The sequence below is a fragment of the Cenococcum geophilum genome (genome assembly GCF_001692895.1).
Source record: "Cenococcum geophilum 1.58 unplaced genomic scaffold K441scaffold_1, whole genome shotgun sequence".
In the NCBI taxonomy this organism is placed as follows: domain Eukaryota; kingdom Fungi; phylum Ascomycota; class Dothideomycetes; order Gloniales; family Gloniaceae; genus Cenococcum; species Cenococcum geophilum.
Genome location: NW_027137559.1, coordinates 2,553,386 through 2,620,443, shown reverse-complemented (window position 1 = coordinate 2,620,443; position 67,058 = coordinate 2,553,386). Strand labels below are relative to the sequence as shown.

The 67,058-nt window shown below is 43.7% G+C and overlaps 11 protein-coding genes across 11 annotated transcripts in view; 4 read left to right on the top strand and 7 right to left on the bottom strand.

The window, feature by feature from the left end:
- Window positions 1–333: 333 nt before the first annotated feature.
- On the top strand, window positions 334–1,542 carry K441DRAFT_650289 (N-terminal nucleophile aminohydrolase). The gene is made up of 4 exons (XM_067647013.1): window positions 334–573; window positions 626–988; window positions 1,046–1,243; window positions 1,304–1,542. Exons 1-4 carry the CDS (start codon window positions 445–447, stop codon window positions 1,460–1,462), a joined length of 849 nt encoding a protein of 282 aa, XP_067510304.1. The 5' UTR covers window positions 334–444; the 3' UTR covers window positions 1,463–1,542.
- Window positions 1,543–7,799: 6,257 nt separating this feature from the next.
- On the bottom strand, window positions 7,800–9,030 carry K441DRAFT_650281 (uncharacterized protein). The gene is given in 5 exon segments (XM_067647012.1): window positions 7,800–7,890; window positions 7,974–8,011; window positions 8,289–8,500; window positions 8,719–8,771; window positions 8,787–9,030. The coding sequence occupies 3 exon segments, from the start codon at window positions 8,769–8,771 to the stop codon at window positions 7,974–7,976; spliced, it is 303 nt and encodes a 100-aa protein (XP_067510303.1). The 5' UTR covers window positions 8,787–9,030; the 3' UTR covers window positions 7,800–7,890.
- A 28,463-nt stretch (window positions 9,031–37,493) lies between these two features.
- Window positions 37,494–38,990, top strand: K441DRAFT_624791 (glycoside hydrolase family 45 protein). Its single transcript, XM_067646084.1, has 5 exons — window positions 37,494–37,928; window positions 37,978–38,070; window positions 38,120–38,233; window positions 38,281–38,496; window positions 38,549–38,990. The coding sequence occupies exons 1-5, from the start codon at window positions 37,853–37,855 to the stop codon at window positions 38,752–38,754; spliced, it is 705 nt and encodes a 234-aa protein (XP_067510302.1). The 5' UTR covers window positions 37,494–37,852; the 3' UTR covers window positions 38,755–38,990.
- A 2,116-nt stretch (window positions 38,991–41,106) lies between these two features.
- K441DRAFT_599742 (uncharacterized protein) lies at window positions 41,107–43,225 on the bottom strand. Its single transcript, XM_067645159.1, has 10 exons — window positions 43,059–43,225; window positions 42,912–42,941; window positions 42,633–42,855; window positions 42,547–42,581; window positions 42,323–42,428; window positions 42,225–42,268; window positions 42,162–42,175; window positions 42,029–42,091; window positions 41,870–41,968; window positions 41,107–41,814 (listed from the first exon to the last, which is right to left on the bottom strand). The coding sequence occupies exons 1-10, from the start codon at window positions 43,206–43,208 to the stop codon at window positions 41,379–41,381; spliced, it is 1,200 nt and encodes a 399-aa protein (XP_067510301.1). The 5' UTR covers window positions 43,209–43,225; the 3' UTR covers window positions 41,107–41,378.
- A 2,138-nt stretch (window positions 43,226–45,363) lies between these two features.
- On the top strand, window positions 45,364–47,323 carry K441DRAFT_624786 (Di-copper centre-containing protein). The gene is made up of 4 exons (XM_067646083.1): window positions 45,364–45,825; window positions 45,985–46,147; window positions 46,224–46,749; window positions 46,818–47,323. The coding sequence occupies exons 1-4, from the start codon at window positions 45,542–45,544 to the stop codon at window positions 47,108–47,110; spliced, it is 1,266 nt and encodes a 421-aa protein (XP_067510300.1). The 5' UTR covers window positions 45,364–45,541; the 3' UTR covers window positions 47,111–47,323.
- Window positions 47,324–48,863: 1,540 nt separating this feature from the next.
- K441DRAFT_691744 (uncharacterized protein) lies at window positions 48,864–49,688 on the bottom strand (the record flags this gene model as incomplete). The annotated part of the gene is made up of 1 exon (XM_067652502.1): window positions 48,864–49,688. One exon carries the CDS (start codon window positions 49,686–49,688, stop codon window positions 49,143–49,145), a length of 546 nt encoding a protein of 181 aa, XP_067510299.1. The 3' UTR covers window positions 48,864–49,142.
- Window positions 49,689–50,661: 973 nt separating this feature from the next.
- K441DRAFT_691743 (ankyrin) lies at window positions 50,662–54,578 on the bottom strand (the record flags this gene model as incomplete). Its single annotated transcript, XM_067652501.1, has 2 exons — window positions 50,662–52,706; window positions 53,015–54,578. 2 exons carry the CDS (start codon window positions 54,576–54,578, stop codon window positions 50,662–50,664), a joined length of 3,609 nt encoding a protein of 1,202 aa, XP_067510298.1.
- A 3,131-nt stretch (window positions 54,579–57,709) lies between these two features.
- On the top strand, window positions 57,710–58,752 carry K441DRAFT_650273 (mannose-P-dolichol utilization defect 1 protein). The gene is made up of 2 exons (XM_067647011.1): window positions 57,710–58,356; window positions 58,450–58,752. The coding sequence occupies exons 1-2, from the start codon at window positions 57,757–57,759 to the stop codon at window positions 58,726–58,728; spliced, it is 879 nt and encodes a 292-aa protein (XP_067510297.1). The 5' UTR covers window positions 57,710–57,756; the 3' UTR covers window positions 58,729–58,752.
- A 190-nt stretch (window positions 58,753–58,942) lies between these two features.
- On the bottom strand, window positions 58,943–62,598 carry K441DRAFT_650272 (DUF55-domain-containing protein). The gene is made up of 4 exons (XM_067647010.1): window positions 60,884–62,598; window positions 60,691–60,841; window positions 60,494–60,628; window positions 58,943–60,389 (listed from the first exon to the last, which is right to left on the bottom strand). Exons 1-4 carry the CDS (start codon window positions 62,180–62,182, stop codon window positions 59,434–59,436), a joined length of 2,541 nt encoding a protein of 846 aa, XP_067510296.1. The 5' UTR covers window positions 62,183–62,598; the 3' UTR covers window positions 58,943–59,433.
- Window positions 62,599–62,798: 200 nt separating this feature from the next.
- Window positions 62,799–64,269, bottom strand: K441DRAFT_650271 (40S ribosomal protein uS5). Its single transcript, XM_067647009.1, has 4 exons — window positions 64,229–64,269; window positions 63,833–64,162; window positions 63,427–63,684; window positions 62,799–63,356 (listed from the first exon to the last, which is right to left on the bottom strand). The coding sequence occupies exons 2-4, from the start codon at window positions 64,106–64,108 to the stop codon at window positions 63,099–63,101; spliced, it is 792 nt and encodes a 263-aa protein (XP_067510295.1). The 5' UTR covers window positions 64,109–64,162; window positions 64,229–64,269; the 3' UTR covers window positions 62,799–63,098.
- Window positions 64,270–65,080: 811 nt separating this feature from the next.
- K441DRAFT_3672 (serine/threonine-protein phosphatase PP-Z) overlaps window positions 65,081–67,058 on the bottom strand; it is a 2,110-nt gene continuing 132 nt past the window's right edge. The window contains exons 1-2 of the mRNA XM_067641426.1: window positions 65,559–67,058; window positions 65,081–65,511 (exon numbers count right to left, since the gene is read on the bottom strand). The exon at window positions 65,559–67,058 is cut by the window's right edge and continues 132 nt beyond it. Of these exons, the coding sequence (XP_067510294.1) occupies window positions 65,329–65,511; window positions 65,559–66,992 (1,617 nt within the window). The 5' untranslated portion in view covers window positions 66,993–67,058 and the 3' untranslated portion in view covers window positions 65,081–65,328. The remainder of the gene's footprint in view (window positions 65,512–65,558) is intronic.

Sequence of the window (67,058 nt, the reverse complement as noted above, 5' to 3'; positions counted from 1 at the left end):
AGTTAATCGATTGTAGAGCTGGTTCTTACGACTTTTTTAAGCCAATATGCGGCCCTAGACCTTACTTGGGTGGCTTTAACAATTTCGTTGAAAAAGGTGACTGCTCTGCATACAAAATAAGTCGCGTCGCTTAATAAAATCTATAAAAGTCAGACCATAGAATCAACTTTTTAACAAAAAAGGTTAGCGATATCCGCTTGCGGATATACGTATGTCCGCTAATTGATTCTACGGTCTGAGCTTGCTGAGGTAAGCTGAGGTAAGGCGCAAAGGGCGACGTCGGTGCCACGGTTTTTCCATTCCGCTTCGTGCCCTGACGCGACGACGCAGCTTGCCTAGAGCTCCAACACCTCCAGACTGACAACATTGGATTCTCGACTCCATCTCAACAACTCCCGTTATCACAACTGTCTTACTACCCAAATTTTGAATTGTTGAGTTGCAATGGACGCTCTCGTAGCTCAGTACAGCCGACCGATCTTCCAGCCTGAAGCCCCGGAGGACCTGGCCGAGCTGCTACAAGATGAGGCAACGGCCTTAAACTTGAAGTTTGCCATTCCTCCAATAGCACAGGTATCTGCGATACTTCCTAAAACTTAAAGAAGCTCTAGCTAACGTTCTGTAGCCCGCATCTTGGCTTCGCGCGATGACAGATGACCATTCCAATCCAAATGTCCCCATCAAGTTGGCTCATGGGACAACCACTCTTGCCTTCCGATTCCAGGGCGGCATCATCGTCTGTACGGATTCTAGAGCGACGGCTGGAAACTGGATTGCAAGTCAGACGGTTAAGAAGGTCATTGAAATAAACAGCTGCTTACTGGGAACAATGGCTGGCGGAGCTGCCGATTGCCAATACTGGCTTGGGTATCTCGGTATGCAATGTCGGCTTCACGAGCTCCGACATAAGCGTCGCATTACTGTCGCCGCAGCATCAAAGATCCTTGCAAATCTCACTTACTCTTACAAGGGCATGGGACTCAGCATGGTACGAGTGCCATTCCATTCGATCTGTGAAGCTTCTTCTAATTTCTGTTTTCTCCAGGGTACAATGTGCGCAGGAGTAACTCCAAGTGAAGGCCCTGCCTTGTACTACGTCGATAGCGATGGTACAAGGATGAGTGGGAACCTATTCTGCGTTGGTAGTGGTCAAACATTCGCCTATGGTGTTCTTGATGCGGAATACCACTACGATCTTACTACAGAAGAAGCCCTTGAGTTAGGCCGCCGTGCAATTATTGCTGCGAGTAACCCCAGAAGCAAAATCATCGTGAGCGTTGACTAATCTGACCTCTCTGTTTAGGCGATGCACCGGGATGCCTACTCTGGCGGCTTTGTCAATCTATACCATGTCAAGGAAGATGGATGGGTCAAGCACGGTTTCAGCGACATGAACCCTATCTTTTGGGACATCAAGCTGAACAAAGGCGAATTTTCAAATGTGACAGCGGAGATGGAGTAGGCAGTCAGTCTTGGGAGTAAGGAGTTCAGCTCTGGGGGGGGTTTACGCCGAGAGCTACTGTAATTTCCCTGCATCGGCTGTCGAAATTTCGAATAAAAAGCTGTTCATCAAATTCCCAGCTCATCATAAGAAAAAAGAAGCTGGAAGATTTCAAGAACCTAATATTGTGATTCGCCTTGACACGGTTTACTATTCTCAGATGTGTCCTAGAAGGACACCCTCGCAAAATAAAGGTCACAAACTTAACTTTTCGCGGCAACCGATCTAAGATCGATTGAATTAGGTGCAAAGTTTATCGACCACGGAGCACCTGGGTTGGGCCAATGGGGAAAGGCTCGCTCTAGGACAAAGCTAATCTCTGCTTATAGTACCTAGACCATTCAGTAGCCTAAGGTAATTCGGCGCGAGGAATATGCTATTAAGGCGTATAATACATTAGTAGCCTAGACGTCAGAATAATTATATTGAGGGTCTACTTGGTTTCTATAAGCCAGATATGGTAATCTCTTTGAGGCTAGACGAAGGTCTAGGCTATATAAAAGGTTAGGCTAGACGAAGGGTTAGGCTAGCCGAAGAGTAGAGCTGGCTGTAAGGCATATTGCCCAGGTGTACGGTAGGGAGCAAGCAAGCCGAGCATGAGTCACAGGAGAGTCGATGGAAGAGGACGATATGGTAAAGAGCATATCAATAGCCACGTACAGAGACGAAACGATGAGGAGAGCAGGAGGGCTGCAAACCCGAGGTGCTTATACCTAAGCAGCCCTCGGGCGATGCACCCGAATAAGGAATAAAATACCTCTTCCACTGGCCGAGTAGACGAACAGAAAAGGCTGTCCATATAAAGCGGCTGGCCGAAGACTGAGGTCAGCCAAACAAAAGAGGGGCTAAAAGAGGGATCAGAAGGATGGCCCGGAATTAGGTCATATACTTGTGGCTAAGGCTCCCGAAACTGGGCCCCACTAAGGAGCTCCGGCCCAAACTCAGGGGTGCTCAGGATGCTTCGGACATAACTCAGGATGCACCGCCGCAGCTCAGGATTTCTTACTAATAGCTTCCGTTTAAAACGGCCTTGCTCAGATCTGAATGCGGAAATGGGAATTAGTGTAGTCGATTAGGACGTATATATTATGTGGGATACGTATAGGGATACGAAATTCAAAGATACTAGATACAATAACGTGTAAAACTATGTTTGATATTTAGTAATTTTAGCTTTATATGGGGTTACCTAATAAATTTAAAGTGTATACATATTACTAAAAGGCTTAAGAGTTATTTATCGAGCCTCTAGGCCGTATTTCTACTACCTTATCTCTAAAAATATTTAATAACTTTCAGTATCGAATATATCGTATTAAATTTTAATATTTATGTCAGGTGACGAAGTCACCTCACCTATATATGTTGTTCAGCACAGCCGTGGCTGGCATCTTGCCAGTCACTCGCTTACCTTTTGCTGAGGTTTGTGCCGTGGCTGGGTGGTGCGGAGCCTGTCACCTCACAATTTAATATTTTAACAAGTATAATCAGTACTGAATACTAATAAAAACACTATAACTACTTTTTAACGGTAGTTAACAAGCCTGTCTTAATATTATAAACAAAAACCAATAGATCGCTCGCCCAGCTCTTTACTAATAAAAGGGGTTTTCTTGAGGACTATAAGGTTGTCTTTATACTTTACTTAAGGCTAAACCATTATTCCTAGGTGGTCCGTGCGAGAGAACACCAAAATCAAAATGTATAAGGGGGTGTTCGGTTACAAAACTTTGGATTAGATCTGAACTTCTAATATACTAGGGAGTGGATTATATGTTTTATAGAAATATAAAGCCTATATAGGATAGTAGGGTATAGGGATCTAATAATCTAGCGGGAGATTAGTTTATTTAGCCTAAGGTCTTATAAAAAGCGGTTAGCGTCTTAGCAAGCCAGCCTTAGTTAGAAGGTCTAGGACTAAGATAACCCTAGACGGCCGAGATAATGGCTATTCTACAATCTGATAGGTAGATGGAATAAGCGCCTTGTTTTAGCCTCACTGTATTACCCCCTTGCAGCACTATATTACCCCCATTTCCTTACCATTTCACCATCTTGCGACGCGTAAGCCTTCCGGCCATACGCTTGTATATTTAAGTCTGCTTCGATAGCTTGAATTCGAACTTTAGTTGTCGCCTTGAATCCTACTGTCACGGATTCCGACCGTAGCACCGCCAAGGGCTCGCCTAGCGAGCCTTGGCACCCACAGTATATAGAGCCACGGTGCCTTCGCACCTCTTTGCACCTTCGTGCAATATCCTGTCGTGTACATAGCCAATGCTACGACGTTCCCAGAGCCTCCTGACCGCGCTCCGTGACATTATATTGCACCCAACGACTCGCATAGGCCTGCCTACCGCCTATGGAGCCGGTACGACGACTTTGACCCGTGCCGACCGTTGGACGACGATTCGATACCCTTAATTCTACCTCTCAATTTCTACCGCATCAACGTCTCTGCCTACTACTGCCTCTACGATTCTACCTGCCTGCGTACACAACTTCGACAATGCCTATCCAATAGCAGCATCTCCGCTTTCCCGCTGTGCGCTCACGACCGAGCAAGACCAGCACCTCTGCTGTCCCGCTGTGAGGATACTACTTCGACCTAGGACTGCAAACAGTCATCTACGACTCAACGAGCTTGGAAGAACAGTCATAAGATACCTCAGACATCGAGTCATCAATCTACCTATCGAATCGTCATCACCCTCGTTAACCGTTCGAGCTACGTTCTGCCAGCGAACGCCTCTGATAAGCTCTGCCAGTCACTAGCGAGCACCACAGCACCGTACGGAGGGAGGATCTGCCTCAAGGGACTTCGGCTTTGTATGAGGGGGGGGTAGTGTCACGGATTCCGACCGTAGCACCGCCAAGGGCTCGCCTAGCGAGCCTTGGCACCCACAGTATATAGAGCCACGGTGCCTTCGCACCTCTTTGCACCTTCGTGCAATATCCTGTCGTGTACATAGCCAATGCTACGACGTTCCCAGAGCCTACTGACCGCGCTCCGTGACACCTACATATCCTCATCAAGCGGCCCAGTGAGTCCAACAGCCAGCTAGCTGCGAGCTTCAGCCTTTATAGCTGACTGACTGCGTCAATTGGATCGCTGGCTGTCCACTGACTGTCACGCTGTTAGCTAGCTGTCCCAATTAGGCAAGTGGTATAGCTGGCAGAGCCTTTGGTAGAGCCTCTGACTCGGTTTTGGCGTGTGCTGTATTTAACCAAGAATTTACTAATCTATAATAATTCTAGCTTAAAGCTAGACTTTATAATCAATTTCCTTAGCTACTAAAGCTTTACTAGAGGCTCTGCACGGAGCTCTACTAAAGGTTCTGCCAGGAGCTCTGCTAGAGAGGCTCTATGAGGCTCCCTTAAAGCTCTGTACGGAGCTCTGCTAAGACTCCACATAGAGCTCTACCGAAACCCTACATAGAGCTCTACCGAAACCCTACATAGAGCTCTACCGAAGCTCTGGGCGGAGCTCTACTAAAGCTCTGGACGGAGTTCTACCAAAAGCTTCAACTCACTACCAAATATTATTACTAAGGCAGCGAGCTGCTAGCTAGCTGTAGTTTACCTCAGCGAGCTCAGACGCGATTTTTTAGCTAGCATTAGAATAACCTACGCCGTCTTCCGAATTGCAAAATCACGTCTGAGAGGCTTTGGCGAGTTTTGTTAAAAGTATAAGCAAAATCCGCAAAACGGATATTGCGGATATCTAATTCATTTATTTATATAACGCGTTATTATTACCAAAAGTTAATACAATATTTTTAAGAACTAGGGCTTTTAAATGGTACGAATTTTATAATACGGCTATCGCTCGGTCCTAATATTAATTTCGTTAAAGTTAAAAAACGCGTTATTAAAAGTATAAGCACATATTATATCTTATTGAATAGTCTGCTAATATAGATAAAACTATACAGATATATAGATATCTACTACTTAAAGCCATTGCAACACTTAGTAGGTGCTATAGTTAGGTCCTTTCTTAAAAATATCCTCCCTTAGCCTAAAGTGCCTCCACTACTGCTAGGCGTTATATCCGCATAGAAAACCCACTATGGCTCAGAAGAAAAGCACTAGCTGCTGGGGTCGGAAGACCGCAGTTAAACGGGAATGCTAGGAGGTCTCGCGGAGCTTGTGGGAGCTAGATAATCGTTTATGGGAGGATCTTATGTCCCTAGTAGAGAGGCAGTTATAGGACGTGTAAGATAAGCTTCTGGCCTTACGGGAGGTAAGTAAAGATGAATAGTTAAGCTTAATAGATAGAGCTATTAAGCTTTTATATCCGTACAGCGGACGACCTAGTTAAATTAAGGTATTAAGACGGGTAATATATAGGTAAAGGAACTTGTTCCTAGCGGTAAAGATATTATAGGGTAAGAGCATAATAATGTAGGCGATTCTATTACTAATTTAAGCTTCCGTTGCTATTATTATGTTGCCTTTAAACGCAATTAGAGAGGAGTAGCTATTAAAAATACGGGCCATTCTAGGAGCAAATCCCGTATTTATATATGCGGAGGTAATAAAAGCGTATACGGATATCCTAAAACATATTAAGGCGGGTTGGTTTACGCATATTCTAGTATTGCTAGAGTTGCTATTAAGTAAACGGTTTTACTATATCCTTACTTAGCCTGCTTTTCGCTCGTATATTTCCTTAGTTATAATTAATAAGTATTATCTAGTTGCTAACTAGGGTAAGAGCTTCTAGCCCTATTATATATAGCTCTTTAAGATCTAATTACTGCTTAGTTTAATAGTGCCGTGGTTTATATATACTGTAATACTTAATAAGGAGATATATACGAAGGTAATAAAGCTAGCGGGGTTTTATTAGAGTATAACGGATCTTAAATAAATGAATATTAATCGGCCTGACCTATCTATTATTAGGGGCTATATTAAGAGGAGGGATAAGAATAATTATAAGGCACTATTCTTTATTATTAAAGAGGCATTTAAGGAGGCGGTAGTAGAGGAGGATTATATATCCGTAACCCTTAGCTAGATATCCGCAAGGTCTAGTGAAATATCTATATTATCTAGTTAAACGCCTATAGCGCCTAGTAGGATATTTGTATCTTCCAGTTAAATACCCGCTACCTCTATTTATTAACTAGTTGGGCAGATCTAAAATCTGGTAGAAGGCACTATATAGCTAAAGGGACGAAAGGTTCTAAGCCCCAAATTAATTCCTAAGATAATTATCTTTCTTTATATTAAAAATTATATCCATAGGTGTCTGAATATAATCCGTTTATAGCTTATAACTAAGGGCTATACTATAAAGTAGGCTAAAATAGTAGTGCGGAGTTATTATATAATATTATTTAAATATAATAAGAGTAGGGAGTATCGAAATTTCTATATAGAAGACTTACCTACCCGCATTCTTATTACGTCGGACGCCCTAGCCCATAGTGCGAATATTCTAGATATTGTCCGTTCTATTATATACGGTTATTATCCTAATAAAAGCCTAAATATAATACTGCAGTAATTCAGACGGGCTGCCTGACGCGACGGTGTTGTCACGGAAGTGGGCACGAGCTAGAATACAATGTACTAAACAGGGTAGTAATTGAAGAAGGCTACGTACGCGTAACTATGCGTGGTTAATACAAAGACATTTGGATAAAGAAGAAGATCTTTGTGTGCCAGGTTGGGTAAAATAGGGGTTTGTAGGGGAACGTGCGTAGGTGTCTCGGGACGAACGTGAGCACGGGTTAAGAAACGTCAAAACGCGCAGGGACGTGAGAGCGTGTGAGTCCCGTAACAGTACCCCCCCCTTACTTCCGAGCTCCTGCGAGGCATATCGTGTTATATATACTAAAAAAAAACCCAATACGGAAAAAAAATTATTAGCTTCTCCGCCCTTCTACGTCCTCCGTTGCCACAGGCTCCTCCAGTTCGGTCCTTCTATATTTAATTGTTGGGCTACTAACTTGTTAGGCCTAAAGTATAGCCTAGCTTCCGTCGCCAGCTACACTCCTGTCCTCGCCGCTTGGAGACGCATTGCTGAAGCTTGTATAGTCCCTTTCTCGCTTCTAGCAGCTCACGCGCCTCCCTTCCTATACTCCAGGTCCCCTAAAAAATTACCCCAATTTTTGGTCCAAAATGGGCCGTTTTAGGCAGTATTTATCGGCCTAAACGGCAGTATAGTATGGGTTAGTACGGTGTTCGTGGTCGTAGTAAGGCATATTCTTAGTAGGTCTTATTAGTGCGGTGCAGTATTCGTATCGTAGGTAGTTCTTGTCGGTGGCAGTACGGTGCCAGCGTAGGTTCCGTAGGTATATCGGCACGGGATCTTATTAGATTCGGGTAGCAGTACGGTGCTAGCAACGTGTTTGGGTTCCATAGGCGAATCGGCACGGAGCTTATCAGTTCATGTGGTAGCAGTACAGTGCTAGCGACGGGGCATCTTGTAGGCGTATCGGCACAAGGCTTGTCCGGTTCAGGCAGCAGTACAATGCAAGCGACGGGTTTGGGGGTCTAGGGAGCGAGGCTCTACCTAGTTGTGTTCGGCTTGTAGGCGTATCGGCACGAGCTTGTCCGGTTCAGGTAGCAGTACATGCAAGCGAGCGACGGGCGGCTTAAGACAGTCTGGGTATCGGATGCGAATAGCTTCGGCGGCGGCAGTACAATGCTAGCGACAGGTTCGGGCGGCTTAGGATAATTCGGGTAATCAGATGCAGAGAGCTTCGGCAGCAAGTTCGGACGGTAGCAGGTACGGTGCCAGCGACGGGTTATCTTGTAGGCGTATCGGCACGAGGCTTATCGGTTCGGGTAGGTAGCAGTACAATGCCAGCGACAGATTCGGCTTCGTAGGCGTATCGCAACAAGGCTTGTCGGTACGTAGGGCAGTGCGTGCAGGTCGGTAGGACAGTAGTAAGATACCAGCTTCCGTGTTCGTGTTCGTGTTCGTGTTCGTGTAGCAGTAGGATGCGAGCCATCAGGTCAAACCGAGGGGCAGTAACGTGCCTGTTCGTAATAGCAGTAGGATGCAAGCCATCGAGTCCGCAGGCGTATCGGCGCGATGTCTTGTCGGCAGGTCGTGATTCCACAGGCGTATCGGCGCGGAACTTGTCAGATTCGTACGGCAGTAACGGGGCCAGGTTGGTAGGACAGCAGTACGATGCTAGCGCAGGGTTCGGGTTCGGGTCGTCGTGCAGTAGGATGCGAGCCATCTGAGGTCAAACCGGAGGGCAGTAACGTGCTCGTTCAAAATCGGTAGCAGTAGGGTGCAAGCCATCGAGGTCGCAGGCGTATCGGCGCGATGTCTTGTCGTACCAGTTCAGAACCCCAGCGTCCCAGTCTACCCGCAGCCAGCAGCTCCTGTATCTACCCTCGTATTAGGCGTAGAAAGGCATGCTCCGCGACCAGTAGCCCACAGGCCCCGCAGGTATAGAAAAGGGATCCAAATGTAGTGTCACGGAAGTGGGCACGAGCTGGAATACAATGTACTAAACAGGGTAGTAATTGGAAGAAGGCTACGTACGCGTAACTATGCGTGGTTGATACAAAGACATTTAGATGAAGAAAGAAGATTCTTTGTGTGCCAGGTCGGGTATAAATAGGGGTTGTAGGGGAACGTGCGTAGGTGTCTCGGGACGAACGTGAGCACGGGTCAAGAACGTCAAAACGCGCAGGGACGTGAGAGCGTGTGAGTCCCGTGACAGGTGTTACCGGATATACAATTATTCTTATTAAAGACTAGTATAAGGGCGCTCTTATAGATATTGCACTGCTAAAGCGAAAGTCTTAAAAACCTATAGCCCCTCTGTCTACCCGACTCGGCCGTAACTTTATTACTGCTAGGATGGCGATATAGGAGGATAGGGCAGCGGATTTCGCCAGCAATCTGGCTTTATTTGTTATAATTAACAGTAATATTATCTCGCAGGTATCTACTTAGGAGGAGGAGGATTAAATACTTAATAAGAATATAATATTATTAGCCCTGCCGATTAAGTATATAGAAAAATAAAAGAGGGCGAAGACTAATACAGAGAAACGGGCGGTACTTCTAGATATATTGTACGAGCTTGCGAATAAAGCTACTAGATGTCTACGCAATATTCTACTTAAGCTATATAAGGAGACGAGTCCGTTATCTAGAGGTCTACGCTGTTACTCTAATTATAATAATTTGTTATAGGCTTATAAGGAGTATAATATTATTGCATTATATACTAGGAATATTATAAAGAGTAAGTACTTAAAGGATCTATTTATAAGTATTAAGAAGTAGATTAAAGGATGGCTTAATATAATATACTAGGATGCAGTTTAGAGTCTAATTTCTAGTTATATTATATCCGACAATTAAATCCATATACTCTATATTTAACCTCCGCTAACTTATAAGGGCCTTAAGCAGATATTACCCGAATAGGATTATAGCTTTCTAGGAGATAAAGTAGACGCGCTTATTCGCTTTATTTATAAGGAAGAAACGCGATACTTTAGTACTAGCGTCTTATAGGCTGCGTGTTACAAACGCTTTAAGTACGATGTTACGACTACTTAGAGAGGAGTTGGAAGAAGCTAGTTGGTTAATACAGGCACGGACTAGGATAGAACCCGTAGAACCATATAACGAGGAATAGTAAGCGAGTCACATAATAGTTAAATGTATTGGCTGCGTTAAATGTAAGGGACGTCACGTTTAATATAGATAAGACGTACATTACGTATAAGAAGGATTTTATAGGAGTACGGTTATGTATTTAAGGACCCTTAGTCCCTACCTAGATAGTTTCTTCCTTATAGTAATTCTTAGAATATAATTAGAGTTAATCTGTTAGGCAACTACTCCACCAATTATTATTACGTTGTTAACTTTTATACTTACATTTCCTACACACCTAGCCCAATAACGAGCCTATCGTAGTTCTTGCTACAAGGTTCCGTTACACAATTACTACCTAGTTATAATATTAATATAAAAAGTTAAACAACATGCCACTAAAAGCAGCCACCATAACGCCATTAACGGTAGCAACTACTTTAAGGACAGGAGGTAATACCAGTATAGTAGATACTAACTCACAGCAACCTGTAACGGTTGGATAGCTATAGGAAATAGTTAACTAGCTAATAGCTAATAATATAGTATTAGAAGAAAGACTTAACGGGATAGAAGCAGTAAAGATTAAGCTACTATTAATTAAGAGATTTATAGGAGAGAGGTTAAAGCTTAAAGGATTCCTTACGTAAATACACTTTAAGGTCTTATAGAAGGGAGTAAAGTTACCTATACTTGTGGATCGGATAGCCTATATAAGACTATTCTTATTAGGAAAAGCACTTAAGTGGTTTAAACCTTACCTTACGGAGATATAGGCAAATAGAATAACGACCATTAACTAAAACGTGTAATTTATATTCTTAAGTTAGGAAGGATTTGCGGAATAACTTACGCAGATATTTAGAGACCTAGAAGGAACAACTATAGCGGAAAGAAAACTCCAGAACCTCGTATAACAAACTTTAGTAATTAAGTATATAATACAGTTCCAGACACTAGTAATATAAGTAGAGTAAAATAATAGGGCGCTTATAGCATAGTATAAACAGGGACTTAAGGCTAAAGTCTAGGACGTAATTATTCTAATAGAAGATGTGGATACCCTAAGGGAATTAATAGATTAAGCGATTAAGATTAATAATAGGATCTTCTAAAGGGAACAGGCTAAGAAGGGCTAGGATAGAGTTCTATAGTTATATAAGGCGCAGAGTACGCAACAACAAAAGCTAAGTTAGAAACTATAGTATGGCGCAGAGCTAATAGACCTAAGTAGTACTAAAGAAGCCTATAAGAGATAGAGTAAACTATAGAAACCTAGAGGATAAGGATTAAGTAATTAAAGGTCTAAGGAGCAAAGGCCGAATTAGGGATCTTAATAGTAGAAGACATTTAGGCGGACTCTATAGCAAGAGAAATGGTTTAAAAAAGGAGCTTATATAAATTGCGGAAAATAGGGTTATTATATTAGAGACTATAGAAGTGAGCAGAGTTACTACGTAGTAAAAGGCATAAGACTAGTAGACGATATATATGTATAGAGGGATTATAATATACTACAAGGAACAAAAGAATATTTAATTAAAAGTTTTACGTTTTATTATAATAACGTATACCAAATTTATAAGGACGCTAAGTACGGCGCAAGCTATTAGCTATAAGAGCTAGCACCTATAGAATACAGAGGAACCAACGAACTAGTTCGCAGATTGGATATTAAGGACAATAAATTTAATATAGGTAAAACATTTTATAACAATAAGGTAATAAGGGCCGCTTACTAGGAGCAAGCAAACCTTGGAGATGTTATACTAGAGGTAAAGAATAATTCTACTATAGAATAGGGAATATTAGTAGGGATTGAGACCCCACTAAATATAATATCTATCGCTTCGCGAAATATAAGAGAAGTAGGATAGCAAACTACTTCGGCACTTAATAAAGGCAAAAGGTTAAAGACTTAAGATTCTTAAGACAAGATAAGAGACAACTAAGATTCTTAAGACGAGATAAGGTATACCTAAGGACCTATAATAGACGAAAACCGATAGAGCAGGGTAGTAGCTTAGTTTAAAAATATATAAATAAGCTCGGGATAAGAGTTTCCCACGGCACAAGATTCTTAAAACGAGATAAGTGAGATTTAAGACTCTTAAGATAAGATAAGAACACTATGGACGCCTAGTTAGACTAAGGCGGGAGCTAAGCTTAAGTTAAAAGCAAGCTCAGGATTAAAGAATCTAAGGGACTAAGATTTTAGAGTATAAATAAGGACACCTATAGGTAAGAGGCAAGGAGCTTCTTTATAGATTAGAGAATCTATAATATAAATAGCAGTTAGACTAGGAGACAGATATATAGACCTAGAAGACTTATTAGGGGAACGTAGTATTCAGCCTAAAGATTAAAAGTTTAATACTAGGATTAAAAAGCAAGACGACTTTAAGAATTAGAGCGTAAGGCATAAACAAAAAAAAACCATAGAAGAGTTTAGGCAAAGAATTATCGCATAGTAAGAATAGAAACTAGATAAGAGATCTAACACATTAGGACGTATAAAGGACAGAGCACTAGTATAAAGAATTACTAATAGGCCGAGAGCAGGCATACTAAGAGCTAAGTAGCTTATTAAACTAAAAAGTAAAGAGGATCTAGGGATTTTAACTAGGTTTAAAGAACGACATATAAAGGGCTGTTATAATATAGTAATAAGAAGATACTTCCTTACGGACAGACTGTATACACTTTAGCAGCTGTACTAAAAGTGGTATAGGCAAAGGCATAATAATAAGTGGGAAGATTTCTATATGTGGTTAGATGAAAAAGTTATCCAAGACCACCCAATTATAGAAAAGGCTATAATGCATATTAAAGGAGCCTTAATTATAACATTAAAGGATCTAAAGGAACGTTTAGAGGACTAAAGAAGCAAAAGACGCATCTTAGTACCTACGAATAAAGTCGTAACGTTTAGATCAGCACAACAAAGGTTTAAACTTAGGGACAAAGACGAGCTAAAAGTTAACCTAAAGCACCTAGTATACTATACATTATTATAGATTGCGTATATAGACAATATATGCGAAATATACAAGAATCCAAAGGAAAAGAATTGGAAATACCCTATAAGAATATACTAGATAACGGACGAGCAACAGTATAGAAATGCTAAATATATATATAGATGGCATCTAGCAGAGGTCTAAGAGGAAGGAAGCGTAGTACTTTAACCAGGAAGATTCCTTATAAAAGAATGCTTAGATAGATAACAGTGGTGGAAATACCCAGAAAATATATATCTATAGTATATTAAAGATAAAAAGCAAACTAGGCATTAGCTAAAGAGTAAGCTAAGTATACCAGGATTAAGCAGCTAATAGTTAGGAAAAGTAGAGGCCTATAGGACTAGAGGGAGCTAGTAGTAGAGCCTTAAACCCTTAAAGGAATTTAAGGACAATACCTAAATTTATAAATTAATTGGCAAGATTAGCAGTTTAAAGCGCTAATAGATAGTAGAGTAACGTAAAACCACATCTTACTAATAGTAGTTAAGAGAATAGGACTACCTTATAGACAAAAGGAGTAACCTTACCTATTAGTTACGATTTTAGGGGATTTAATAACCTATAGAGGAGGGATCATTAATCTTAAAATAGGACCTATTTAAATAACTATTAAAGGAAGACAAATTAAGATATCTTTCGATATCCTACCATTAGGACAGGACGAGGTAGTATTAAATATGCCTTAGTTACAGAAATATAATCTAAGGATTAATTAGATTACAGGTTAGGTCAATATTAAAGATACTTAACGCCGCAAAATGTGACAATAAGCTAAGTTAGTATAGTACTAAGTAGAAGCAACCTATAAAGAAATAGAAAAAGGACTAAGTTATATACCAAAGAGATACTATAAGTATAGTAAAAAACTATAGTCACTAAAAAGTAAAAAGCTGTTAGAATATGCAGCATGGGACTATAAGATAGAGTTGGAACTAATAATAAGTTTAAAGTTCTTTCCAATCTACAAGCTTACCAAAGAAGAAGGTAGAGCGTTAAAAGAGTTTATCCAGAAAAATCTATAAAAGGGATATATTAGACCATCACAGTTATCAGTAGGTTATCCAGTACTATTTATACTAAAGAAGAATAGTAAACTAAGGCTATATATTAACTATAGATAGTTAAACAGCATTACCAGGAAGGATAGGTATCCTTTACCCTTAATTAGCGAAATCTAAGACAGAATAGGTAATGCGCAAATCTTTACGAAAATAGATCTAAGATGGGCGTACCATTAGATTAGGATTAAGAAAGGCGACAAATAGAAGGTAGCCTTTAGGTTAAAGGAAGGACTATATAAACTATTAGTTATACAATTTAGGCTTATAAACGCACTAGTAACGTTCTAGAAACGTATTAACAATATATTAGGAGAATACTTAGATGAATTTATTATAGTATATCTTAATAATATTATTATCTACTTAATAACTAAGGAAGAATACGGGGAATACATTAAATAGGTCTTAAAGAGACTATAGGAAGAACAGATGCTAGTAGCAATTAAGAAATACGAGTTCTTTACCAGAAAGACCGATTTTGTTAGATTTATTATTAAACTAGGCCAACTTAGCATAGATCTAAAAAAGATTAAGGCTATAGTAAATTGGTAGGAACTAGAGAACGTTATATAGTTAAGATTATTCCTAGGGTTTTACAATTACTGTAGAAGGTTTATAGCGCAGTAGTTAAAGGACATTAAGCCATTTACGCGGTTAATAAAGAAAGAAGAACTATAGGCATAGGGAAAGGAGCAAAGAGAACTCTTTAAGAAAGTTAAAGAGTTGTTTACCTAGGAGCCAGTTCTTAAAATCTATTAACTAGGACTAGAGACGGTTGTAAAGATAGATATATTAGACTATATACTAGGGGCGTACTTTATATAAAGATATTAAGATAGATAGCACCCAGTGGCATACTATAGTCGGAAGATAACACCACTAGAGTTAAACTATAACATCTATAACAAGGAGTTATTAGGTATAGTTACAGCATTAAAGGAATAAAGGGCATTCTTATAAGGTATAGAGAAACCATTTATAGTTAAGACGGATTATAAGAACCTAACAGGATTCCTAATAATAAAGGAACTTAACTAAAGATAGGTTAGATGGGCAGAGATGCTTACAGAATACTATTTTAAGATTTAGCATACCAAAGGTATAGACAATATGCGGGCAGATGCTCTAAGCCGTAAAGCTAAACTATAAAATAAGGAAAAGCCATTGGGGGCTTTATTGCGAAAAGATATAGATAGATTAATTAGGTATAATTATCCGAAAATTATAGCAACTTAAGAAAATAAGGAACTAGAGAAAGTCTACGAGATACTAGAAAGCTTTTAGGTATAAAGAATTCTAAAAGCATAGCTAAAAGATCTATAGACGGATATGTATAAAAATCAAAAAGTAAAGTACATCCTAAGAAGTATAGCAGAGTAGTTTATGGAAGACTTCTATAAGGGACTAACTTAAGGACATAATGGGGCTACGGGCTTAGTGTTAAGACTTTAAAAGGAATACATTATTAACGGAATCTAGAGGATAGCCAGAAAAATTATAAAGGAATGTCTAAATTACTAAAGGAATAAATTAACGAGGCATAAGCTATATAGAGGGCTATAACCTATTAAAATACTAGAGAGACTATAGGAGGTCATATTATAGGACTTTATTATTAAGTTGCCAAAATTAAAAGATCCTATCACCGGATAAGATTATGACGTAATTTTAGTAATAGTAAATAAGCTTATAAAGTGGGGATACTTTATAGTATATACAGAAGAAATCTTAGCGGAAGATGTCGCTAGAATCTACGTTAAAGAAGTATTTATAAGATATAGAGTACTAAGCAAAATCATATTAGATAGAGATCTAAGATTTATAGCAGCATTCTGGGAAGTGTTCTTAGCAGAGTAAGGAGTTTAAGCAGCAACTTCCACCGCATATTATTTATAGACAGACGGTTAAATAGAAAGATTAAATTAAACGCTAGAGCAGTATCTAAGGCATTATGTTAATCATACACAGAACAATTAGGTATCGCTATTACTAGTTATATAGTTTGCGTATAATGTAACACCTTAAGAAGGAATAGGCATATTACTATTTAAGGCAAATTATGGATATAAGCTAAGAATATCATTGTTACTATAGTAAGTAAAGAAAACGAGTAGTATAGCCAAAGAAAGAATAAAGGATTTAATAAATCTTTATGCAGACCTTATAGAGACAGCTAAGGTAGTATAGCAGAGAATAAAAAGGTACTATAATGCTAAGAGATCTAAGGGACCAGATCTTAAGGAGGGAGATAAAGTATGGCTACTACACAAAAATTTTAAGAGTTGACGACTAAGCAAGAAATTAGATTACGTTAGACTAGGACCTTTCGAAATTATATAAAGGATTTCACCGGTCATGTTTAAGTTAAACCTACCAGCCAAAATAAAGATCTACCCTATATAGCACATTGCAATACTAGAGCCAGCATATAAGAATATTAAGCCACTAGTTTATAAAGCAGACACGTATAGAGGACAAGAAGAAGACAAATAGTAAGTTTTGAAGATTATTAATTATAAGGATATTAACGATAAAATATGGTACGAGGTTAAGTAAATAGGCTATACTAAGACTACCTAGGAGCCACTAGAGAATTTAAAGAACGCTATAGGAAAGGTATAGGAGTATCGGAAAAGATTAGGTTAGGCAGCATTAATAAAAAAGGATCGCTAAAAAATAAGTTACCTAAGGGGGACCTAAGAAGAGCAGTTGCCGAACTACTTAGATCTATTTCCTTCTCTATTAAAAGAGAATCCGTTCTTTCATTACCTAGTTCCTATAAACCTTATTAAATAAGCTTCTACTCCTTTAAACGAACTTTCTTACGGACATGTTCCAAACGCTAAAGATAAGCATAAGCTAGACGCTAAGCTTTAAGGACACGTACGAACTCTTCTAAGGCACGCTAAACCTTAAGCAGTGCAGAGGCTAGCTCACTATTAAGCTTCGTAGCGGTAGATTAAACACAAAACCCTATAATAAATTACTTAAGGAACTTAAAGACTACTAAAAGTAATAGAATATACACACTTAGCATCAAACGTAGAATAAACGTTATACAATAAACATATATTGGCGCAAGTGTATTTAGAATAAGAGGAGGGTTAGCGACTAAAAGGACTTATAATTATAACGTAACTTAACCCCTCTTTCGCATAACAAGAGTAAGGGACCGCTATTACTTTACCTAGTAATAGTATTAAGGAGACAGTACGAAGGCGACGCTTAACCCAAGAGAGAGAAGAAATTACTTTAGGTATAATAAGCAATAATATTAACCAAATTAATTAGACGGATATTATACCTCTAGTAAATAACCTAGAGATACTAGGTATCTTTAAGGACAAAGATAAAAAGGAGGGAGATAGTATTATAAACGCTTTAAGTACAATATTATAACTACTTAGAGAGGAGTTAGAAGAAGCTAGTTAGTTAATATAGGCATAGACCAGGATGGAACCCGTAAAACTATATAACGAGGCATAGTAAGCGAGTCATATAATGGTTAAACGTATTAACTGCGTTAAATGTAAGGGATGTCACGTTTAATATAGATAAGACGTATATTATATACAAGAAGGATTTTATAGGAGTACGGTTATATATTTAAGGACCCTTAGTCCCTACCTAGATAGTTCCTTCCTTATAGTAATTCTTAGAATATAATTAGAGTTAATCTGTTAGGCAACCACTCCACCAGTTATTATTACGTTATTGACTTTTATACTTGCATTTCCTACACACCTAGCCTAATAACGAGCCCATTGTAGTTCTTGCTACAAGGTTCTATTACACTGCGTCGCAATCTAGTAGACGTATTGCTATATCTAGAAGCTCGTTATAGACGCCTTTATTATTAGTAGGTTAATAGGGACCTATTAGTGTATTAACTATAAAGAGTGCTAGCCTTAATTAACCGTTGTAAACCGAAGTATTACCGCCCTTATAGCTATTATTAGCATTTAGCTCGCAAACGGATATAACTAAGTCTTAAAGAACTTAGCTTGTATTAACCTAAGACTTATAGGCGAACTGGTCCCAAACTATATATGCCACTCTATCGTAGTTATCTTAACAGCTAGATATTTAATATCCGTATACTTTAAATACACGGCTACCCGCTTAAAAATCGTCTAGTGCATATTCGCAGAACCCTTAACTTAACCTTTAGCATCCTAATAACTCCCTATAGCGCCTTTATTGTTCCTAATAGCTTCTTAATATAGCTCCGTATAATCCTTACGATTCTTTACTACCTTAGTTTATATCTTAGAACAACCTAGGTATTAGTCCGCGGTATAGCCCTTAAGCTCCGCAGTAGAGGTCTAATAGTATTATTAGCTCAAATATAGGTGGCGCTAGTTCATAGCGTGGTATTTAATCTCCGCAGTAATTTCCGCGTGCGGTTATTGCGAATTAACGTGGCCTTATTAATAATCCTACTGGCAATAATCCGTTATTAGTAGCAATCTATAGTAATCTAGTATTAACGGCGACAGCAAACTGCCGCATTACGGCACCCTCTATAGTAACTTAGTAGCAGGATACTAGAAGGGAATTAGCTTATATAGTAGGTGTGGACGGATATCTATAGGGTTAGTGTAGTAGTTTAGCAGCTTATCTATTAACCTAGGCTTATCGCTTATAGCGGCTTTTAAATAGTTTGTCTAACTAACCGTATACTAGTGCTTAATAACCGCATACTTTACCTAGTGGCTTACCAGTGCGGTTAAAAAGCTTATTCTAACGCGCAGACTTATAGGCCAATATATTAACAACTATAGAGTTAGCTCCCTTTTAGCGGGCAGAATTAACTAGAGGTAAATCTAGCACTTACCGCCGCTCTGCTTAAGTAAAAAGTACTACCTCTACTTATATAGCTAGTGCTAATACAACTCTAAGCTAGTCTTTTTAGCTAATCCTCCCCTCTAGTACTGTACTAGCTAGTAGTATAACCTTAAAAAAGACGCAGAGACGTTTATTTGCTAATATTAGTGGTAATGCAAGTATAAATAGGCTGTGGCTAAAACGCCAGATATTAGAGCTTATAGCGTAGCATTAGGTCTTAGCCTGTTACGGGACGGGGCAGTGGCTACAAGACGTATGTATTCGAGGAGTCTACAAGATGTTACGCGATCGATCATAAGGGTCGAGGGCGTAAGGAGGTGATATACCTACGCGTAGCTAATATAAGCTATATATAAGGTATACGCGAGAGCACGGGGCTCTCCTATAGAGGCCCTTACGGTGGGGTTCCGTAATACTACCCCCCCTCCTATAGAGGCGGAGCTCCGGCGACGCTGTGGTTACTATATATATATAGAAGGGACACTTAGGGTATAGAAAAGAAGAAAAGGGGGTATCACTAAAGGCTTAAAACAACGTTATATAATAAGGCTTAGCATTTAAGAATCCAACTAATTAGATAACTTTAACCGCTGGTTAAAGTTCCTAGACATCTTAATAATATTCCGGTTACGTAATTACACTTTACCGCAATCTAACGGCAATCTAATAGTAATTTGCCCCTACGTGGTAATGTATAACGGTTTAACTCTATAAGGGCTCCTATAGAGGATTAGGTATAAAATCTCTGCTTAGGCCCGGTTTCTATAGGTTCGCGTAGTAAAAGTCGCTAATTAGATCCTTTGCATTTTTAAAGTCTTCCTATAGTTGCTATTCTGGCTAATCTATGTTAAATCCTGTATATATAGCTCTGTAGTAGAGCCGTCGTCCTCTACCTTTACTAAAGTATTTAAAGTTAATAATTTGTTTAACAGTCCACTCCTTATAGTTCTCGTCTTCGTTCTCGTCTCGGATTAGTACTAGTGGGGGTTTAGGCTATATCTGCCCTAGTAAGGGGTTAGGCTAGTAAAGGTGTAGTAGCTATAGGTAAAATACAGGCTATATCCCGCGGGTGGCTAGGGTAGGTAGAAGCTCTAGCTCGTATACGGCTCCCCTATTAATAACTCGTTTAATTAGGTAGGGGCCGAGGTTCTTATAATTAAGTAACTTTATAGGCCTCTGCGTAGAGATATTACGTGTATCTAGCCATACCTAGTCGCCAACACGTATCTCTAGTGGTGGCGTTCTATAATAATTGGCGAAGTAGGCCTACTTTGCTTAAGCCCAGGCCATTTCTCCCTTGCAGTAGTTAAGTAGATTTTTTATACGGTCTATATACTGGTTAGCAAGTAGTATCTTAAGGCGTTTTCTATATAGCAGTTTCTTATTAATAGGTTCTAGTGGTTCTATGCCGGATTAGGGGTAATATTTCTTGTTCGCGAAGAACGGGGTAAGTCCTATAGTAGTTAAGATGTAATTATTTACTACGAATTTACCTAGTAGGAGGTAATCTACCTAGTTATCTTAACTATAGGCAACTACCTATTATAGGTACGCTTTTATACTAGTATTAGCGTTTTCCAGTTACCTAGTAGTTTTATGGTGAAAGGATATAGATATCTTAATAGAGATGCTAAGGCGTTGGCAGATTCGTCTCTATATATTAGAGCCGAACTATATACCTTAGTCGGACGTAATTAAGTTAGGTAACCCATGTAATCGGTAAATTTCGCGAAGAAAGGCGTTAGTGACGTCGCTAACGGCTACGCCTTTAGTTGGGACGTAGTGGCGCTCTTTTATAAGTCGGCATATTATCATAAGGATGTTCTTATAGGTACGGCCATATTGCTTATAGGGTGGTAGGTTAATAATAAAATCTATAGTAATATCTGCCTATTGTTATATAGATACTAGTAGAGGGTATAGTAGTCCTTAGTACTTTGTATTAAAGGCCTTAGCGCGCTTATAACTATAGTAGGCGCCTATAAAGCGTTTAACTAAGTCTATTATTTTAGGCTAGAAGTAGTATCGGCTAAGAAGCTTATAGGTTCCTCCTTTGCCTAAGTAGCCACTTAATCGGAGGTCGTAGGCTATTTAGATTAGTTGCCGTTATAGATTTTCTAAGTTAGGGATAAATAGACGGCCTCTATAATAGAGCCTATTTTCTTTTACTTTTAAGGCTGCTATATTAATCTAGCCTAAGCTTTAGAGTTTAGTCGGCAGCGTACGGGCGCCGGCGGTCTTTGTGGCAATAAGTTAATATAGTAATAGGTTAATAGAGGTGTTATATACCGTAGTAATAAGCTTATTAATTTTAGGAGGTAATTTTAGTTCTATAGTGTGGAGCTAAGGTATAGTTAGCTCTATTATAGGTAGCATACCTAGGGCTAAATTCCGTGCTTTTAGGATTGTTTATTGTTGGAACTAGTTATAGGGGTTATCTTTAGACTAAGAAAGGTCTTATAAGCGGCGTATTAGGCTATTAGGCTTAGTACCTTGTACTCCTAGCCTATATACAATTTTAAAGTTAAAACTAGAGAGGAACTTGTTCTAGCGTACTTAGCGTTAGTTTAGCTGTTTTATAGTTATAAAGTACTTAAGATTACAATAATCTGTAAGGACTTTAGTTGGCTAGTTAGGTTCTACTAAGGAGAGTTCTAATTAGAATTCCTTAAACGCTTATATAATTACGAGAAGTTCCTTATTATAGATCTTGTAGTTACATTCTTATAGTATAAGCTTAGATAAATAGAATGTGACTAGGTAGAGGAGACTGTTATTACCTATCTAGAAGAGGACGCCTGCGTTAGCGTGGTTTAAGGAGTTAGTCTTAAGATAGAGTTATCGTTCTAGTATAAAGTGAGCTAGAATAGGTGCTTTAGTAAAAGCATCTTTAAGGTCTTAGAACGCCTTCTTGTATTTAGGCGTCTAGATAAAACGTAAATATGTTTTTCTTTCTTTTACGGAAAGGCCCTTTGTTTATATTATTGCTATAAGTAGTGCTATAATACCTAAGAAGTTGTATATAAATTTTTAATAGAAGTTAGCGAAACCGAGGAAAGCTTATACGTCTTTAATGCAGTTAAGGGTTTACTATTTAGTAATTATGTGTACCTTCTTAGGGTTTATACGGACACCCTTAGTAGTAACAATTAGTCTAAGGTATTTTACTTCTATAACTGAGAATTCGCACTTCTTTAAATTAATATAAAGTCCTACGTCCCTAAGGCGTTGTAGGACCTTTTAAACGTGCTCGGTATACTTAGAAGGGTTATTATTATAAATAAGTATATCGTCTAGGTACGCAGAGCAGAAGTCGTTAAGGTAGTCCCGTAAGGCGTTATTAATATAGCTTTAAAAGCTGTTTGGGCCGTTATATACGCTAAAGGGTATAATAGTATATTTAAATTGGCCAAAGCGCGATGCGAATACGGTTTTCTATTTATTACCTTTTTATATTTAGAGGCGGTTAAAGGCGGCGATAATATTAAGCTTAGTATAGATTTTGGCTTAGCTAAGCCGCTTAAGAGTCTTATATATAAGCGGTATGGGGTATTAGTTCTTAATCGTAATAGCGTTAAGTCCTCTATAGTTAATATAGAATTAAATACCTCCTCCTAGCTTCTTAGTAAGGAGGATAGGGGTAGCTGCTAGGGATATACTAGGGCGAATAAACCCTTTATTAAGGTGTTTGTTGATATACTTTTTAACAACTAAAAGTTTATCTTTTAATATTAGGTAGGGTCTCTTATAGGGTAGCGTTTTTCCTTATTTAATATTAATGGTATAGTTATTAGGTCAATATAGGGGGAGTATATTTACGCTCTTTTATAAGTATATGTTAATAAAGTCATAGTACCTCTTAGGGAGGAGCTTGCGGAGTTCCTTATTAGTAAGTCCTTTTTTAAGCTTTATAAACTTCTTAAAGTCTAAAGGTAAAAGTCCATAGAGTTCTACGGGGGCATCGTTTTTTAGGAGGTTAACTATATCTATCCTATTACTATAGAGGACGTAGTCCTGTTCTTTATTAAGCTTATATAGTTATAATTAGGAGGCTGCGGTAATGGTCTAGCCTTTCCTACGTACTATGCGGTAGAAGGCCGCGGTACTTATATAGTGGTAGTTAGTTATAGGTAGGGTAATAAGGGGTTCCTTAGGTTGGTATCCTGGGGAGTAAATAGAGGCGGCTAGGCTATGTTTTAGGCAGGTCTCTTTACAGTATTTAGAGTTAAAGGTTACTTCTCTCTTTTTCCAGTTAATGGTGGGGTTGTATTATTTAAGCTAGTTTATTCTAAGGATAATAGGGTAGTTAGTAAGTGGTATAATATAGGCCTAGAGTTCTTCCTGGTGCCTATTTATATCTAGGTGGAGTTGTGCTATATAGGTAATCTTCTATATAGTATAACTACTGTTGGCGAGTTATAGGGCGCGGGCTTTGGTAAGGGGTAAGGTAGGTAAGTTATAAGTACGCACGAATTGGGTATCTATAAATTTATTAATAGCTCCATAATTAATTATAGAACAGCTTTTATATTATTTTTTGGCAGTAGTTTCTATTATGGGTAAAACTATCTATTTCTGTCTATTTATCTTTACTAAGTTATCTATTAAGTAGGCCGATATATAGATTCCCTTATTATTAGGGCGTCCTAACCTACGACTTAGGGCTAGGACTTGGCGTTTTCCGTTTCCGTATCCGACTTTACCACTATTACTACGTCTTTGTCTTATACGGTAATGGCATATAGTAACGTATTTGGTATTTAAGGTACTAGGTTAGGTGTTAGGCGGCAGCTGCTAAACCTAGCTATTAGGCAGTTTAGGCTATAGCTATAATAGCCTTTTTAATAATATCTATAGTAACGCTTTAGCTTTTAGAGTAGCTTACGTTCTCCATCTAGTAGCTTTTATAGGAAGGTTAGTATAAAAAGGTCGATATTAGGACCAGTAGTATTACTTAGGGTAATAGGCGTTGGTAGTTTAGTAGGTCCGGAGGGCTTCTATAGGGAGGTCTTTAGGTAAGGGTTTGCAGTAGTAATCTAATTTAGTTATTATTTAATCTTCTATATAGCTGCTACCATATTATAAACATTATTATAGTTATAGCTGGCGGCTGCGTAACTAAGGCGATAAGTGACTTTTTTAAGGAGATTTTCTTAGTCTTTAGTATCGTCTTAGGCGAGGGCTTTAGTATATTTCTGGAATTTAATATAGAACTCGTTAAATAATTTAATAGGGCTTATCTTTAGGGCACGTAGTTTAGCTTAGTTAGTGGCTAGTAGGTTGTAGTTGCGGTATATTAGGTTAAGATTATTAAGGACTTTTTAGTAGGACTACCACTTCTAGGGGCTATTGGTTTCCTATTAGGCGAAGAGTCTATTAAATGGTGTACCCTTTATTTACCCAATAATATAGCTAATCTTAGTATCTTCTGTAGGAAAAAGGCAGGCGCTCTAAGTTAGTTTCTTACGGATTTACATCTTTTAGTAGCTATATTCTTTGCGGTCTCTTTAGAAAACTAGGGGATTAGGGTAATATATATTAGACCCTATAGTAGCAGCTTAGGTTTGGTTATTATAGCTTTTATTATTACTTTAGTAGGGGTTCCTATTAGGTAAGGCTGTTTAGCGCTAACCCTTTATTAAGCGTTAAGTAGGTAAAGTTGCTAGGGGCGTAGAGACTTAAGTGGCGTTATATATAGTAGAGAGGTGTCTAGCGTTATTATAAATGTGCTTATTAAGCTAAGATTATAGGTATTTAATTATGCCTTCTTTTTTAGTGACCGTAGCAATAAGTACAATTTTAGCCTTTTTTAACTATTAGACGTTGCGTTTAGACACGCAGAGGTTGTCTTCGGTTTCTTAACACGTGTTATTGGCGAGCGCCTCGCAAGCTTATAGGTCTTAGATAATATCACGATCTTAGGTAGTACGCATCTTAGCTTATATAAGCTTTAGGTGGTAGTTCTATAGAAGGCGGTAGTATTTATTAGGTTCTTATGCTACCATTTTTATAAATATCTCGGCGTCTCGTATTTTAATTTTAATAGGTAGTAGCCCTTTTACTTACTTATCCGTAGTTATATAGTTAATAAAAGATAAGATATTATTAGTGTCTATCTCCTTAGGGGTTAAGGCTAGGGCTAATAAATTAAATTTTCCTGGGATTAATTGGCGTTGTAGGTTAAGTATAGGTATTGGATTGTTCTTTGGGTTTAATATAGTGGCTAGTAAGGAATATCGTCTTACTATTATGGGTTCCTTGGAAGTATAAAGTGAGGTAACTTGTAGGCACGCTGCTTTTGGCAGCGCCTGTAGTATTATAGAGATGTAGAATTGGTTGTAGGCTGGGTGTTGGTAGTAAAAAGGCGCAACGTAATGTCATGGGACGGGGCAGTGGCTATAAGACGTATGTATTCGAGGAGTCTATAAGACGTTGCGCGATCGATCGTAAGGGTCGAGGGCGTAAGGAGGTGATATACCTACGCGTAGCTGATATAAGCTGTACGCGAGGTATACGCGAGAGCACGGGGCTCTCCTATGGAGGCCCCTGCGGTGGGGTTCCGTGACATAGCCCTTAAAGCAATCCGGATATTAAAGCTTATAGCGCAGCATTAAATTTAAATCCTTAGGGTAGCCTAAGTGTTAGAGCTTATAGTATATTACTAAGTCTTAACTTTTGGACAAGCCTAAGGTTTAATATTTGTAATATAGCATTGGACCTCTAATTACGAAAAATTCTAAAGTTTAATATCTGCGGCGTAGTACTAGTTCCTAGGTAGTAGGAAATCTGGAAATTTAAAATTCGTAACGTAGTATTAGACCTCCGCTCCTAGAAAATCCTAAGGCTTAGAATTTAAGTTGCGATACTAAATCTCCGCTCCTAGGAAACTTTAAGGCTTAGGGTTTGTAGGCTAATGCTTAATCTCCGCCCTCTAAACTGGGCGTAGTTTAGAATTCGCGTGCTAATACTTAATCCCCGCCTTCTAAATTGGGTGTAGCTTAGAATTTATAGTCTAATATTTGATCTCCGCTCTCTAAACTAAGCGCAGCTTAGAACCTGCAGCCTAGTGCTTAATCTCCGCCCTCAGTTTTAGATATAACGCAGCTTTAGTAGGTTAGTATTTAATATTCCTTAGCATTTTACTCGTTTGTTAACTTAACTAAGACTTAAGTAGAGCTCTAATTAATATCTAGGTGTTAAGTATTAATCTCTATATACGCATTTAAATAGTCTATTAGATTTTTATTTAAAGAGATACTAAGGTTTATACCTAAAGCTCCCAAAACCTATAGAACCTATATTATATTAGCTATTTAGTTTAAGTATTATATAAGAGGTAGTTGATATTTACTAAGGTAAGTCACTATAATAGTGATTATTTGTTAGTAAGCTAATTCAATAAAATCTGTAGCGCGGATATTTACCTTTAATTAACCTCCACACCTTTTACCTTATAGCATCGCACCGTAAACTTTATTATTGTTGTTTTATCTACTGTTTATTAGCATACTACTATCTATAATACCTTCCTTTATACCTCTAAATACGTCTAATAGCTATTTAGTTAAGGAATTTAATACGCGCGATATTAATGATAAAATAATTAAGGACGCTTTTAAGGACGCTCTTTCTTTCACTAATTCTTTAAAATCTCTGCCTAGAGAGTAAGCTTTCTAATACTAAATTATGCCTGTATCTAATATAATTTCAGGAAATATGTACTAAAGCACTTTTTATTGGATCTAGCAGAGCACTATAATAAGGTTATTACGAAATCCACTAGAAATCCGCTTACCTCTTTACTACCTACCTTTTTGCTGCCTACTTCTTTACTACTTACCTCTTCGCCGCCTACCTTTAAGCCGCTTGTTTCTTTATCGCCTATTACTTCTAAGAAGTTTAATCCTTATCGTGCTTCTACTTCTTTTAAGAGGTAGGCTAATAGAATTGCTGCGTAAAATGTTTAGTACAAGATAGCCTTTAAATTGTATGTGTTAACTATACTCTTTTAGTATCTTGTTTACTAATTTACCTCTTATAGTAACCTAATAGAAATATTGGAGATTTTAGATAATAATAAAGAGAATAACCTTAATGACGCCAACTCTCCCAAAAGCCCTCCTCTATCCTCTTATAATCTCCGCAGCTCTTGCAAGCTTTATAGTACGTAGACGGCCTAAGCTATAACGTTAGATATTAATATAAATAAGCGCCTTCCTATTTAAGTACCGTTAGTAAATAAATAGTATACCCCGAAAGCTGGTGCTTAGGAGAATATAAAGGAAGCTCGCTAGCGGATATATACCCATGTTTAGAATATTAAGGGTAGCTCTAATATACTGCGCAATCCGCTATACGCTCTATACGTTAAGTAAGACTATAAATATCGCGTTTATAAGTAGAACTCTAGGTCGTATTTTAGAGGTATATACTTAAGATATCGCTTAAGTGGTAGGTTGTATAAAAAGGTATATGCTAATAGTATACTATTATTCTATTAGCTAACACGTATATAGAATAGTTCGCTAAGACTAGAGCCGGTTATACCTTAGTGCAAAAAACATGCGTAATTAGCTTCTACTAGTAGTCTAGCTGGAACGCCTACTAAGAAGGTATAATATCCGCATTTTAATAATACGGATATTGCTAATATCTATATAGCTTTATACCCGCACTATCCCCCCTTTAGAGACCTCCCCTTCCTCTAAAACTCTTACTTATAGTAATATGCGCAGCTATAGGGGCACCTGTTCCGCCGCTGCTCCTCCTACTCTTTTACTAATTCCTAGCACGCCTAGTACTACTTCTGGTACTACTGCCGCTCCTACTAGCATGGAAAATATTGGGGTGTATTTAGCAATTGCTATTTCCGTATGCGTTAATATAGTTTATAAGTAGGTAACTAAAATGGCGAAAGATGTTCGGGCTATAGATCGCCGGTTAAGTAAGCTTAAAGATTCTCTAAGTAAAATAAAGGATAAGCTTGCGTTTATAAGGCGTAGTATTATAGCACTTATATGTAACGCCGGGTTACTTAATATAGAATTTAAGTAGATGCTGGTTAGCTATTGCTGTGGGTTAACTGTTATTATAGGTTTAAAGTAATAAAATAGTAGCTCTTACCTCTCTACTACTATGTATGTACTTAGGAATTAAGTCTCTACCTTATATTTAATAGATATAATTAATATTATAATATCCGTATAAGCTAAGATAAAGATATCCGTATAAGCTAAGATNAAGATATCCNTATAAGGTAAGATAAAGATATTTATATATCCGCACNGTTAATAATTANTAAGGTAAGTTATTATAGTAGCAGTTATTTATTAGTAAGCTAATTTAATAAAATCGGTAGCGTAGATATTTACCTTTAATTAACCTCCGCACCTCTTTTTTTACTAACCTTCTACCTTACAGCACCGCATCGTAAACTTTATTATTATTATTTTATCTACTATTCCTTAGCGTTCTACTATCTGCGATGCCTTTATTTATACCTATAAACGATATTAATATAAATAACAGCAGCTAGGTAGTTAAGGAACTCGATATACGCGAAGTAAATAAGAATGCTATTAAGCACGCTATAGCTGCTCTTACTAAGCCTTTAGACTCTATTCCTAAAGAGTAAGCTTTCTAATACTAAATTATGCCTATAGCTAATATGATTTTAGAAAATATATACCGAAGCGCTCTTTATAAGATTTAGTAGATGATAAAAATATAGATAGAGCAAAATCCGCTAAAAATCCGCGCACCTTTTCGCTACCTGCCTTTTCGTTGCCTACATCTTTACTATAAACCACTTTGCTATCAGTTTCTTCGCCGTCCGCTTCTCTACTGCCGCCACCTAATACTTCTAAAAGGAGGCTTAATAAGGCTCGTTTATCTTCTTTTCTTAAAAAGTAGGCTAAAAAGGCTACTAATACGAATCTAAAGGCCAAAATAGCCATTAAATCGTATGTGTTAGTTATACTATTTTAATATTGTTCGTACTAACTTAATAGCACGAGTGAGTCGTATCCACGGGCACGAAATACATGTAGTATCGTATGCTTGTTTGGATGGTGACTTGTCTTCTAATTGTACATAAAGAGGTGCAATTTAAGGGGTTTCCTGAGCTCGCTTAGCTCACGTGATTGCGACCATAAATTCCTGTACGAACTCGTTCAGACACTGGCAGTACTTGAAAAATGAAACAACTTGTGTATAGCCTCCGTAATTGCTTTAATGAAACCGTGAAATATAAGAGAAAATATATAAGAAATAAAACCATAAAATACAAAAGAATTTAAGAAATAAAACCGTAAAATACAAAAGAAATATATAGGAAATTCCTCCGTATAATAGGTGCTATGCTATAATTATATACTAGCGGTACTTAAAGTGAAAACCGCTTGTATATAGCCTCCGTAATTTGCTTTAATAAAACTGTAAAATGCAAAATATATAAAAATAAAACCGTAAAATATAAAAGAAATACGTAAAAATAAAACTGTAAAACATAAAGGAAATGCGTAAGAAATCCTCCCGAAGTGCCTTCTGGGCTGCCTTTTAAACGGTGCTCTAGGCTGGCCGTAAGTCCTGCTTACGGGCCGTAAATGAACTGTACGGCCTTCCGATGGGCCGTAAACGAGCCGTAAGTGCTCTATTAGTCTTGTTCTAACACTAGGAGTATTATATCACCTCCCTTGGTGTTTAAGGACTCTGTATAGCTTTTCGGCTAATAGGTGGCCGAAACGGCGGTATAAGTGGTGGGTTTTGGTACTGCTGGCGGCAGCGGCGGTCAGTGAGGGTAGTATATGCTCTTTGGCTGGGGTGTTCCTTCTTCCATATAACGGCTGAGGACTGGGTAGTAAAGGGTAGATTGAATAAGGCTATAGGTTGTTTATGCTCCTTAGCCATAGGCTTTGCCTTGTGTAGCTTGTTTTGGGGAAGGTAGGGGTCGTATGTGGGTTGGTCCATATGCAGTAGGGGGAGGGTAGAGGCGGTTGCCGCAGGCAGTAATTGCTGGGTAGGTTGCGGAGGTTCGTACGAGCTTAGCTGCCGTAGCTCCTTGGCTTTGGTTAATGAAGAGGGTAAAGCTAGCGGAGCTTGTGCGGACGGAGCTTTTGCGGACGGAGCTTTTGTGGACGGAGCTTGCGCGGACGGAGCTTGCGCGGACGGAGCTTGTATAGGCGGAGCTTGTATAGGCGGAGCTTGTACGAACGGAGCTTGCGCGGACGGAGCTTGCATAGGCGGAGCTTGCGTAGATGGAGCTTGCGGGGGCGGAGCTTGTGTAGGTAGAGCTTGAGCAGACGGGGCAGTTGTAATATTTGATTGAGGCTCTGGTAACTGAGCTGGGGTAGGAAGGCCAGGTAGAGGATTGTCCTTTGAGGCTTGCGGGCCTATTGTATCATTGTCTTGAGGGTTAAGCTCCTTTTGATCGGTCGCTTGATCTTGATTTCCACCAGAGTCTACTTGTCGATTTCCACCAGAGTCTACTTGTTGATTTCCACTGGAGTCTACCTGTCGACTTCCACCGATATCCGTATGAGTCTCGTTAGGCTCTTCCTTTGACGTCTTGTCCAGTTCTTTCCTTGGCATAACTACCCCACTAGAACGTTCCGTAAAACTGTTCTGCTGTAGGGTATACTGCTGATGGCTAAGTTGCCGAGGGTTGTACTGCTGCTGGGTAGGCTGCTGGGTAGGACTTAGTTGGTGCGGGTACTGTAGTTTCTGGGGGACTTCTAAAGTAGGCAGGGGTAATTCTAGCTTGTTTGGTTTAACGGGTGCTTCCAGTTTGTTTGGTACGACGTTACAGGTGTTCTTGGTAGGGTAGGAATGTGACGTTGTGTATGGTAAAAGTCCTATTTCTCCAGGCGGTGGTGGATTTGTATATATTAAAGGTCCTAGAAGACCAGAGATCTAATTAGGTTTTTGAGAAGCAAAGAATCTATAGGTATTAATGTGGTCTAGGACTTCCTCTTTGGTCCATTCCGTTTGGTCCTCCTCGCATAGTGTGTCATACAAAGACTGTGCAATGGTAACTTGCTTATTAACCCATACACCTTGGTGACGTAGGAGGGCTTGTAGGTTGTAGGTGGCTATACGGTCACAAGTCTTAAAAATAGCTTCCGTGAAGTCTGCGAAGTCTTCCTGGTATTACTCCCATAGGTCATTATTTTTAAGCTTAAAGTATCCGTATTTAAGGATTTTAAACTTAATGTATTCGTTAATATTAAGTATAGACTTAATGTCGACTCCTTATCTCTACTTCTTTTGACCTTCGCTGACTTGCTTACTGATATCTGCTATACTGTATAGTGTAGTATAGTGCGTAGCGGGTGGAAGGGGTCTTGTGGTGGTCCGTAAGGGCGGTTAATATCTGTAATGGTTCGCAAAAGGGTAGGGGGTTTCCGTAAGGTCTTATAACGGTCCGTAGAGGCAATTAATAGGTCCGTAGTGGTTTATAGAGGGGTAAGGGGTCTCTGTAAGGGGTCTAATAAGATGTCGGAGGTGTTAAAGGAGGGTGTAGTAGAAGTAGGGGGTTGAGGTTTAAGGATAGGGGTTTGAGGTTCGAAGGAGGTTGAGTGTAGGGGTTCCGTATAGGTCTGTATTCGCGTCTATAACTTCTGGTAACCGTACTAAGACTTAAATAAGTATATAGAGTTGGTGATAGGTCCGTAATCCCCGACTTCCGACCTTCTAGTAGGTTGTACTAGGAGTTTAAACGGGTGGTCGCTATCAAGTATCGCTCGGGGGGAGATGTTGAGTGATTGCTAATTTAGATTTGAGGTATTTCTAGATAAGGTGGAGCGTTAGACGTCTTCTAAATCTAGAGTACTTTAATTCTGTTTAACTAAGATAGGGCCTTTGTAAGGTGGAGCGTAAACGTCTTCTAAGCAAGTGCGTATCTCCTAATCTGTGCGCGCTCACTGATTAGTGTTTGTACTAACTTAATAGCATGAGTAAGTCGTATCCACGGGCACGAAATACATGTAGTATCGTATGCTTGTTTGGATAGTGACTTGTCTTCTAATCGTATATAAAGAGGTGCAATTTAAGGGGTTTCCTGAGCTCGCTTAGCTCACGTGATTGCGACTATAAATTCCTGTACGAACTCGTTCAGACAAATATCTTATCTACTAATTTACCTCTTATAGTAACCTAAATATTTATAAGGTTTCTTTAGATAGCGAATTTTTAAATAGCGGCAAAGATAAAGATCTTAATAACGCCGACTCTTATAATCTCCACAGCCCTCGCAATCTCTGCAGCCCTTACAATCTCCATAGTACTACGAATATAAATAAGCGCCTTCCTATCCAAGTGCCGTTAGCGAATAAATAGTACACTCTAAAAGCTGGTGTTTAGGAGAATATAAAGGAAAGCCGCCAGCGGATATTAACACACGTTTAGAATATTAAGGGTAGCTTTAGTAAGCTACGTAACCTGTTATGTGCTCTATATAAGAAGCATGGCCACGAATATCGCGTTTACAAGAAGGACTCTAGGCCTTATTTTAGGGGTGCGTGTTTAAGATATTATATAGGTAGTAGGTTGTGCGGAAAGGTACGTACTAATAGTATACTATTATTCTGTTAGCTAATACGCGTATAGGAAAGTTTACTAGATCTAGAGCTAGTTATACCTTAGCGCAAAAAACGTGCGAAGTTAGCTTCTGTTAATAGTCCAGCTGAAACGCCTACTAAGAAGGTATAATATCCGCGTGTTAATAATACGGATATTGCTAATATCCGTATAGCTTTATTCTCGCACTATCCCCACCTGCGCCACTATACCTCCCCCCACCAAGACCTTCCCTCCTATTAAGACTCCTACTCATAGTAGTATGCGCGGCTGTAGAGGCACCTGCTTTACCGCTGCTCCTCTAACTCTTTTACTAATTACTAGCACGCTAGGTGCTGCTATTGCTGCTGCCGCTTCCGCTAGCACGGAATCTGTTAGGGTATATTTAGTAATCGCTGTTTTTGCGCGCGTTAATATAGTTTGTAAATAGGTAATTAATATAGCAAAAGATGTTTAAGCTATAGATTGCTAGTTTAGTAAGTTTAAAGATTCTCTAAGTAAGATAAAGGATAAGCTTGCGTTCCTAAGGCGTGGTGTTATTACGCTTGTACGTAATACTAGGCTACTAGATATTGAATATAGGTAGATATAAGTTAGCTATTGCTGCGGGCTGGCTGTTATTGCTAGTTTACGATAATAAAATAGTAGCTTATACCTTTTTGCTACTATATACGTAGGAATTAAGTCTCTGCCTTATATTTAATAGATATACTTAATTAATATTATAATATCCGTATAAGCTAAGATAACGATATCCGCGTAAGCTAATATGAAGATATCCGTATAAGCTAAGATATAGATATTTATATATTTACACTACAAAATAGCCTACTATTACGTTATATACTACGCACTAAGAAGATTATACGCTAGCTAGAGTTAATATTAATAAAAAGAACTCGATTAATATATTAAGATAGAAACGTACTAAAAGCCTAAGCATTTAAAAGTCCTCTGGTATATTATCCGTAGCCTTATCAAATCCGTCCTTATAAGGGTTGTATAGTAAACCGCTAATATAAGACATCCGTATATTAAAATCAGTAATGCTGCTCTGTAAGAGCCGCTCTAATCTAAGTTAAAGAATAATAGGTGCTTTAAACCTAATGTCCTATATACGCTAATATATAATAGAAGTATATCCGCAATTAAAACAATATATTACTATTACTCTTAGCATTTATTAAGCAACTTATATACTAACTATTATATACATTAGTAGAGGTATAGGTGTAATATTAGGACAACAAACTATATAAATATATTTAGCAGCTTCCCCTAGTACCTCTATATTCTCATTAGCATTACTAAAGCTGTATATAAGGGGATTAAATGGCAAACCGGCTGCAGTTAATAGAAAGGCGTTAAATATATTTACGCCGTCCTTTGTAAGTTTCTTATATCCACGCTATAGAAGCGAAGGAGCCTTAAAATCCGTTAAGCGCCGCGCATATTATATGATTAAATCCTTCCTGATTTAATCTGTAAGATAGCGGATATCTAGCGCTGGAGACTTAGTTGTATGTTTACTGTTTATACGTTTACCAAATATACGCTTAAAAATATCGCGGAGCGCGCTAGTGTAACTTATTATAAGAACACTCCATTTAAATAGCTCATCTATACTAAACGTTGAATTCCCGCGCGTTTAGAGCAACTCCTTAAGTTAAAGATTTAGCAGTTTATTAAGGCGATCCGTCTTAAAGAAGCTATCTAGCTGCCCTTAGAGGTTAACTAAACTATTAGTAAGGATAGCCTGTTAAAGCACTAGATTATAAGCACTTATTTTAACTAGTCGCTATAGGATCAGTATATTATATGTATAGTTCTTTAATAAGCTTCTAGTAAAGTATAAGCAAAGGTAGGAGATTATACGCTTTAGTAGTCTAATATCCGTATACTTAATGGCATATTTTAGAAGCTTATAAGTATTAATAACCTATAGGAACCGGATATAATTGAAGAACTCTATATTATAGTTATTAGCGGCGGAGCTTAATGTACCTATAGAGGACGACGTCGCTACTAGCTAATGTGCGTTAGTAGGTGGCTCTAAGCGCTAATTTGCATCGCGGTATATATCTCTTAAAAAAGCTGCTGTGCGGATATCCTTAATATGCTCTAGAAATTGCTGCGGAGATAGGTTTTATATATATTGCTTAGCCTTACCATCTGCCTTAATGTTATACTTATTGCGGATATAGAGTAGGAATAACGTAATAATATAAGCGTTAAAGCTTTAGAGGATTAGCTCTTCTATATAATAAAACGGGGCCTTTTCCCTAGGAATATTGCGCCGTCCTAGGTGGTTTATATAGGCGTAAAGCGCTAAAAACTGCTGCGTGGCTTCCTTACCCCCATAGAACGTATACATAATTATATATAGAAAGTTTAATTGTATATACTATAGCCCTAGAATAGGCAATACCCACTTATAGCTATTATACGCACCTTCCGCCTTAACCCGCTCCTCTTTATATAATTAGATAAGCTTTACGGTTTTCTAATCTCCGTATACTAGGAAAAGCCAGTTATTAAAAGTGGTTTTGTGATTATACTACAGTTGTTTTAGGAAGATATTCTCTATTACGCGATAGTTGCCGTTAATAGAAGCCTTATTATCTAGAATAGGTCCTAGAGTTATATGCTCTGTCCTTCTATAAGGGAGAATATTAACTACTGGTATACGCAGATATTTAATATTCGCGTTAGAGTTAAATATGCTATTAACTGTAGTAGAATATGTATATCGGATGGCGTCCGTAATAAAACTTATAGATATCTACTTCTAAAGGTTATTAAACTTATTCCTAGCTATATTAACAACCTTATCTAGCTTAAGTTAACGGGTGTTATTTAGCATCGACTGCTTAAGGCCCCCTTTAGGTATACAGACTCCGCGTAAAATCTTTCCCATAGTATGCGAATTAAACTCGCTAATTTCGCCGATAACCTAATATTAAGTCTTTTAGTAATAGTTAAAGTTATTATAGACAATATAGACATTATTATAAATAGATAGAGACTTAATTAGTTTCTTAAGGGTTATTAGCGTTAGAAGGGCTATTAAAATTAATAGGACCTTTCTTAAAACATTTAGCTAGCCTAAGCTTTTTAGCGTTAAGAGTTTTGTAACTGTTAATTAGACTAAGGCTATACAGGAAAAATAGCATATGGTACTTTATACTAAGCGCCTAAAGATATAGACTAAGTAGACGGGTAAAACCATTTGCGAAGTTTTAGGTAAACCCTAGGAGGAATATAGAGGTAACTATAACTATACGTCCGCCATGCGGATCCCAACTATGTTCCTCTCTATTTAGTGCGAATATCCCCTTAATAAGCTAAAACAGCAGCGGACCGTGCTACTAAACAAACTGGGCCGTATTCTTAAGGTTAATATCCTAAAACTCTATATCTAGAGTCTATGTGTTAAAGGGGCCGCGTTATAATTATAGTTGGCGGAGTTCTTTCTGGATATAGCGGGTAGTATAGGTTACTAGCGTTATATAAATTTCAGCCCTATTAATAAGCTCTTCTTATATTTTCTTTTTCTCTAGTAAAGCAATAAGTAGGTCCCCTACTTTCTTCTTCTTCCTATTGCCTTTATGCCCGTTCTCGCTTTCTAAGTACTTAAAGATTAGCCTATAAAAAGACCAGCCCTATTAATATAGAAGGTCCTTTACGATGTTAACCTTCTCTTCCTTTAATATCTTTGTCCAACTAGTAGATGGAATATCCGCTAGAATATCCGCTGGCTATATAGAGGGCTGGCGGCGTGGATGTAAGTATTCAGCGTTAGTGTTTACTGCACGGCTTGGCGGTATAGAGGTAGAATTGGGGCCTCTACGGCAACAAATTCCTCTTAACGTCGCGCGTGTATAAGGAGCTAAAGATCTTATAACTTATAGAGTAGGCTTTTCTCTATAATTTGGTGTAATTTTTATATTAATAGGTATTGTGGGAGGGTAGATCAATTTCGTTAAAGTTAATAAGGTCTTCTTATATAAACCGTGTTTAGGTTTTTTATAAAGCTCGCCAAAGTGCCTCAGACCAAGAAAACGATTGCCGTCCTAAATCAGCTTAGCGGACGGTGCGGATATTCCTATATCCGCACAATCGATTTCTTAGTCTGAGCTCGCTGAGGTAAAGCTGCAGTCGTCTTACGGCTAAGCTTACGTTATCAGCCTCTTGGCAGACGCTGGCTCTTGGACACTGAGATTCAAGCCTCGTCCACGAATTCGCCTTGGACCATTCCTAACGGTTCTCGTTCAGCTGAGCGAGAATACTGAAATAGCAACTCCGGCCATAAGATGTTTCCAGCCGCAGAATTAATCCAGCCTTTACGTGCTAAATCACAGATGAGAAACCTAGCTAAGGGTTCGTGATTTGTGGAGTTGCACCTACACCCAGCAGCGACATCCAGACCCTCCAGACATATTGTAGAGATGACGTCTGTTTTGATAGGCCAAATTGATGACGTGTTAACTGCGAGCCCTTGAACAGTCGGGAAATCTCAGAATCTGATTGCTAAAATGGTCAAAATGTATTCGTGTCGCGATATTTCAAGGTTCCCTGTAATGAACCCCGGCTTCGCGGCCATGTTTAGGCGGACGGATGAAGTGCCATTACTGGTAAGGAGAAAGATTGGCCAGTGGTTATGGCTTATTTGGGGATTCGATCCCATGAGACTAGCGGTGTGCACCACAACTCGAACGGTTGTAACGGCTCGAGAATCAGCCATAGAAACAACGCAGTTGTTCAATAATGCTTTAATCAGCGGATAAGGTCTGAAACTGCTGGACAGGCTGAAAGCAGCGTGTTAGGCGGATGTAGCCCTTTTATATACCGCGCCGGTTCAGTATAGTTCCTAACTATCTTCTGTGTTTTAATTTAAGTTTTAATTTATTATAAATTTATTTATGGTTAATTTAAGGATGTTGGTTATTTAAACACTGTCTCTATGAAACCACCGTCTTTCCAGTTTAAGGTGGCACAGTTTCAACCGCCCGGCCCACGGGTGACAAGTGTCCAGCAGGGATTTCTGAGATCCGGGGAAATTGCCATGAGTCCGTGAGATTGGGATCCTATATTATCTCGCATTTCCTATATTATCTCACGTTTCCTCGTCTTTCGGGCTCAAGCATTGCTCCAGTCTCATCAAGGCCAGTCAATCTTTTTTGTGCTTTAAAATCCCGAAGTTCTTGACGAATCTTCCTTCCACTCCTTCAATTGATTTTGGCCCGATCTTTTCAACATGAAGTTCCAAGAAGTTGTTCTGCTTTCTCTTGTCGCGGGGTCTGCCTCTGCTTTGCAGGGTATTTGGCAACAGTGTATGCCATATATCCATTTCTGGACCAGCAACCTACTAACAAATACTAGGCGGAGGACAAAACTGGACCGGAGGTACTACTTGCACAGCTGGCAACACCTGCGTTTTCAAGAACACTTGGTACTCGCAATGCCGTCCCGGAGGTTGTTAGACCCGTCATTTCCTTAATCAGGTAGAGCTGACCTAGTCTAGGTACCACGACACCTACTACTAAATCAAGCAGCACGTCTGCATCTCCTTCAAGTAACCCAAGCGGTTTGGGTATAGGCGTGACATACAAGGCGACCTTCACAGTCTACGGCGCTGGTATGGCTCCTTACCCCAGACGCCTGACTATTGCTTACATTTCCAAGGCGATGCAAACAACAGCCCAAACTGCCAAACTGCTGGCAATGCTTGCGGCTTCTACAGCAGCCCAGGCTACGCAGCTGCGGCTTCCCAGAACCTATTCGGCGTCGCCGGAGGCCAGGGTGCCGGCCCAGCGTGTGGTACTTGCTGGAAGTTGGTTGGAGAGACCGACTCAAGTGGCAATGCATTGTCGAATGCGGGCACTAGCATCGTTGTGATGAGTAAGATCCCCCAATATCTCGCGCTCCTCGAATTTGCTGACATGCACTGTAGTCAACAACCTCTGCCCAGGGGGGGGCAATTCGGTGTGCTCTCCAGCCACTTTGACCGATACCAACCAATACGGCGCGAACGTCGACTTCGATCTCTGCTCTGACTCTGGCGCTTCCGCCGCTTTCTTCCCAAAAGGCTTTGGATTGGCAGTGGGCTATGCGACCCAGGTCGACTGCTCGCAGTGGTCTGGTACAATCGTCCATTAGATACGAGGGGTCCCCCCGGGACTGCGATTCTCGTCAAACATTCGCTTCTTGACCTGATATAGAGGAATTGAGAGCCCGAGAGAGATTTTGACGGGCCTGTTTGATGAAGTTGGATTTCGATTCTTGTAAATTCGACATTTATAAACTAAAAAGGCCGTTGGTTACTATACCGGTCTCCCTGTCAACATACAAAGACTAGTAGCACGGCTAAACTTTCGGCATTGAGCCGCCCATGCAAGCTTCCATGCTTAGATATTCCAAATAAGCCTCAGTGACATTCGCCAATGCCCGACGGTTCTTGGGAGACATTCAGCCACCAGAACGCCTTGTGTTCTCTAGCAGTGCTGCCTCTGCCTCACGAGTATTTGTCTTCGCATGCCATATTGGCGAGTAGTGACACCGCCGGATTTAGTATCGGGAGCCATCAAAACTGGCCTGCATAAATGATGTTTTAGACAGAATAGCGCGTAGAGGATTTGTCGTTGTCTAACGGATGCTAATAGTATTAAGCTTTCCAGGATGGCTTCTAAACTAATCCCGCATATGCAAAGGCGCGGAAGATGCTATGCAAGTTTGACGAATGGTCACCTAATGTCAAACTGAATGAAGGTGGAAACTCGTGTAAGATTGAATCTATGGAGGTGTAGGTCTTAAGTACATGATGAGGGGGGTCTGCCAAATGGAGTGCCCTATAATAAAGGTAGTTTTAAGAAGAAATAAGTAGAGGAGGCTAAAGGAGAAGGAATAGAAAGGGGTATATGGGTTAGAGAAGGAAAGAGGTAAGTGGGGGTAGGTAGGTAGAGGTAGATGCAAGAGATAGGTGGGTGAACGGGCATAAGAAGCACAGAGCACCAAGGTTCTTTATCTTATTATACGTGATATACGCGCGCACCTTCCTTATTAAGACTAAATATTTCCTTATTAGGTTAGATGTGGAGCTTTGGAGCTCCACGACCTCGAATCCACTCCATCTAATCAAACTATGGCTCCACCACGGAGCTCCAGAATTAACCCAGTCTAAAAACACCACTGTCGGCAACTGCACTAGCAGTTTCACGCGTCAGTGCATTAGTAAACTCTTAGGACAGCGGCATTGCGATCCTTTGCAGCGTTTCGGAAATCTTGACTTGTTTGTTACACGGCTATGGTTTCGTAGGGAGGAGTTAGATTAAGCTTGAGAAGCTACGATGACGCGGAAGATGAACCACGGATCTTCCCGTGAGGCTACAAATCTTATGCCGAGCATCGTCAGCAGGGATCGGCAAACCGACGCCACCGACCTGTCACCAGGTACACCAACTCCGTCTCTCCCCACGAAACGCTCCCAAAGCCGCAACCCCAGCCCATCCAAGCACCCACACGCAACCTCCCACATGACAACATGGCTAAGCACCTGAATCGCAATACGGGATTTCCCCGAATCCTCTCAACCGGCAAGCAGCACCGCCAACATCTCCAGCAGCCCTCCAGCACGCTGTCAACTAACCATCCCAAACAACCCTAAAAATAAACCCAACCATTAGTCTCCTCGTTCCTCGGCCCTGTATCCAAAAGAGAGCGCGCCCCGAACAAGCTCCACAGTACCAGCCCGCGCCAACCCTAAAACCCCAAAATTAAGCTTTGCTCCGGGCCCTTAGCATGGTGGGTCCGCTTTTCGTCCCAAGCGCGTCCGGGGGAGGTAGAGAGAAAAAGAGAGAAAAGGAAATTCGAAAAGTCTAAAAAAAGCCCCAAAAATCGCGCTTTCATCCTCCAGACCGCTTGCGCTCGTGCGTCGCGCGCGTCACGCGCGTCAGTCATCCTGCCGGCAACAGTTGCTAATCCAGGTGCCGGGGTTCCCCTAATGTGCGCCGCTGGTCTGCCGCTAGGAGGGACGAGCGTACCTGGCAGCGGTGCACCCCTTCGCTGCCAGGCCTGGTGGAGTCATGCAGGATGTATTTTCCGGAAGTCGCTGGGAAAAGGGGGGAGTGGGGAGCTGTGGAGCTGGATACAGGGACGGGTTCAGCGATGGATTCGTCAGCATTGGCGGCCTGGGTGAAAGCCCTCCCGCGTGCGTACGCGTATCTGGCCGGGATCTTGATCCCGATTGTTGATCTGATTGCTGGTCGCGCTGATCGGTGAACGCAGCTTCGGTGCCTGGGCTAGTGAGGAAAGATCTACAACGCACAAGCTGTCAATCGAGCTGCGTTTTTGGGTTGCAGTGCGGCAGCAGGGTAACCCCAAGATGTGGTTGATAGGGGAGGATGGTTTTATGGAGATCTTTTGTGGACAGGGGCAGAGCGGGTGGTTTGGACAGGCTTGGGACGGATGGAGAAGTTGGCGGTTGGAGGTGGAAGTGAGATTTTGATGTTGAGTGGGATGAAGATATAGGACTTGATGCACTTTGAAATGAATATATAGAATATACAAGAATGTGCAGATCTTTCGTAATATATGTGAGATGAACGTCTTGTTATCTCCAATTCCAAAGCCGTCAATGCAGTCCGAAAAGGTGTGCGGCTCGTTAAAACTCCCTAGAGACCCAGAAAAGTTGAATCCCAACGCCTGGTATCACTTCATGCCTCTACAATAGTCCCATCCTATCCCGTCTACCCCACTATACACTCATATTGCGTTCGTTCGCCGTATTATATTGCGTGTCCGATGTTCCTCTCCGGCATCATCTCCTCTTTCACCTCCGTCGAAGATACAAAAGATACCTTCGTTGTTGTGGTCTTTGTGATGCCCATCCTACTACCTTCAAGCCTCGACGCGCTCCCATCGCTCATATTGCTCTCGCTGTCGTTTCCTAAACTCACTGCGGACTTCTGTTGTGCCGAGATGCGAGTCATCATGTGTGTTTCGTCTCCGGAGAAGTCGGGGCCAGGGCCATAACCTTCCTCAGTCTTGCGTGAACCTAGAGAGTTGTAATCGTTGACAGAGTGGCCGGTGCCGCGTCCGTAATATTTGCCATGTGAGGGTTGGTCTCGAGAGCCGCTACCGTAAATGCTACCCAAGACGCGGTGGAAGAGAGGTTTCATGCAAGGGAGGTTTCCTGCAACGATGGCAATATTCGTTTCTATTCTGCACAAGTTCATAAGCACCCAGATAATATTTCAAAAGGAGCGGCACAACGTACACGGTCCAGGTTGTAATGTTGCGAGAGTCCCAAAGCCAGTCTCCTTGTTTACCGTAACTCGGAAGATAGCTAAGTTTCACAAGTGCTGCAACAGTGGCGCTTCGCGAAGAGATGAAATATTAGCTAGCATCAGAATTACTCGACAGGTGGAATTCTCACAAGATACCCAAGCTCAGGATGCCAATAATCGAACTCTTGGTTCGAATGTTCATTTGTACATTCCTGGAAAACATCCTAGAATTAGCTTCGGTGTGCTCGCCAGTCAAAATTCGGATACGAAGGAGACACGAACCATAACATAGGGATCTGGATTCATGTTAGTGTTGCGTAAACCCTAATACCGGCAAATACTTACAGGTATTATAATGGAAAACAATAAGTCGGTAGTAATATTAAGTGCTTTTGTGAGGTTAATGGCGAACTTCCACTGTAGCGAAACAGACACCTCCTTACCAGTATTGGTATAACCTAGTGCTCTTAACGTCGGGGGACTGAAACATTTCGCTTCTACCGAAGAATCCCACAGGATAGCTATATTCGTACATTGGAACACAATTGTCTAGGAAAATTCATTGTTAGAAACGATGACTCTTTATGAAGGTGTAGAAAGGTTCCCAAGGTCGTCTAAAATCAAAGGATGGCATTATCCTTCGAATGGAATATGGGGAAAGACCTACAAAGAAGCATGCGACGGTGTAAATTCCCATAAAAACTGAAGCCTCGTCAGAGTTTGTGCCATTTCATTGGAGTTGTCTTAGCTTGCCCATAACACTCTGAATTGCTCTCCGAAAGAAAGGTGTAGCTGCAACTCGGAGAAGGAAGAATCCAATGGATATCTTGACTAGAGAAATTGCGCAAACATAAATGGGTTGGGAGATGAAATTGTACATTAAGCCCTTCGCAAGACTTGCAGGCGGAATATGGTTGATGTGTTTGCCGGCGCCATAGTGAACTTCTGGTATTATTACAGCTTGGCCTGCGACACACTTCAAAACTTATCAGTACTCGCAAATTAGAGTAAGTAGTGTGTAGTATTTCATACCAGCGCCATGGCCATGATCATCGTGTAGTCCTGGAGCATGTCAGCGGAGTGGTCGAGGTCCTGGTTTTGGAGATGTTTACATCCCATCCCACATTTCTTATCACATGTCAGCGGAGTGGTCGAGGTCCTGGTTTTGGAGATGTTTACATCCCATCCCACATTTCTTATCATCCTTATTCTAACGAAAAGTCGAATAATGAGAGTGACGAGGGCCAGCGACGTCACAGTTAAAGTAGCTGCAAGAATTGTTGGTCCCTCATTCTCATTGGGATAATTCGCAATGGGTGTGGCAGCCATTGCGACTTGAATCTGTTAGAATTACAAGGAGTTGTCGAAGTAGTGCTGGGGAATGATGGGACTCCCAGTCCGGAATCTTGACGAGCCTGAAAAGTGGGGACAAGCGAACAGCGCCCAGCTCGTTATTGTATTCTTCTTAACCGACGAACAGAAGAAATGACACGGCGGTGAGGAAAGCATTGCACAGTATGAGCGACAGCTCGGAAGAGAGAAGGCCCACCACGTATGCGAATGCTCGGCGAGTCAGGAATAATTTGCAAGCGATTCATTGGAGGAATTGCACTTATGATTTTCAACACTAGCCGCGGCGCAGAAGCCTTTTGGAAGTTCGGGAATTCCCCATTAGTCTGATGCGGCTGCTGCATGGGCAATAATCTTCACGCCGCACGAGCGGCCCGAGAAAACGGCTCGCTTGGTAGCGTCTTCGTGCGGGGCCAGATGGAGGAATGGGAGCTGCTGGGGGAGGGTGCTGGATTTTGATCGCGGACGTCGGCCCTCATCTGTGCGACCAGTGTGCTCGTCGAGCCTAATTACACTCAAGTCTCACTATAACAGGTATTTAAGGGATTCAGGGTGTTGACACGGTCTAGGTGTTCCAGGTGCTGAAGCAAATTGTGAAAGAGCCTCGAGTTGGAACGAATCTATCACCAAGAGACTACTTTGCAGGCCAATTTTTCAGATAGCCATTTCCTCCATTAAGACGGCATCCCAGCGAGCTGCAGGAACTCTGTATTCTTGGGCAGGTGGCAAGGCGCTAGAGGAAGAGGGAAGACAGATGACGCCAGTCGGCGAACGGCCGAGGTGGGCGTAGCAAAGTGGGGTCGTCTCGCGGTTGCCGAGCCCAGGATTCGCCACCGTTATGGCAGAGCAGTCTCGTTACCGATATATATACCGGCTGGCCATGGAATAGACAGAGAAGTAAGCCAAGGATGGCCGTCGCGCGCACGACAAAATGTCCCCCGCAAAGTAAGCTTGCTTGGCAGCAGTGCGGTGCTTTTCTCCTTCCAGATCGACTGGCGAGATCTCGGAATCCGCCCTGGCCACGCATGCGAAGATGCGTAGAAGACGCGAACCCGCTTGTGGGAAGGCTCGGTGGGGCCTTACTGGACTGTGCCGCGAAGCTTATTATGATCATTTTCGCCCGTGTCCTCGTCGTACGCCACACTGCAGTCCAATGACTCTCAGCTCCTCGTAATTCCTGGCAAATTCTTCCTCTTTTACCAATGCCCGGCCTAGTTCAGCGCCTCTCACTTGGTCCTGAATCAGTTTCGCACTGATGCGAAGCCTCTTTTTGCCGACTCGTCGCCCTGCCACTACTCTCATGCGCCTTTTGGGTTTGTGGACGCCTCCTTGAAGGGCCGTTCCGACTCGGAGGCGGGAGCTTGCGAGCCAATACGAACTGGAGAAAGGGGTCCATATTTTTAAATGTTGAAGGTGTGACACGGCAATTGGAATTCAGAAAATCTGGGTCACTCTTGTTCACCACAGCGGGGTCTGACGTTGATGCAACAGTAGCCCAAGGCTGGTGTATCCTTTCAATTGGCCCTCCTATTCGCGACCGTTGCTTCACAAACTGTCAGTGCAGGAGATCCTCATACTAAGCCACCAGAGATGCTGTGAAGCGGATTTTGCAACTGCAGCGCCCCAGAAATCGTAGATGTTAGGATTGAGCTGGCACTACTATCTCTCCAAAGGAGCTAGCGGCCTTGAACTTTTGTCCGGGGTAACGAACGGCTTCAAATGGCTATTTCGCCGAGAAAAAGCTTGAAGGCCATGTGAATCATCACTTCTGGAGCCCCACGTTGCTCGCACGGCATAGCGCCTTTCGGCACATGGTGGACTGCCGGAGGAACCTGCATGCGCACCGCGAGCCAGGCAGATGTGGTCGCTTCTGTGTACCTTTTGGGAATGCGGTACATACTTGCAGGGCCACGGGAACCGGGGAGATCGTTCGCGAACGACAAGCATGGCATTAATTAATGCCGTATTGGCACTTGCTTCAACATGTCTTAGCTTCAATATCAATCAATCTTTGAGGTCGTAGACTGTCCCTTCCCTGGCCCTTGCAGCCCTTTTTGGCATCCGAGGGTTGCATATTGTGGATATTAGTGACATGGCTGCCACGAGCCAAAGACGTTTCTGCCGCGCCGCGATTCTTTCCTCAAACCCATTTATTAAACCAGAATCTCTTTCCTTACTTTCTTTCCGTGTCCAGACTTTTGAATCTCCCTGGGTTCCGTGAGCCAGTTCTACTTATATTCGCGGATCAGAAATTTGGGCTTCCTTGAGCGTTTCACCTTACACCCTACCGAAAGTTTATAGAAGAGGACGGTATGCACCTCAACGCCCCTCTAACTATCGCCCTCCTCTTTGGGGCGATAGCATCTGCAGCTCCGGCCCCGGCTTCTCAGGATGGAGCAGCAACCACTACTCTCAGCAGTAGTGCTACGGCCACATTACCCACTGCTGCATCCACGGATACTACAGTTGCCAGTCATCAGTTGGATTATTTAGCCTCCTTCGCCGCTCAGCAAGCGAATTCATCGGTGGCTTCAACCAGCAGCAAGAACAAGCGAGGAGCTTGCACTCTGAGTAACCTTGCAATTCGAAAAGAGTGGTAAGTTAGCGAGCCGTTTACCGAATCCTCATACGTCTTTATTCTTCCAGCTGCCATGACTTTCGTGGGATCTCCTTTCTTCTCATGGGATTGGTCTGCATTTCATAGATTTCACTGTCAAGCTTGATGAGAGTCCCATCACTCACTCAATGACATCAGGGGTTCATTATCAGCCTCCGAACGCAAGGCGTATACCAAAGCCGTGCTGTGCTTGCAAAAAAAGCAAGCGAAGACGCCGTCCATCCTCATTCCTGGTGCGCAGAGCCGTTTCGATGACTTTGTCGGCGCTCACATCAACCAGACGTTGACCATCCACTACACCGTAAGCGATCCTGCATCACCTAACCAAAACGCCGTTACTGTAGTACCGCTATGGCTTTTGTTAAACTCACTTCCAGGGTACCTTCTTGGCCTGGCACCGCTACTTCACCTGGTCTTACGAGCAGGCTCTCCGCAACGAATGCGGCTACACTGGTTACCAGCCGTACTGGAACTGGGCCAAGACAGCTCAGACCGGCACTGAGAAATCGCCCATCTTTGACGGCTCCGCTACTTCCATGTCCGGCAATGGCGCATACGTCGCCGGCGAGGGCAATGTTGTGCTGAGCGGCGCCGGCCTTCCTGAGATCATCCTCCCGCACGGCACCGGCGGCGGTTGCGTGACCAGCGGCCCGTTCGTGAACATGTCCGTTAATCTTGGGCCCGTCGCGCTTGCTCTGACCAATGGCTCTACCGCCAACAACGGCAACGGCCTGTCCTACAACCCTCGCTGCCTGAAGCGCGATCTCACGACTGCCATCAACCAGCGCTTCGCCAACGCGACCTCGGTCGTGAGCCTGATCCTCAAGCCCGAAGAAATCTACGACTTCCAGATGACTATGCAAGGGTACCCAGGAAGCGGCGATATTGGCGTTCACGGTGGTGGTATGTTTCCCCGTCCCGGCGTCCACTTCTAACTCCCCTTCTCTGATACTTTCTAACACTACCACCAGGCCACTACACTCTCGGCGGCGACCCAGGCCGTGATGTATTTGTCTCGCCCGGCGATCCCATGTTCTACCTCCACCACGGGATGATTGACTACACCTGGTGGATCTGGCAGATGCTGGACCCGTCCAAGCGCACAAACCAGATCTCGGGCACCGGCACTTTCCTTAACACCCCGCCATCCGCTAACACGACGCTCGACACGCCTATTGACTTGGGCTATGCTGCCGGCCCGGCCGTCACCATGCGTGACCTCATGAGCACGACCGAGGGGCCGTTTTGCTACATCTACTTGTGATTGCATTTTCTGGGTTTGGGTTGGGCCTCTAGGGTTTTTTGCGGCATTCATTAAATCAATTTCAGGGGTAGTTTGGGGGTTAAGACTTCAGCGTTGACTGAGAGTAAGCCTTCGGCCCCTTTTGGACAGAATTTCGAGGTTTAAAGCTCCTCGGCGTGTTACTGTAGATATCCTTCCTGTGACATACTTTAATTACAAACAGCTTGATATACCTCTTCACTTGATACCTCACTCCATCTGAAATGTAATCCTGAAAAGTGTTGTGGAAATGAATGCGCGGAAGGAAATTTGCCCTTAGTTTGCTTTAACGAGTCAGTATTGCCGAGTCCGGCATTACAATGCCGCCCTGTCTGCACCTGGCTTCGGCGACCTATGGAGTATTTTATAGCCTTAACTCATTACGGCCGGTGTCCGTAAAGTACAGCACACCCTTTTCCCAGACCATGACTTTCAATAGAGGGGTTTCGATAAACTAACGGAAGGCATTCTCACAAAAGGTAATGCAATTCGAATCGAGCCGATCGTCGCGCACTAGTAGTATATAGTTAGTAGGACCTTTCGTTAGATTTGATTTTTGGCAAATATCAGAAGTTTTAATGAATATTTTCATCAAAACTTCAATCCAGCCCCCAATTTTGTTTACGGCAGCCAGCGACTCCAAATTTCTCATAGTTAATCCATACCACTATATCTTTAATCCTATACGCCATGTTAATTAAACCGTCGAGCTAGTGGAGCAAATGAGGCGTAACGCTGAAGTCGAGCCCAATCGAAGCTACCAACCCTAAAATATTATCACCGAAACCGTCGAGCAAGCAGTTCGAAGAGAGCGTGATTTAGATAACTCGGCTCCAGCAAAAAACACACGACGTTTAAGCTCGTCCATACTGAGGATATTAATATAATTAGTGGCAAGGTGGTTGGTGAGGGCAAGGCTCTCGATTCGCTTCCTATCGAAAATGTAAGCACTAAAACTTAGTGTTACTTTCTGTCAGATACCTTCCGTCAGTTCATCGAAACCCCTCTAATTAGGGGTTAATATTGCAGTGGAACCGGGTAAATGAGTAACGAGTCTAGCTTGGTGAAAGCTGACGCGTCGCTAATCAAATTGGCGGGGTTCTAGGTTCTCTCCCAATGTGTGCCAAGATTTCTTGCACTTTTCGTATATGCACGCCTCTTAAGCTAATCTAGAGGCTCTATACTGTATATAGCTTGGTGTCAAAGCCTCTGGTCAGTGCAATTGCTCGGCGGTAGGGGTGTGGGCGCCTCATCTACGCCTTTGACGCTTAAATATTGCGGTGAGCAGCAGCGATGTGGGTAGGAAGTATAAATCAGTACTCTAACAAAAAAAAAATTTCTAAGAAAAAAAACTGGTCCTGCTGCCAAGAAAAGTATAGGAAACCCGGCCATTTTGTCCAATCAGTCTTGTCGAATTGGAGCATTGGGTTTGTCAGATACTAAAGGAGATGTTCTAGAGGGGCATAACAACCGAAGGATGCAATTCTTCTGGCCAGACTCGCACGTCCAAGTTCAAACCCGACTGGATCGGGGGATTTCCATGTTTACCCCACCCGTGTTCTGAAGCTTGTTCTACGTAGGGGTGTGTTAACATGGAGATCCTAGGAATGCTTACGAGAACGTTGCAGCTCGCTTGTATACTATTTTCTTCGACAAGGGTTGATGCTTGGGATCACCGTCGTGAAATAAACTTGATGGGTTTTCAATAAGCTAGTGAGACTGGAAAAATCCTTGTCCGAGAATTGAAAACAGTATCATTATGAAGTTAATTTTGTCTACGACTGAAACCACAGCAGATACTCCCAGAATGTCGCACTGAGGTAAAAGAAGTGCAAATACTTTCGTCTTAGTAGAAAGCGTCCAAGTTTCAGACGATGTGCGAGCAAGGCAAAAAATTGAGCATAACCCCCGAATTCCAGGCATACGATTTCATTGTTAATACTGGAAGATTTCTCCATAAATTGGCCGGAATATGGTCAAAATATAGAGCATCCAAAACATTTTACAGATTGAATCAACTCGAGCACTGCTTCGCTACCTCCTCGGCCTTCTTTTTTTTCTCATCTTCAATAAGCGGTCTCATCTTCTCCATCCTCGACCAACTCTCCTCCGACCAGTAGGCCTTGAGATCATAAAACTCTTTCACAGCCGGGACACCCTCGGGCAGCACGATCCAATCCCGCTTAGTCGATGTATAGATGTGAATGTTTGGTTGAAAATCGTTCGGCTGATCCAACGTCCCCACTCTGACGAAACTGACGATAGTCCCCCCGCCCGGGTAGTGGCTCCAGACAGCAACGAAGCACTTCGGACAACGAGCAATTGTCTGACCACGCCCGCTTTCGGAAGGCGTGAGGACGAGGAGGGGCGGGGTGGAAGTTAGACGGGTCAGAAGAGAGGACTCGATCAGGGCGTTTTGGGCGAATGCACTGCCAGTCTCACGCTGGCAGTACGTGCAATGACAGCCATGAATTATAAGAGGAGTTACTTCAATGCGGTAGCGGATAGTGCGGCAGGTGCAACCACCTTCGAGCGGGGNATATGATTCTGTAGTAGCCATTGTTAGGCTTTAAATCTCTATGGTGAGTCTTCAAGCAAGGGATTGAAATGAAGATTGTAAATCAACGAGTTCGAATAAGTCAGCACCCTATAGCAGCAAAATGAGATGCAGAAGCTTCAGATGGAATCGCGTATGGAGAGGATCTTGCTGAGCAAACCGAGAAAAGAAAGGCGCGGCCAAGGACCGTTGTTGGAATCTGCATTCTTTTCAATTCACAAGATGGAAGATTCCATGAATCTCCTCACACCCTTTGATCCATTAGCATGCAGATACGAGGGGTTTTTGAGGCAGACGCGACGCACGGCACGATACGAAATACGACCGAACGCGAAATAACGTGACTCAGTCGGAGCTTGGGCCAATTCACAAAACAACCATCGTCACTAACACACACACGACCGACTTTACTGCTTAGTAATATTATTCATATCTTTTTATAATCGGATTACTCCAAGTTGTCAAAATCGAAACCGATATTCTCTAGATAGATATGCGAGAGTAGCCAATCAAATTATGTGATCCCAAGCCTCACGCCTACTATCGTGACCCAAACCTCTCTCAGTGTCTCTTACAGATCTTGTCGATCCAATGCAGATCAGAAGAAGATAAGGAAGACTCTATCTTATTGCAAGAGGCTCTAGAGCCTCACTATATACACTAGGTAGGTGGCAAAAGGCTGATGACGATGCTGACGACGATTTGTAATTGTCTCTCCACCGGTCGATATTGCCACTCAGTCGGTAATAGGTAATGAATAGGTAATGGAAACAGGTCGACAGATCTGCATCCAAAGTTGGAGAAACAGTCGACCAGTTTTGGTGCATTACGAAAAACAAATAGGAATTGGTGAATATGTTTCACCCATGGGGTTACGGCTACATCCCTCTACCCTTCCGGCCGGGCTCAAATGCAACGTCGGGAAAGTTTTGTTTTTGCGACAATTTCGTCCTCGCCTACACTGGAAAACTGAGAATCAATCTGAGAGGCATGTCGACATCGTTTCAATACTGGCGCTCTCTACATAATTCACCCAACCGGGATATGCGGCTTTGGGAATGATAGCAATTCTATCGCCAGGTTCTATCCGGTCCATCCAGCGGCAGCGCCGTTTGGGAGAGTGCCGCCCGTAAATAATGCAATATTCTCTCGGTTTAGGGTTTGCATGGACATTCCAGGTCAAGGATCTGTCCTCATTTCCAAAGTCGACCCACTCTCCGTTGTTTCTCTGGATAGCAACCTCGAACCATGTGCAAGACCCCTCATATGTACCGTGATGTTCGGGATAGCTGCTCCATCCTTGATCGTGACTACGAATTAGGAATTTGACCTGCCGAACAGGTGCATTCCCGCGACCTTGAACTGGGTCGCTAAGGAGGTATGGCAGACCGAGTTGAGCATCGTTTTGATCAATTCTGATCTTCTGGGCCTTTGAAGAAGTTGATCTTAGCCAATATCCAGCGTAATCCATGATATCAAGTACCAGCGATCGGCGCAAGGGCGATTTTGCAACACGAAATCGAATCAGGGCAAACACATCGCAGATATCTTTCGGATTTCGGGGCCAGTATATGAGTTCCTTTCGTACCGCCTGCATTGAACTCTCCGTTTGGAGGATTTGCCAACTCTTACTTTCAAAACGAGCACCACCAGTTACTAAGGCTGCAGCTGCTTCACGGTACAGACTCTGAATCGCAATTACAAGAGGTGGCCGGCCTGTTTCATCTTCTACGTCCAGATCGCTCCCGTAATCAACCAACTTTTTGATAGCGGGGACATTATTTTCCCGTGCTGCATCATGTAATGGCAGGGAACCGTCAGACGCTCTTTTATTAATATCCGCGCCGTAGTTGAGAAGAAGGGTCGTCAGCTCTAAGGTTCCGCGGATCGAAAAATGTAACGCTGTGCGCCCATCTGGCGCCGCTGCATTTACATTGGCCCCAGCCTCCAGAAGCATACGCGCCACCTCAACTTTGGGTTTTTGCCTAGCGGCAAGGGTTAGTAAAGGATATCGCCTAGGCTCGTGAGGCCGGTTCTGCGGCGATAGGCCATTAGCGTTTGCGCCGTTCTTCAGAAGGATGCGAGTAAGTTCTGGAGCCCCTAACATGGCGGCGCAGCAAAGGGGCGAATTTTCCTCGGGATGTCCGTCAATGTACTTCGCAGCGCCGTACTTCAATAGCAACCCCACTACAGTCAGTACGAATGGGTCGTCTGGATATGGGATCATGCTAGCCCGGTAAAGAGGAAGTAGGCAGCCGTAAGTAAGGTTGGGGTCAGCGCCGCTCTCTAGTAAGACCTGCGCAACATCAAAAGGGCCCGGTTGTTTATACCTCACCCAGCAATCCACATCAATACTCCAGGAAAGAGCTGTATTCCCGCCCCAGCCCCTCGCATTAATGTCTGCTCCTGACTTAAGCAGAATATCCGCAGTTCCAACGGAATCTCCTCGAGCGGCCAGCATTAAGGGTGTCTGACGCTCCAAAGTGCGTTGGTTAACATCAGCACCTTGTAACAACCTCTCTGTCAGGAAGTCGGGGAAGTCGAAAAATGCTGCGATGTGCAGCTCTGGTAGCAAGTCGTTCGCGTCTCCAGAATTCATGAAGCGCTGCCATCGACTGAACCTCCCGTGTTTGGGACCTTTGAGATGATCCAGCCATTCTCCAAATTCTTTGGCCCCATCCGCGAGACACCCTTGTACGGACGAAATGAGGTTAATGTCTCCTATAGCTGGGCTAGTCTGCCAAAGGAATTGGTCTCCACGTAGGCGAAGGTATATTTGCAACCACCTGATTGTGTTAGAGATGGATGTGTAGAACCTGTGTAGTGCTCTCTCGTTTGCAGGGCAGGCTTTTTCTAAATTTTGAAGGAGCGGGAGGAAATGAAGAAACCAGTTCAATGCGGCATACCCGAGTAGAGGGAATGAATCGATATACTGCGTAAATTTTTGACTCATCGTATCTCTCGTTTCTCTAGATTGTCCAGAATGGTCGAACTCGACAGCAAATGGTGCAAATGGAATATCTTCGAAGCAGAGATAAGTAAGGCACGATTGAGCAATGAGTGCATGAAGTATGGAATGTTTTGCCATTTTTTGTCTGTAAGGCACGATTGAGCAATGAGTGCATGCGCAGCCCGATGATCAACGACTAAGTCACAGAACGGCTCAGCCATATGGCTAGGGTCCGATAGGAAGTCTTTGACAGAAGCATGAACCAAAGTTACTAAGTTTGCAGAGTCGTTCGAATCAACGACTCGGACCAGGGTACCACAACAATGACTGATGGTTTGCTTCAGCACAGATACATCTACAGTTGTCCAACTAGGCATACGGGGCTGGTCAACAGTGATTTTCAGCACATCAGCAATCTCGCCCAAGGTGAGTGGCCTTTGTGCGCAAACCAGCCACTGGAAGATAAGTTTTGATCTTGCTCGTAATCGAGGAGAATTTTTCCCCGATAGTGAAGTTAAGATTCGACCATAAAGCTCATCCAGACTTTGGGGCAAGTCTTGTAGTGCCTCGAGGTATTCTTCTGCAAAAATTTTCCCAGGCTCAGCAATGTTCTTTATCATCTGGTCTGCCCACTGGAACATTCCTTGTGCTCCCTCTTGTAACTTTGAGATTATAGCATATTCAATATCGTTACCCGGGAGACTCAATGACCTCACCTCTGTCTCTATGAAGCGTTTGATGTCGGGATCGGTATCTGTCTCTGTGATCTGAAGCCTTGCCCACCGCTGAGAATCTAGAGCTTTACTCAGTCCAATTGATAAGTCATTGAGTTCGCGGCTGAAAACTAATATTTTCGCGTGGCTGGAAATTAAAGCCAAAGACTGGCAAATCTTCGCCCTTTCACCGGCATCACACTCATCAAGTCCATCCAAAACGAGGATGCGTCTCGCGCTAGCTTTCCGGAGAAGGATACTGAGACAATCTTCCATGTTCACACGGTTTGGCTCCGCTCCGGTATTGTAGATCTTTTCTACTTCTTCCAGACCATCATCACTCTGCAGCAGCAGTTGCCATGACCAAGTTCGTAGAACAGCAACCACCTCACGAGTGTCCGCTCTATTAGTGTCACAATAGAAGTATCCGACGATATGTTCATGGAGTAGCCTTTGTATAGCGCAAGCTGCAAGTGTTGTTTTTCCGGCACCGGGAATCCCAGTTATCCAGAGTAAGGAGGAGGATTCATTTGTCCCGGTAAATTGAGACCAGCTTAAGTACTCGGGTCTGCCGAAGAGCCATTCGCAAGAACCATCCAGCATACCCAGGAGTGAGTCTTTGTAGGTCTCTTCTACGCAGACCGGCTTCAGCCATCGTAAAACGTGCTGGCGAGTGCCAGGATCCTTGTCCTTCTCGTTTTCTACAAAGTATGTGGTAAGGGTAGTCTGAATCACCGATTGTACCGTATTTACAACATTAATGGAGAGGTTTGATAAGCTCGTAGAAAGCCCAGAAACCATGATGAGCGTGTGAAGACCTAGGTTGAGCTGGATGTCCTGAAGCGGAATAGCAATTCGACTACGAAGTTCATTAACTTGCTCAGCAACGAAAAGACCGTATTCAACTTTCTTCGGCCCAGTGCTTAAGAACCTTTTGAAGCTTTTGCTGTCGCTCCTGCCTAATGCCGTCTGAAACTTAGCGCTGAGCTTTTGTTGCATTTCCATTACAGGATCTCGAATAGCTTTCGTCTGGATCTCAAGAGCTTTTGGCAAAGAGCCATCCTGTATGCTTTGCTTGATCTTTTCTAGAGTCGCTGCAAGTGACTCAAGAAAAAGGCTGTCTTCTTGATAAGTGGCGGCAGCTCCATTACTATCTCGTAGAGCCTTGCCAACCTGAAAAAGTATCTCAACTGCCTTAGCCAAATCGCCAACAGACCAGCCAAAGGACATATTGGGATGTGCAATAGGTCTGGGCGAATGTAATTGAAACAATCAAGACAAAGCTTGAACGATGGAAGACCCGGAAGTACCCCGCGCAGCTGAGAAGTAGTAAGAATAACACTAGCGCCTTTTCATTTAGCGAGTTGGATTGGGGGCCTATTTTTGTTACGATGCCTCTTAAAAATTCCTAACCTTTTAATCGGTGGCACGCTATGAATACTCTCCTAGCACTAATCCACTGCTTAAATATATTAGTAAAAATAGAAATCAAGACAAAATATTTACCTGTTATGTTTTTTATAAAATGTGGTCAAGGTTAGTTCACATTTATGTTCTAAAATACGCGTAGTTGAAGCTCTCACAATGTCGCCCTATAGCGTGGTGAATTGAAATACCTCTTCGAGTCCTGTGGAGGACACTCTTACAACTTAGCTTTGAAAGCGGTTACCCGAGTATTTTTCCTTCTCGCCACTGATCCAATATCGACTTCCTCGCACATTGACCTTAAGGTCACCATCCCCGGCAATAACTACGATACGATGAGCAGACTCAGGATCGTTACTTGTACCTTCGCGACCAAAATAGAGGGGGACATCGTTCCACCATCCGTGAATTATTCATGTGACAAATCCTGAAAATTAGAGAGAAACTGTAATCAGAAAATAAATGGTGAGACTCCGAAGTTTGCACTCGAATGTTCATATTTACGAAGCACAGGAACAATGGAGATAATGTTTAGTACTCTTATAGGAAGCTTGCACAGGATATGACTTCTCCAGGTATGGGAACGGTTGTTTCGAGGCATAGGTACTAGTAGAGAAGTGAGTTATTTATGTCTAATCTTTCTACACTAACCAACCACCTGATTTTTCATCCGGAATCGTCACGTCCCCAATACCGTCCTTAGGAATGGGCCTTTCCGTTCTGCAAAGCCAGAAACACCACCCTTCCAATGGTCTGAATAAGAGCAAAATCTCATTTATCTTCTGGCTCAGCACAGGGATTACTGCGCCCACAATCGCATCTAGTACAAAATGATTTGCTGTCGCCAAAATCGTCAGAAGCAGAGCTAGAGGCCAAAGTGGAGCTAATCAACGGAGTCGAGTATTGGGGGCGAATCTCCATAAGCAAACCCCAATATACGCCGAAGTGCCAAATGGAGACTAGGCATTGCGGCTATGGTAAACTGGAACTGGTTCTGCGTCCATGCGCTCTGTGGACCATTGCGCAAGACGTCGACGAAGCCGAACTCTGGTGGGAGTAGTTGAGGTGGCATGCAGCGCCAGCTTGTGATAATAATGAAAGCGAAGAATTTATCCATAGAAATTGTTCGACGAATCCTCTCGAACTGGCAAAGAGGAAGGAAAGTGTAGGTGTATACAATGAACATCACACTGACGATGATGTGGAAAAAGTATACCTTGGCTAGGATAGGCATTAGCTATGGCGAGCTGCAGAGAATGTATCCCTGGATCTGCTGCTCCATATCGATTCCCGACCCCCTCTCCACAAGGCGTGCGATTGGGCGAGAAACCGAACGGTTTCATTATTGCGAATAAGATATGCGGAGTAAGCACGAGCGAGTTGGTATGACTTTGAATGTAAGTCTTCGATTAAATTTGGGGACATGGCTCTTCTTCTGCTCTTCTACATAATCTTCGCCTGTTTACAATAGCACTAACAGTGAAAGCAAGTACAATTGGTATAGAATTGTCAATAGGTATGTGAAAACATGAAATGCCACCTACTCACAAACAGGTTTAATAGTATTCTCGAAGATATCCATAGCTACGGTGGCTTAGGTGGAGTTGGTAGGATAGGAATAGCTGGATGTTAAGGTCGCGTGCTCATTTTCTGTAAGCGGCTGGAGAAAGACCTTTCATATACATGCTTGAGATTGGCCCGCGAGATAGGTACTACGTGGATCAGCTTTACCGTTCAAGCTACTGGGATTATGAAACGCAGGACTAAACTCAGTAGCTCTGGCGAATATGACAAAGAAATCAGCGTGGGATGCGGAGACTCAAACGGGCGCTCGGCAGCTTCTTTTAGAAGAAGCGCTACATCATACGTTAATGCATGAAGGAATTTGATGGGATAGTGGCCAATAGGATAGCACCAAGGAGATAATTGAGATGAGGAACGAGCACTAGTTACAGGCCCAGATGTACCTCGCGGGTAGCGAGTCGAACCGTTGTTACTAGTAGACGGGTAGCATAACTCGGAGATAGGAATACGTACGCCCTATGGGCTCACCACCCAATATCGTTCGATAGGTTTGGCCACTCGGCACTTGGCCAATGACCAATTAATTGAAACCGCTTCGTCTGATCCATTGACCTGTTTTAACGCTCCGGATGCTCGTGGGTTGGCTCCGGGGCGACCATTGGTAGTGTGTCTTTTGCATTACTGGCATCGTAGAATTCCTGAATAATTTCGCTGGCAGGCACGCAAGATACACGTCTTTCCAAATCTTCGTAATTGATGTTTTGCTCCCGTTTAACTCTTCAGCAGTCTTCATCTAACATGGCGATATCTACATACTTCTTGTACTGCATGGGCGCTAGAGATTTTTTACGTGGAATTGTACGTTTCGAAGATTTGGGTCGTTCCCACCAGCGAAATACTCACAGGTGGTATTTACGAGCGTCATGTACGTAGGCGGAGACGGAAGAGCGCCTGCGGCTATTGAGTCAGTCAAGTGATGAGGGTAAGACCATTGTGGGCAGAGCCTACTAGAATTGTGGTTTCATTGCTCTGCTGGATTGTTGAGCGATGTTATGGTGTTTTTAATAGCGGCAGAAAATAAATCATTCTGGAACGTCAAAAGATGTCCCCGCTTGGTAACGGCTCCTGCCAATCCAGACATTTAGTTAAAAACAAAGAACATTTTTCGGAGTATGTGTGCATACAGGTGATCCTTATTCTTAAGAAACACGCTACAAGGCTGAACATAGAGAGTGAGAACGGTTTGATGAATCAATAAAACATCCTAGATATGTAATAACTATCCCCCGTACCTCGCCACACTCGCCTCATTTAAACAAGGCACAAGGCTGAGATCGCTTGACTTCGGCCAAGCCTTCCAAACTCGGGGTCCTGACATTCAACACCACGCGCCCATAACCACCTGCACCCCCCGCCTCCGCTCACCTCACCCTCCATCTTTCAGCCAACTACTCTCAAGATGGACTCCATCCGCTCCCTCCTCCAGCCCATAACGCACAACCTACCGGCGCCCATAACCAGCACAGGCCGAACCCTCCTCGGTCCCTTCTGCTACAAAACTCTAATCCTGGACATCGACCCGTTTACTTCCCCGGACTGCCTCAAACTCGCCATCAGCAAGGCCCTTGGCATTGGTATCATCGGCGCCAGCTCCATCGTCAAGGTCCCGCAGCTGCTGAAGCTGCTGAACTCGCAGTCGGCCGCCGGTCTGTCCTTCCTGTCCTACCTGCTCGAGACGAGCTCGTACCTCATCAGCCTGAGCTACAATGTGCGTCACGGCTTCCCCTTCAGCACCTATGGCGAGACGGCCCTCATCCTGGTCCAGAACGTCGTCATCGCCGCGCTGGTGCTGAAATACTCAGGTCAGTCTGCTGGCGCTGCGGCGTGGGTGGCCGGACTCGCGGCGGCGGGTGCGGCCCTGTTTAGGGAGGATGTCGTCAATGTGAAGCAGCTTTCGTGGCTGCAAGCGGGTGCGGGGGTGTTGGGGGTTGCGAGCAAAGCGCCGCAGATCTATACTGTGTGGAGGGAAGGGGGAACAGGGCAGTTGAGCGCATTCGCCGTAAGTACACCACCTTCCACCACCACCACCCTCTACGCCTACATTTGTCTCTACTCTTTCAGCAAAGGGTACATGGCTGATTCTATACAATAGGTCTTCAACTACCTCCTCGGCTCCCTAAGCCGCATCTTCACCACCCTGCAGGAAGTTCCTGACCCACTCATCCTGTACGGCTTCGTTGCCGGCTTCGCTCTTAACGCTGTGCTCGCTGCGCAGATGATTTGGTACTGGAATAGCAGCGCGAGCAAGACGACCCCTACCTCCAAGCTCGAGCGTCCGGTTGGAGCGGATACCAAGCAAGCGATCGGAAGCAGCACTGGCGCGTTTCCTTCGCAGAAGGCGAAGAGCCCAAGTACGCGTCGGAGAGGATAGTCGGCTCAATCTGGGGATTTTAATTATATTTCAGACTTTTTGTTCTTGTATGGCTGGGCTGAGCATGGCCTTAGACCCATGCTCGCTGATGCTGGGTTGGAGAAGGAATGGGCAGGATATCTATTCAACATACCTTCCCACCAGCAGTTTAATCAAATCTGACATGAAACTTCACCTGTCACAAGCCAGCTGATATGTTTTGTGATGCTCAAAACTGCTCCTACTTTTCTAGCCCTTGGTCCCACCCTTACATCCGACCGTTTCATATGTAAGCCTGCTCGATTTGCATCGATTCGTCTCACAAGGTAGCAGATCTCTCACGCCTATCATTCCAAAGACTTTCAGAAAGCAGTTTTATTACCACCATAGTACAGTTCTCGCCCGCCCTTCCCAGCCCCTCAGAAAACCTCCATCCTGTTCGCAGAATATCCCAGAAAAGAAAAAGAAAGGCCCTTTCACAAGACGAGCATACAGTTCATCCAGAAAAGCCCGCACTTTCACCCCAGCGCAATTTTGCCCCTAATAAGTTCCGGTCACACGCCCCAAAAGGCATCCAAGCAAGCAAACAGCCCGGCCGTAAACCCGAGCCTGCAGGCACCATAAGTCAGACCCGCACACTATCTCATATCCTACCCTCCCACGCAGACCAAACCCAGCTCAACCCATTGAAATCATAGCCTCCCACCCCCCGCTCTTTCCCCATCCCTAAAACCCGTCATCAGACCCGTCCCCAAACAGTCCACTCTCCGCCGCCCTCCCCGCCGCATCCCACATACTCTCCAGCTCCTCCTCCTGCTGCTCCACAATCTGCAGCATCTGATTCCCATCCCCATTCTCATTCTCATGCACCTCAATCTCCGCCTCCGCCCTAACCTCCGCCTGGACAACCGCCGGTGTCAGCCCACGCGAAACGCTGCGTCGAGCACGCGGGCCAACTTCCGGCGCGCGCGATCCAGCGCGCGAGCCCGGCTGACTGGCACGCTTAGTCGCGGTCGGCGGGACGGAGAGGCCGCGCGAGGCGGGGCGTGACGAGGCCACGAGAAGCGAGCTAGCAGGCGGCTGGACCGACTGCGCGCGGGAGGCGGGCTGCGGCGACGGGGAGCGGTGACCGTTCGGTATGGAGCTGTCGCCGTTGGTGGCGTGGGCGTCGGTGTCCGCTGGCGGAGGGGTGGTGAACAGAGAGGAGGCAGAGGCGGGAGCGGAGGCGGGAGCGGAGGCGGGAGCGGCGGCAGGAGCGGCGGCGGGCTCTGCCATGTCCATCGTGTCTTGGGGGGACACAGCTTGCAGCTCTTCTTCGAAGCTAGGCTCGGCGCCAGCTTGGGGGTCGGCTGCGGCGGCAGGCTCGTCCACGTCCATTCTGGAGGCCTCGTCTTCTGCGGTCTCAGCAGGAGTGGCAGCGGTGCTGTGGGTGGTGTCTTGGCCGGCGAGGGACATGATAAAGTCCCATTCAGCTTTAGTGACTTTGCTGACGCTGAGTCGGCTTTGTTTGACGAGCTGCATGTTCTCGAGTGGACCGTAGGGATAAGCGTGCGACTTGAGAGTCTCCAAGCTGATGAGTTCGGGGAATTTCTGCTTGAAGGCAACGTGCACGAGGTGCCACTTCGGGCTGTCGCGCGAGGACTTGGGGTCGAAGTAGAGGTGCTTTTCGTTGAATGCGGACTCTGTAGGAAGGTCAGTAATGGGTACTAAGGACTGGATATGGCAAACGCGAAATCTCCGGTGTCCTTCATCGACCGAGACCGAAAAGGGAATGGATAAAACCAACCGTCAACAGAGCTCTCCTGCGCGATCTCCATGATGCCAGCAATGCCGGGCACCTTGCAGTTGGAATGGTAGAAGAACGCAAGGTCTCCAAGCTTCATCGCCATCATGTTATTCCTAGCGACATAGTTGCGAACGCCTAGGTGCTTCATTAGCCACGATGGAAAGGTAAGGCTAGGATAGAATGCCTAGAGGACTCACCATCCCAAGGCACGGGCGTCTCAGCAGCCATCAAATCATCAATGGAGAACTTGACATCGTATTCGCCCTCAATTCTGGACTCCGGTTCTGCCTTCATGAGCCAGTAGCGGCGTCCATCGTCTGCAGCAGTATCCTCAGTCGGAGCCGCAGCATCCTCGGTCGGAGCCGCAACATCCTCAGTCAGAGCCGCAACATCCTCAGTCAGAGCCGCAGCATCCTCAGTCGGAGCCGCAGCATCCTCAGTCGGAGCCGCAGCATCCTCGGTCGGAGCCGCAGCATCCTCGGTCGGAGCCGCAGCATCCTCGGTCGGAGCCGCAGCATCCTCGGTCGGAGCCGCAGCATCCTCAGTCAGAGCCGCAGCATTCTTCTCGGCTCTCTTGGCTGGTGCAGCTCTGACATTCTTCTCTGTGGCTTTGGCCGTGACCTTCGAGATCTGAGTCTTAGGCTTGTTGGCTGCGCCCTTCGGTCGTCCAAGGGGTTTTCCAGTTGGAGGTCTTCCACGCTGCTTCTTCGCAGTGGGTGCGGAATCTTCTGTATTACCAGCGGCTGGTCGTCCACGTTTCTTCCCCGAGCTAGCACTGGGTCCTTTAGCTGCGGTAGATACTGGTTTAGCAGCCAGCTCTGACTTTGGAGGGCGGCCTCTGCGCTTGGTGACTGTATCCTCCTTCGCTTTAACTGGGCCACGTCCCTTGCGCTTGGGAGGTTCGGAAGCTAGCTCGTCAGTTTCAGGATCTTGGGACTTAGCAGCTGGAGGACGACCTCTACGCTTAGGAGCCTCTTCAGTAGTCTCTCCCGGAGCTTTAGCAGCAGCTGGACGGCCTTTGCGATTGGGGGTGGCGATGGGTCGCTCCTCAGCTTCCGCTTCCTGAGCGAGACCAATCGAACCACGGCTACTGCGTCTAAGAGCAGGCTGCTCGACTGCAGCCTCCTTAGCTTTAGTCTCCTTTGGTTGAGATTTGTCAGTTGGCGGGCGCCCTCTGCGCTTGGGAGTGACATCAGCGGCAGGTTCCTTCTCTTGCGTCGCGGTTTTCGCAGGACGGCCACGACGCTTAGGAGCTGCCTCAGCAGGCTCTTCCTCGGCCTCTTCAGCAGCAGTGGTAGCAGCCTCCTTTGCCGGCCTGCCCCTCCGCCTCGACGTCTCAGCTTTCACTTCCTCGACTGCCTCTTCCACCTTCTTCGCGCCGCGTCCGCGCTTCTTCGGCGCCTCAACCTCATTCTCAGCTTCGTTCTCAGCCTCATTCTCAACCGCCTTGATCAGTTCATCAATCAACTGCTCCGCCGCGTCCGCCTCATCGTTCCCTTTCATAGAAGGACGGCCACGCCGCTTTGACGTCATGTTAGGGGTTGCGGCATCCACGTCCTTCGCAGCCTTGCCGGCTTTCGTTTTCTTGGGCGTGGGTTCTTCGACAGCTGCAGCTGTGGGAGGGCGACCGCGTTTGGTGCGTGTTGGGGGAGCAGGAGCTGCTGAAGCTTTGCTTTTCTTGGGTGGCATGGCGACGGTTCCTCAATCGCTTGAAGATGTGCGTGGAGAGACGAGAAGCGTTGGTTGTGGTCAGGTATGAGCAGCGTGAGGATGCGACGCGTAGTTAGCAACGCGTATGTCGATGAGATATATTCGCGTAGGATGGATTTTTTGGATTTGTATAGTTGAGATTGATGAGTTCAGTGGCTATACAATATCCGAAGTTGACTTCTAGTATTCGATCGTGATAGGCGCGTTAGCTGATACGGCGCGGATTGGAGGATGTAGTATCCGAAAAAAAAGAACGCGCTAATGTATCTGCGCTGACAGAAAGATAGAACTGAGCTCTTAAATGCTTACCAACTGCCTAGAAATTGGCATGGTAGCAAAGTTGGAGAAGAGCTGAAAGATGGAGAAAAGGAGAAGAAGTTTAGTATGGGGAGGAAATCGCGAGGTTGGGTGGATGTTTTGAATGCGGCAAGGCGGCAGAAAAGGCGAATTCGAAGTTGCAGGGGTGCGAAAATGGAATTGCCCAAAGCGCCCCGCATTCCGAAGAAATGTCTCAATGTTTAGATCTGAACTTGTCGCTCTATGTAAGACGCCCTAGTAATATCAAGTTTTTTATATTTCGGTCCTGCTTGAGAGAAGGAATCAACCGGAATCATTCAAATATTACTTCGTCACCCTGCACTGGGAGAATCTAACTTCACAGCGTCGTCGGGACTAAACTCGCATACATCACGCATATGAAAAGTTGTACATCATAGGTAAAACTGTGCATCAATCCACCATTTCGGAGTTTGAACATTTCCGCATTGCTAGCTAGGCCCTGTTCGCAAACATACAGAAGCCAGACCGTATACGTGCATCATCTCATCGAACTTCAGCAAGAAACCCGTAAATGCCCATGAAAAGAAGTCACTCTCTCCTCGCTTCATGCATCTGCCTAATACCTCTTGCCCTCCCTCAGCACATCGCTGTACTCCTCCAGTGGGCTCCTGTTAAGCTTCGTCTCTTTCCACAGGTTAGGTGTGAGGAAACCGTACGTGTTAGAGACGGCGACGAAGGTAGCCTTAAGGGTATTTTCGAGGGTCTTGGTAGAGCCAGACGATGCAGTGTAGATGTCTTGCACACCAGCGAGCTGGAGAAGGCGCTTGACGGCGGGCGATGCGACGAGACCAGTACCACGGGGAGCAGGAATGAGCTTTCGTAAATTAACAACAGCTCTCGCTTGGGTGTGTCTAGAACATGAGTATAGAAAGATTTTAACTCACCCTAACAGTGACACTACCACACTTTCCGCTCTCCTTGGTTGGCAGCGAATGCGGCTCACCGAGGTTGGTACCCCAGTAACCTCTTCGGATGGGCACAACGCTGAGCTTCGCGATGATGATGGCAGCACGGATGGCGGTAGCGACTTCCTTAGAGGTCTTGATACCGAGGCCAATGTGGCCCTCCGAGTCACCAATGACGACGATGGCCTTGAAGCGGGTACGCTGACCGGCACGGGTCTGCTTCTGTACAGGCTTGATCTGTAGTTGAGATGAACAAGTTAGCAATCCGTTTCAGGCCCATTCCTAACAATTCTTTTCGCTCGTCTAGATATTTTATGTTGGAAGGTGTCTCAGCCCATCCACTTCCCATGTGTTCTCATCCCACCCACGAGGCTAAAATTCTCACCTTCATAACCTCATCCTTCAGCTTCGGTAGGAAGAAGTCCACAATCTGGTACTCCTTGATGGGCAGCGAATGCAGGTAGATCTCTTCCATACTCTTGATCTTGCCAGCCTTTACCAGACGGCCCAACTTGGTGACCGGCTGCCATTCCTTCTCCTCAGACTTGCCGCCGCCGCGACGACCACGGCCTCGTCCACGTCCGCGACCTCTGTCACCGCCGCGGTCACCACGAGATCCGAATCCGCCGCGAGCTCCGGCTGGGGCGGGCGCGTCAGCCATGTTGATCGAGTATCAAGAGATTAGTTTTGGTGGGGTCGGATTGGGGGGGACGAGCTGGTATAGAGTCAGTTGAGATGAATTGGGAGGATGAGGTATTCTGTGGGAATATGAGGGACATACAGCAAAAAGTATCTGGTGTTGGGCGAATAAATCGTCGTCTCGACTCGATGTCGAAGAAGGCATGGAATGTCGAAATTTGGTGCGTGAGTTCGGCTAATCTTCGGGGTTACTAAGCGAGCTAATCACGTCCCACATTAACTCAACACCATTACCGCTATCACGAGAATTCTGCTAGCGGATATATTATAACGCGAATTAAACCACATAAGTATTTCTATCATTCTAATAACAGGAATCTCCGGCCATTGAGCCGCGGTGCATAATCCGAGAGTATGAATGGCAGAATATACGGTTCGCTTCTACCATTCACAATCCTTCAGTCCAATCAACATCTCTTATGAACTCCCCACACCGCACACTTAGTATACACGAGCATCCGCCCTGAAAGCCGTTAACAACAAAATAAGGAGATGCAAGCATGCGTGAGCCTGTCCCAATTCTGATGCGCCAAATCCTTTGCAGGTGACTAAGAATCGACAAGAGACCCTGATAAAAAACAAAGCTCTCCGTAGCGGATATGAAAAAGTCATCAGTACGAAAAGAAAACAGCTAATCCCACGCTCATACGCCATGAGGCGCAACCCGTCTTGGCCCAACAAAATCATAACTCAACAGCTGATCGAATGAGGCAGTTCAGGCAGGGTTGACGTCTACAACTCCAGTTTCTGAGCCCAGTTCATGCTTGCGACGCCGCTGCTATGCCACCTAGAGGTTTGCGTCTCTTGTGAGGATTCGCCTAAATCCACAGACAAGGACCTGCGAAGCATTTGACTCTTTAAGCGCCGCATCGGTGTTTTTTTGGATTTGTTTTTCTTTCGGCTTCAAGCTGGGCTGCACGATCAAGGTCCGGCATTTCGCGTTGAAGAGCATCCCGTTGAGGTCCGATTGCAGTTTGTCGATGCTCCTCTCCTGACTTGACCTGTTCCAGGCGTTTCTGATACAGTTCAAAGTTGCTAGAAATTTCTGAAGTCCTACTGACACCTGACCGGCCCTACACAGGGACGGTGGTGTTAGTAGCTCTGTAGAGGTTGATTTGCAGGCTGTGAATGACGGAAGTTAGCCAATATCCGGGATATATACATATAAAAATGGGAGGTGCGCTACGACGCTCGGGATATATTCGGACGTACTGGGCTGTTCAGCATACTCTGTCGCTTGTTGCGACTCTTCTTGATATGGCTCTTTAGTGCGCTAGAATCGAGAGGCTTTAAAAGTTCAAAGCTGCAAAGTAATTCTGCGGAAACAGACATGACGGCTCCCCAATTGTCGAATTCCCCACAATACTGGTCTAATTAGTAAATAAAATATTGTTAGAGTTAGCTTGACTTACATTCGGCGCAGAGAACACGGTAACCAAGATCCGATCATTAAAAAATTCATATCCATCTTCAACCACCATGTGCGCTCTGCATACCAAATCGAAATCGTGTCGCTGCAAAAATTCCATGATGACTTTCTTCCCGAAACAGTAACTGACACCCCGTTCGTTGGATTCCCAATCATTCTCCATATCTGCTGGGTCACTCCAGAGTAGATCATTCAGCAAGCCATAGTCTGGGACGTCGGTAGGTCTTGCGATCTGACGTATGTCATCCATATGCGACAAACTTGGAGAGAGGCCACCATGAACGCAGAAAATTTTTCCAGCAACGATAGACGCGATTGGAAGTGTGTTGAAGGTGTCGACGAACGCTTTCCAAACCTTGACATTACATCGGCGTTTGCATTCGTCATAAAACCCGTAGACTCTGGTAACGTTGGCGCACTCATGGTTTCCACGTAGGAGGAAGAAGTTTTCTGGAAACTTGAGCTTGTAGCACAGGAGCAACAAGATGGTCTCCAGACTTTGCTTTCCTCTGTCGACGTAATCACCCAGAAATAGGTAGTTAGAGTTGGGCGGAAAGCCACACATTTCAAACATTCGGATAAGATCAGTGTATTGGCCGTGGACATCGCCGACAATCTTGACGGGGGGTGAGAGCTCCAGAAGCGCTGGCTGAGACAGGAACACTTCCCTTGCAGCTTGACAGATCGCAAATATTTCCGCATTCTTCAAACAGACCGTCTTGGTTACCTTTCCTGCGTAGGCGGCGTCTAGCAATCGCTGAATCATGTCGTCAAGGTCAGTTACCTTGAGTGCGCCAATTTCCATTGGTGAGCCGGAGCCATCTGTGGGAGCCGGCGTTTCAGGAACCCTAGGTATAGGCTGATCCCTCTTCTGAAGTATGGACTCCTTTGGTTGCTGGGCGGAGGACGGCATCGGAACCCCGCTGGGAGGGGCATCAGAAACATGATCGACCTCACCAGTTCGTTGTGCTCGATCTACAGAATCATGCCCATGGCCAAGCGAGGCTGATTGTATTGGTGAAGGAGGAGGTTGTGGGCTCTCGGAGAGAGCATTCGCGCGGGCTGCAGAAGCATCGACGGTTGGCGTTTGCGCGGATGAAGATGACCCTCGACGCGACCGCTGGCTAGCGGATTTGGCGCTGACTGCCGACTTAGTTGATGCAGCATCTGATTTGTCAATTCCGCCGTTGCTTGGACCAGTCTCGATGCTGAGTCCAGAAGTAGAGTTCCTAGGGCTCTCTGTCTTCCCGCTTCCAGGTATCTTGGATTTAATGGAACTGCGCAAAGATCGGGAAGACTCTTTCGTATCCGATCTGTTAAACGAAGGATAGTTGTCCCGCTCTAATGCGAGTCCCTCGCTCGATGGCTTCGCTCCCTCGCCTTTATCCTTTTTATTGCTGGAGGGCTGATTACCCATGCTGCCCAATGACTGAAGTGTCTAGGTGCGGTGTTTGTTCCTACTCAAGCTGGATGTGGAGAATGT

Excerpts from the sequence above, each read along its gene's own strand:
- K441DRAFT_650289 (XM_067647013.1), top strand. The coding sequence starts at position 445 with ATGGACGCTCTCGTAGCTCAGTACAGCCGACCGATCTTCCAGCCTGAA. Across the intron at positions 574-625 it reads CCATTCCTCCAATAGCACAG|CCCGCATCTTGGCTTCGCGC; the intron begins GTATCTGCGATA and ends AACGTTCTGTAG. Across the intron at positions 989-1,045 it reads AGGGCATGGGACTCAGCATG|GGTACAATGTGCGCAGGAGT; the intron begins GTACGAGTGCCA and ends TGTTTTCTCCAG.
- K441DRAFT_650281 (XM_067647012.1), bottom strand. The coding sequence starts at position 8,771 with ATGGCTTGCACCCTACTGCTACCGATTTTGAACGAGCACGTTACTGCC. Across the intron at positions 8,501-8,718 it reads GAGCACGTTACTGCCCTCCG|GCACGTTACTGCCCCTCGGT; the intron begins GTTTGACCTCAG and ends TATTACGAACAG. Across the intron at positions 8,012-8,288 it reads TACCCGAACCGATAAGCCTC|ACCCCCAAACCCGTCGCTTG; the intron begins GTGCCGATACGC and ends CTCGCTCCCTAG.
- K441DRAFT_624791 (XM_067646084.1), top strand. The coding sequence starts at position 37,853 with ATGAAGTTCCAAGAAGTTGTTCTGCTTTCTCTTGTCGCGGGGTCTGCC. Across the intron at positions 37,929-37,977 it reads GCAGGGTATTTGGCAACAGT|GCGGAGGACAAAACTGGACC; the intron begins GTATGCCATATA and ends AACAAATACTAG. Across the intron at positions 38,497-38,548 it reads CACTAGCATCGTTGTGATGA|TCAACAACCTCTGCCCAGGG; the intron begins GTAAGATCCCCC and ends CATGCACTGTAG.
- K441DRAFT_599742 (XM_067645159.1), bottom strand. The coding sequence starts at position 43,208 with ATGGCTGCCACACCCATTGCGAATTATCCCAATGAGAATGAGGGACCA. Across the intron at positions 42,856-42,911 it reads TGATCATGGCCATGGCGCTG|TGTGTCGCAGGCCAAGCTGT; the intron begins GTATGAAATACT and ends TAAGTTTTGAAG. Across the intron at positions 42,582-42,632 it reads AGCAATTCAGAGTGTTATGG|TTTTTATGGGAATTTACACC; the intron begins GCAAGCTAAGAC and ends ACGAGGCTTCAG.
- K441DRAFT_624786 (XM_067646083.1), top strand. The coding sequence starts at position 45,542 with ATGCACCTCAACGCCCCTCTAACTATCGCCCTCCTCTTTGGGGCGATA. Across the intron at positions 46,148-46,223 it reads CGTTGACCATCCACTACACC|GGTACCTTCTTGGCCTGGCA; the intron begins GTAAGCGATCCT and ends ACTCACTTCCAG. Across the intron at positions 46,750-46,817 it reads TATTGGCGTTCACGGTGGTG|GCCACTACACTCTCGGCGGC; the intron begins GTATGTTTCCCC and ends CACTACCACCAG.
- K441DRAFT_650273 (XM_067647011.1), top strand. The coding sequence starts at position 57,757 with ATGGACTCCATCCGCTCCCTCCTCCAGCCCATAACGCACAACCTACCG. Across the intron at positions 58,357-58,449 it reads GGCAGTTGAGCGCATTCGCC|GTCTTCAACTACCTCCTCGG; the intron begins GTAAGTACACCA and ends TCTATACAATAG.
- K441DRAFT_650272 (XM_067647010.1), bottom strand. The coding sequence starts at position 62,182 with ATGCCACCCAAGAAAAGCAAAGCTTCAGCAGCTCCTGCTCCCCCAACA. Across the intron at positions 60,842-60,883 it reads CTGCGGCTCTGACTGAGGAT|GCTGCGGCTCCGACTGAGGA; the intron begins GTTGCGGCTCTG and ends CCGACCGAGGAT. Across the intron at positions 60,390-60,493 it reads GCAGGAGAGCTCTGTTGACG|AGTCCGCATTCAACGAAAAG; the intron begins GTTGGTTTTATC and ends ACCTTCCTACAG.
- K441DRAFT_650271 (XM_067647009.1), bottom strand. The coding sequence starts at position 64,108 with ATGGCTGACGCGCCCGCCCCAGCCGGAGCTCGCGGCGGATTCGGATCT. Across the intron at positions 63,685-63,832 it reads TGAAGGATGAGGTTATGAAG|ATCAAGCCTGTACAGAAGCA; the intron begins GTGAGAATTTTA and ends TCTCAACTACAG. Across the intron at positions 63,357-63,426 it reads GTGGTAGTGTCACTGTTAGG|CTCATTCCTGCTCCCCGTGG; the intron begins GTGAGTTAAAAT and ends AATTTACGAAAG.